At 31.8% G+C, this 72,089-nt stretch overlaps 1 protein-coding gene across 1 annotated transcript; it reads right to left on the reverse strand.

Moving 5' to 3' along the window:
- Positions 1–3,987: 3,987 nt before the first annotated feature.
- Positions 3,988–36,312, reverse strand: LOC145305492 (uncharacterized). Its single transcript, XM_080147111.1, has 11 exons — positions 36,242–36,312; positions 35,879–35,957; positions 20,476–20,615; positions 19,896–20,085; positions 19,342–19,386; positions 18,679–18,798; positions 18,174–18,424; positions 16,355–16,584; positions 8,924–9,311; positions 8,704–8,768; positions 3,988–4,158 (listed from the first exon to the last, which is right to left on the reverse strand). The coding sequence occupies exons 1-11, from the start codon at positions 36,310–36,312 to the stop codon at positions 3,998–4,000; spliced, it is 1,740 nt and encodes a 579-aa protein (XP_080003237.1). The 3' UTR covers positions 3,988–3,997.
- Between the last annotated feature and the right edge of the window lie 35,777 nt (positions 36,313–72,089).

Here is a 72,089-nt window from a genome sequence, read left to right on the forward strand (position 1 = left end):
TGGTATCCATGCATTTATGTACAGTTATAGTTACAGTTTTGTTAAGCAGAGGGTTAAGTCAACCAACAAATATTTTAATAGTTATATGTATAGTTTTATCAAAAGGAAAGAAATAATAGTATGTAAATGATCAAATGGAGAATTAAAAACTTACCATCATCATCTTTGTCATTCATATTGGCTCCATTGTTGGCTAGGAGCCTCACAATCTCCAGATTTCCTCTATTGGCAGCATACATCAATGGAGTCAATCCTTTTAATAGAAACATGATATTACAATACAGAATTTATAGTTATAGCTATTCACATTTGGTTGTGCTTTACATTTGTGTTGATAATAATTACTTGTAAATATACACCTTTGTAATTGAGACACCAAAAGTCATGTATATATTCATTTATTTCTTAATATTCTTTATCAAAAAGAAGAAAGTAATTTCCTGTACACAATGAAATAAACTGCGAACCTAAAAAAAAGGCAAATCTGAATTTTCAGAATAGCAGCTTCATTATTCATTTTGGAGAATTTTACTAAAAATATGAAATGTAGATGCATCTTCTGGTTACAAGTTCCCACCGTTAATTTTTTATTAATCAGCACCAATGAAGTACAAGATCTCAAAAACAGCATTTGAGGTAAATACTGGTGAACCAAAAATATATGCAAATCCAAAACAAATCAATAAAAAAGCTAATTTTTTGCACTTTTCTCCTCTTTTAAAGATTGATTCTGATAGATTACCAATTTTCTTAGGCATTTATGCATTAATTATTATGAAATATAGTATAAGGTAGAAAAAAAAATGATTTTTCTTAATAAAAAATATTAGAGAAATAAAACTCGACCCCTGTCACTGTAGAGGACAGCTGCTGACCTCCAGCCTTATGGATGAAGCTAAATACATGTTAAAGATAAAAATAACCCTCAAAAGTACACAGAAATGTTTTTTGATGTGTTAAAAATATCCCTTTTAAAATCTTGATTTTGAGGATGATGGTAGAAATGGTGAGCCAAATGTTATCAAAGTGCATGTCCATGATGACAACTTATATATTGAACAATGGTCCAATTTTTGTGTTCATAGCAATCTCCAATGAAGTCTCCCGACAAAAAATATAAACATCTTCTAAATACTACAGTAATTACCTTATCAATTGGTGTAATTAAAATTACATTTTTTTCTTTTTTAATACTGCTTGGCTGGAGGCTGCTATGAACACAAAAATTGAACCATAGTTCAATATATAGGTTGTCATCAAGGATATCCACTTTGATAACATTTGGCTCACCATCACTACCAGTAGGAGCATCTTAAAGGTCAACATCCTTAAAATCAAGATTTTAAAATGGATTTTTTTGACATATCACAAAACATTTTTGTATACTTTTGATTGTAATTTCTATTTTTTACATGTATTTAGCTTCATCCATGAGACTGGAGGTCAGCAACAGTCCTCTAAAATGATAGGGGTCGAATTTCTTTTTTCTAATATTTCTTATTTAGAAGATTCATTAATTTCTACCTTATACTATATTTCATAATAACTAATGCATAAATCCCTTTGAAAATCATTAATTTATAACAATCAATCTTTAAAAGAGAAGAAAAGTGAGAGAAAAAAATCACTTTTCTGTTGATTTGGTTCGGATTTGCATATCTTTTTGGTTCACCAGTTTTTCTCCCAAATGCTGTTTTGAGATCTTGTGCATCATTGGTGCTGATTAATAAAAAAATAACGGTGGAAACATGTAACCACAAGATGCATCTACATTTCATAATTAAAGTAAAATCATCCTAAATTAATAATAAAGCTGCTATTTTGAAAATTCAGATTTGCCTATTTTTTTGGTTCGCAGTTTAGAAGATTAGAAACTTACAGAATTTTAGATATACCTAGACAGACTTGGTTATGCTTTTCAGAAAAGATTTATATTTATGTTTGGAAATTGATCCTGGCGGCGATTTTATTGAATGATCTAATAGTCATATACCTAGTTTCCCCATTTTTAAAAATCTAATAAAATCTTTAAAATTGACGATTTTATGTTCATTTGTTCACAAATTAGAAAAAGTCCGGTTATATGTGGCGCACCCTATACATTGTGTTGTTATTTAAATACTTTAAAGGCATGTGGGTATTCATTTGAGTTTGCATTTCTTAACCCTTAACAGTCGGGCCACTTGCCGCACCTTAATCAGTCGGGGGGGGGGGGGGGCTCAACGCCCCCCTCATTATCTCAGTTCCTATTAGAGCTAGAGGACTAAATTTTTTTGTGCAAGTCCCCTGTGTTATGGTGAACTTCCGACCTTAAGTAAGTCAAGGTCAATTTCCGCTTCCTTCACCCTTTTATTTAACAACCTTTGTTTTTAGGTCCTTTTTTACTTAAAAATTTCAAACGGCTGTAATTTTTTTATTTTTAAAGCTAGAAGAAAATTTTTTTTTGCAGAAAATGTTTATTTTATCTAAATTTTATATTTGAAATATCAAAAACATAAGTTTCAGCGGCCGCAGCTGTACTTGGCAGCTGCCAGCCGCCGCAGTCGGCGGTCGGCGGGAAAACGGCGGCGGATCTTTTTGAAATTTTAATACATTATGTAGACATGTAAGAAAAGCTTAAGTTTAAAATTTGAAGTCTCTAAGTCAAAAATTGCGGCCACAGGATTTCTGGAGACCTGGAGGATCAGGACCTGCAGGATCATACCTGGAACCTGAAATTGACTTGAACACCTGTATTTAATATGAGGATGTACTACTAGAGGATATTTTAGTATTTTGGTAAGATAAAATGCTTTGTTTAAATCAAAAACAAATTTTTGTTCTTTACCTGGATGACCCTGCCAGGTTTGCTGGCATCCTGTGCCCGCCAGGATGGAGATATTCAAAAAATTCCAACTCTCAGTTATGTGTCATACCCATACTTAAAAAGTCAAGCAGCTCTTTATCTTTCACACACAGAAAATTAGATAGAAAAAACTGGATGGGGGGGCGTTCAACGCCCCTCCCCCCAACCGTTAAGGGTTAATATTTTTCATCAAAAGAAAGAAACTAATATTATAACTATATGTATATACCTAGTCAGATTTGATTTTGCTTTACATATTATTATAACAGTTAGGGAGTTGAATCCATTTTTATAGAAGCAGAAATATAATCTATGATTACAGTTTTGACCCCCCAAAAAACGTAATCTACCATTCCAATTTCCCCTCTCTTGGTGATGATATCATCAACGCTAAAAATTTTTTTGAAATGTACCATTCCACTTTCAATAGAGGCAAAACTGAAATGGATGCTGTGAGTATTGGTGCAAAAAATGGGGACAAATTTCAAATTGTTTTGGCGTGTGACGTCATACCCCCATCTCCTTTCTAGGGGGTTTCTTTCCTCCTACCCTTTTCTTTCCCCTCATTTGTGACATAAATAATCAGCCCCGTCAAATCAATTTAAAATTTGTCCCCATTTTTTGCACCAATACTCACAGCATCCTGAAATGTTACATTTATATTTACATATCAGCTTATTCACAAACATTGCTTTCCTTATTCAAATCGACATTATAGTAATGGTATTTTCTAGTTATTATTTATATTTTACATAAAAATTTATTAATTATAAATAGTATTTTATACATTCCTACGATAAAAATAATTTAAAAATAGTATGTATGATTTCAATTATGTTGATGTTAAAAGTGTAAACCAGCATTCCAGTTTCCCCTCTCTTGAAAGTGGAATGGTACATTTCAAAAATCGGCATTGATGATATCATCACCAAGAGAGACAAAATTGGAAAGGTAGATTACAAAAATCTTATCAGCATTGATGTTATCATCACCAAGTGAGGGGAAAGTGGAATGGTAGATTACTTTTTTTAAAGGGCCAAAACCGTTATCATAGATGATATATCTGCTTCTATAAAAATAGATTCAACTCCCTAACTGTATAATGTTATAGTATGTATATTTTAATGAAAAGGAAGTTGTTAAAACATCACTTTAGATATTGTGAATATTTGAAACTTTATTTCTCTTATTAACATCTAGTTTACCAAAAAAGTCTTTTTCATCCACTTTAACTCCTTGTAGAAGAAGACATTTTACAATGCCAATCTTGCCATGCGCTGCAGCTTCATGTATATTCATATCTAACTTCACCTCTAAAATTAATTAAAATATTTAGTATTGTATTTAAGACAATAGTTCATTTTTTTTATTTCAATATATTACTGTATATATTTCAAAACTAAGATTTTTAAGGTTTAACCTATGTTTGGGTTTTATCATATTTTCATAAGGGGGGGGGGGGTTTAATGCAACCATCTCGTAATCAATGTATAAATGGCACTTAGAATTCGAATTTCGATCTAAAATTCTGCATGAGTAATCCTTGGTAAGTCTATTTTCCCTAAATCGAACAAAAAAGTTGAAAAAGTAACGATTAACGGCTTAGCCGTTTAGCCGTTTTTTGACTAATTTTAGGGCAAATCTGTCATAAATTACGTAGGAATCATATTTTTAAAACATATTTTTGCTTTAAATCATGTGAAATGATACAAAAAACAACATTTTTAGATTTCTAGTACCAGCAACTACCGGCTAGAACCGGCTTGAAAACATTTTGAAGCAGAAAATAGTATTATGTGGAAATAGATTTCGTGATGATTTGCATTGAAAATAGCCCAAAAAATGGCTATACAGCTGAGCCACCAGCCGTTAACCGTTACTTTTCCAACTTTTTGTTCGATTTAGGGAAAATAGACCTACCAAGGATTACTCATACAAAATTTCAGATCGAAATTCGAATTCTAAGTGCCATTTATACATTGATTACGAGATGGTTGCATTAACCCCCCCCCCCCCTTATATTGTTAATCAAATATATATCTTCCCTAGATTCTCTGTAAACTTCCCTCAAAATCATGGTTTCATTGTTCCAGACGTTTATTGTTTATTTTGGGACAACAAAAAACATCACAAACACACATACACATCCTACTACTTTTAGTGGTACACTACTTAAAACTTGCATGTTGTTTCCAAATAAATTTTTTGGCAATTTCCTTCAAAGTTGAAATGAGGACTTGGGTATCTTTTTTATTATTATTACTTTTGGTCAGGTAGGTAAGTTTAGGTATTGGATACTGGGTAGCCTTTTTTGGATCCTTTATTGGGGTTAGGCAAGGCATAGGAAAAACTTTCTTACTTTTAATTCATTTCAAAATACAGATGGGAGTTTTCAGTGCTCAAACTTTGCAGATAGGTTTTATTTTTTATACATTATTGTAAAGACGGTTGGGGGAGGAGGGATGGGGGGAAGGTCATTTTTCTTTGAACTCTAAAAATGTAATTTATTGTAAAACTTGGTTTAGATATATAGATGATGCAAATCTCAGGACAAAAAAAACTGGATAGATTAGGAAAACATAGAAATTCAATTGAACCAAATTCTGAAAAAAAGTATTTTTTTTTTTAAACTTGGAAAAAGTCGAACCTAGTAATAGTGTCTAACTTTTTATCTTTGTGACGTAACACAAATCGAAGGATGAGAGGGGAGGTGGGAAAGGAAACCCCTAATTTTAATTTGGGTGCTACTCCCTTAGTTTTGGAGATAATTGGGTAAAATATTTTTGGTTGTGTCACTAATTACCCCAAGTTTTGGTATCTTTAAAAAAACGGCGGTGGAAACGCCTCTCCCGCCGTCCGCCGCCGTTTTCTGTCGCCACCAAAAAAAAGTAAATAATATTTAAATAATAAATGGCAGAGGTAACGTCGCTGAAAACGGCGGTAGTGGATGGCGTAAAATTTTTGACAAAAAATAATATGGTCTCATATAATTCCAAATTGCCTAATTCAACGAGAAATGCAATAAAATTTTTTTTGGAGGTGACGGAAAACGGCGGCAGACGGTGGGAGCGGCGGTTCCGCCGCTGTTTTTTTAAAGATACCAAAACTTGGGGTAATTAGTGACACAACCAAGAAGATTTCACCCAATTATCTCTAAAACTAAAGGAGTAGCACCCAAAATAAAATACCCCGCAGGGTTGCTTGTAGGGGGAAAAATTTTTGAAAAAAATAACATGGTCTCAAATGATTCCAAATTGCCTAATTAGGCGAGAAATGCAATAATTTTTTTTTTTTTGGTGGCGTTGGATAACGGTTGGGGCGATGGGAGTGGCAGTCCCGCTGCCGTTTTCCCAATTCAAACAACCTAAAAAGATTTTGTTTCAATATCTTAAAAATCACAGGAGAAGTACTGTATTTAACCCTTACAGATCGGGCCCCCATTCCCACCTAATAGATCGGGGGGGGGGGGGTCATATTGACCCCCCCCCCCTCTATCTCGGCTTCTGTTACAGATAAAGACGTAAAATTTTTTTCTGGTGGTTCATGTGTATTTTTAGAGAAAATTACTTTTTCTACTCATAGCAGTCAGGCCGCTCCTTAACCACTTTTTAGCGGCAAGCCGCTAAATTTTAAAACAGCTGTAGAGCGGCCAATTTTGCAGCTAGGATGACCAAATTTTAGGACGAACTTTTATTTTTCATAACAAAAAAATTACTTTTTCCGATCATCGCCAAAAAACGGCAAATAACGGAAACCACCATTTTCGGCGGTTACGGCGGTAAAACGGCGGTTGGCGGCGCCAATTAATATTTTTATCTGTTTATTGTTGCTCAAGAATTTACCAAAAAAAATTATAGGTCTCTAGCTGTAATAGAAGCCACAATATTCATGATATATGTCTGTAGTAAAAGCCGGATAAAAATCGGTCATAAAGTCGGTCAGGGTGCAGTCAAACGGTCATAACACCACTTTTCTCATAAGGTCATTGATATCTCAGTATTCACAAAAAAAATTTTAGGTTTCTACCTTATACACAAAAGTCATAATGTAGAAATTAAAATTTATTTAGAATTTTTTTAAATTTTGGTGCTACCCAACCAACTTTGACCGGACACCACGACCGACACAGACCAGATATCCTAATAAAATCAACTCTTGCCGACGCATAATTACTAAACTTAAAAAGTCATGAAGTCACAGCTCTCCATCTTACCTACAAAAAAAATGACATTGAAAAACTAGAGGGGGGGGGGTCAATATGGCCCCCCCCCCCGATCTGTAAGGGTTAAGATATACCTTGATGAACGACAATTTGAAGAAAAAAAAATTTGTGGCGGCGGAATACGGCGGCGGACGGCGTAAGCGGCGGTTCTGCTGCAGTTTTTTTTTTAAGATACCAAAATTTGGGGTAATTAGTGACACAACCAAAAAGATTTCACCCAATTATCTCTAAAACTAAGGGAAAATTAAATTGCTGGTATTTTGTGTGACGAGTCACCACATATCCCCCCCCCCCCTTTTTGGCGCATTTAAAATTGTAAGGAACAAAGCTTTAATGATAAATTAGATCTATGATACTAGGCATGAATTATTTTAGAAGTTAAGTAAAAATGTTGTCAGGCCCAAAACTTAGTTTGAATTTCACTTATTGAATGTAGAAAAAGTATTTTTTGTTGTGAAGGGAGGGTTGATTTTCATTGACTGAACTCTCAAGGTAGTCATTAAAATCATTTTTGTGAAATGAAATTTTGAAAGGTTTACAAATATCTTGAGAGTTTATATAAGATCTGATATCATCAATAAAAATAGTTTTTTTTTGTTATTGATAAGCTGATTAATTGTAATCCAGGTTTTTTTTTACAAGACAAAAACTCAATTAAATAGAGTAGTATTCTCTTTTGGCTTTCCTAACTACAGATTAATAATTAATATTTGCAAATTTTCTATTGCATTCCAAGGTTTTGTTTAAAAGTTATGTTCTAATAACTTTTCCTTTCTTAGGTTTAATCATTTTGACCCTTATGCTTATGGTCTACAACCTTATGTTATGGCAATCTTATGCTAAAGGAACACCCATCCACCCTCCTTTTAAAGGAAGCCTGCAAGAAATACCACGCTTTAACTGCTGAAAGACTGCCACAAGTAGACCAAATACCCCAAATTTGAAGCCTTCAGCTTCTATAACAAAAAAGTTCTAGGCATTTTAAAATGACATTTTATGTACATAAAAATTTTGAAAGAATTGCAATGCTCATGTTGAAAACTTTGAAATTAAACTACGTGGCCTAGAAACAAAATTATAAGCTTATTTTTGTCATAAATTTAGGTTTCCAGTAACTAATTATATTTTTACAATAAAAATACCCATTTTTATAGTCAAAATCATTAAAAAAAATTAAGTTTTACTTGCATTGTACCGAATGTACTGTAGCCAATCAGAAGGCTGAATCAGCTTAACAACCAATCACAGCTAAGCTTGTATTAGTTTACCCCTTTGTTTCCGCTATGATTTTCGTTTTAAAATGCAATCTAAATCGAATTTTTTTCATAGATTTTGACTATGAAATGTGGTGTTTTTATTGTAAAAATGTAATCAGTTACAGGCAATCTAAGTTTCTGACAAAGATAAGGTTATATTTTTGTGTCTAGGCGACGTAATTTAATATTGTTTTTTCTTTTATGAGCATTGGAAATCTTTCAAAAATTCCATTGTACATAAAATGCTATTTTGAAATGCCTAGAACTTTTTTGTTATTGAAGATGAAGGCTTTAAATTTAGGGTATTGGGTCTTCTTGTGGCAGTCTTTCAGCAGTTAAAGCGTGTTATTTCTTGCAGGCGTCCTTTAAGATAAATTTACCTTTAGGATTTATTAGATAATATTCAGGAGTTTTTCCAAAATATTCTGTGAACTCCTTTTTCTCCCTTAATAAAAACATTTTCAGTATGATTGTTTTTTTTACTTTTGAGAACGATCCTAGATAAAAAATAGCCAAAATAACAATAATTTAATTAATGAGCTAAAAAACACAATAATCCGAAAAAGTACATCAGCAATCACGATCACTCGAAATACTCACTTTATATCTTCCCAGACTAAATCTTTTTTCCATTGTTTCATATTGCCATTTGAATAAATCACCATTTTTTCTCCCATGTACATGATTACAACATTTGTAGATATTACTTTTCCCAAACATTCAGAACCATTTTTAAACTTTGTTCTGAATCCTGAATCCAAGTGAACAACTCCATCCTTCATAGCAACAATAGTCTCATAATCTTCATTTATAGATTTGCATCTTATGAAGACTGGCTTTGGTGATTGCAAAGCTTCCTTGCCTTCATTGGAAAAAACTTTGTATTTTACATTCTCATCCATTGGCATGATAACTAGATCTTTTTGACTGTAGTCTCCAATATAGTTAGTGTTACCATCAGACATATCTTGAAACCTTGGAACATAATCTAAAGTTAAAGAATAAAGTCTGAGTAAAAAAGAGGATATAATTTAGACAATATTTATTTATAATGATAATAATACAAATACAGGAACTACTAGTTTTGTTGTTATTTAAATTTCCTATAAGAATTTATCTCACAAGAAATATAAAGCTTTAATTATTTACATTTTCACAAGAGCCTAAATTTGATTAACATAAAAAGGGTATTGAATTAATATTGTTCTTATAATTCTTGACAATTATTGTACATGTGTACATTACCTACTTTTATCTCAGTTTCTGATAAAGCTAAAGGGTAACCATTTAAAGGGACTGTGAACGAGAAAATTTCTCATCAGATTATCAAACCTTAACATCATCTCATTCATATAATCTCAAATATAGGGCAAAACTGTTTCTTGTTTCCTTAAAAAACGACTTTTCTGTCTATTTTTACTATGTCCAAGATTAGGGAAAAAATTTCCAGACTATATGAATGTTCAGTTAATTGTCGATCCTTTTTTTGCCTTCTTTAGCTAAAACAAAACTTTTTGACATACTTCTCTATTTTTCCTAACTGTTAAGCTGACTTTTAACATAATCCTTGCATTAAACCGATGTATATTTACTTACAAATTGATCAAATAAGTAATATTTTTATTGAAAACCAAATACAAAAACAAAGCTAGAAACAGGTTTTTTTTATTAGTATACAAGTAACTTTATATGGCCCATCTCTCACCCACCTTTAATTACAAATCAGTAAACAATAAAGGTGCAATATTTCTTTATAAACAGTCTGATAAAAGTGTAAACTCATTCTCCAAAGTGGGTTAAGACTAAGAGTTAAGACTCAAGGGGGCTAGAGGTCGCTTTGGTTACTAGACCTAACTCCACGCACCTTGGAACATACATACAATATTTATGATTGCGGTGTAAAGCGTCCATTCACCCATCAGACAACCAACTCTCTGAGATGCACGACCTTTGTCTGAGAAGTCCCAATTGTGCATGGTAGCGAGTTGCGCCTGTTTTGGGCCAAGGCATTCCCACCACTCTAACTATTTATGTCGCGCATCTGACATAGTAGCAGTGGGAACCATTTTTAACGTCTTTAGTTATGACGCGGTGTCGGACTGAGATTTGAACCTATCACCTTCCCGACGACGAGTGGATGCGCTACGTGTTGAGCCACGGTCGCGGGTACTTCTCCAAAGTGGGTTATTTATTGTTTAACACAATAAAAAGGGATATTATTATTTTAAATAGCCACTGAGTTTCAACCCTTTGTAGACAGAGAGGTTTTTTTGTCAATAATACGAATCTAAAATATATCTTTATTACCTAATTACTACGTTATAAAAAAAACTAATTGGCAACTTTATATCATAAAATAAATCCTTAACAGTAAGTAAATTGTTTCAACTATATATGACAAGTTAAATATCCCTACCACAAGGACTCTGGCAGGAAATTGACAACTTATTCATACGTACTGTACTAAATCAATCTTTACGTGGACTAATTTACCCAATTTAGGGTTTTTTTTTAGGTTTTTTATAATTCATACAACCCCCTTAAGTTATTCATTACAATAGAATACAATTTTAAAATTTATTTACTGTGTAAATATGCATAAATATGACGTTTTTACTGACAATTAGGTTGATTTTTACTCAAAGCATTTTTCTTGTAGACAATAAAATGATTATAACTTTCGTTCTATTTAAGATAAATTGATGAAATAAAAAGTATTTTCAATTTTATTATGCTGAGAAGTAGGGTTGGGCCGGATATCCGGCCATTTTCAATATCCGGCCGGATACCGGATATTAAAACTATCCGGTTACAGGATATCCGGCTGATTTTTGACGCCGGATATCCGGTAATTTGCCGGATATCGAACATTTGCCATATATCCGGCCGGAACCGGATATCCGGCATTAGAAATCAGCCGGATATCCGGTATCGGGCCAAAAAAGTATTCTGCCCAACCCTACTGAGAAGTCACTTATTGGTTTTAAGAAATAATAAACCCCTTTGAGTTGGGGAGGGGGGGGGGGCGTTGAGTATCAAAATAATGAAACTAATGTAAATTTCTTTTTATGGTGGGTTTTAATGATTCATATAGCAGCCAAACTGTTTTTAGGCAATACCCCTTTGTCTGTCTGTCCAGGTAAAGAGCAAAAATATTTTTTGATTAAAACAATGCATTTTATCTTACCAAAATACTAAAATATCCTATAGTAGTACATCCTCATATAAAATATGTTCAAGTCAATTTCAGGTTCCAGATATGAACCTGCAGATCCTGATCCTCCAGGTCTCCAGAAATCTTTAAAAGGCTCCTCTGGCCGCAATTTTTGACTTAGAGACGTAAAAGGGGGACATAACTGAAGCTTTTTTGATGCTGGGGGGGGGGGGGGGGGTTTTCCCCGGAACCACTTGATGAACCGTTCAAATTTTTTGGACTTTAGCTTTTAGGGGTATGAACATATTATGGTTTCAAAGTCAACCCCCCTACCCTCACCCCCAAGCCCCCCGGGGCTCAAAACCCACCTAAAAATGAACCTAACCTTAATTTTCTCAGAAACCATTTGACCAATAGGGATGATTTTTTAAACTTAAGATTTTATGCTTATAAACTAACTTCTAGTTTAGAAGTCACCCCCCTGCAACCAACCCCTAGCCCTCCGGGGCTTAAAAAAATCCTATAAATGAACCTAACCTTATTTTTCTCAGACACCATTTGACCAATAGGGATGATTTCTTAAACTTAAGCTTTTATGATTATAAACTAACTCCTAGATTATAAGTCACCCCCTGCCGCCAACCCCTAGCCCTCCAGGGATCCAAAAACCCTTAAATGAACCTACCTTTATTTTTCTCAGAAACCATTTGACCAATAGGGATGATTTCTTAAACTTAAGCTTTTATGGTTATAAACTAACTTTTAGATTTTAAGTCGCACCCCTGCCGCCAACCCCTAGCCCTCCGGGGCTCCAAAAACCCTTAAATGAACCTACCTTTATTTTTCTCAGAAACCATTTGACCAATAGGGATCATTTCTTAAACTTAAGCTTTTATGATTATAAACTAACTCCTAGATTATAAGTCACCCCCTTGAAAATAAAGGTTAGGTTCATTTTTATGGGTTTTTTTGATCCCCAGAGGACTAGGGGTTAGCAGCAAGGGGGTGACTTCTATACCAAAAGCTAGTTTATAACCATAAAGGCTTAAGTTTAAGAATTCATCTCTATTGGTCAAATGGTTTCTGAGAAAATTAAGGTTAGGTTCATTTTTAGGGGTTTTTGAGCCCCGGAGGGCTAGGAGTAGGCGGCAGGGGGGTGACTTCTAAACTAGAAGTTAGTTTATAACCATAAAAGCTTAAGTTTAAGTAATCATCCCTATTGGTCAAATGGTTTCTGAGAAAATTAAGGTTATGTTCATTTTTAGGGGGGTTTTGAGCCCCAGGGGGCTATGGGATGGGGGTAGGGGGTTGATTTTGAAACCATAAGATGTTCATATCCCTAAAAGCTTAAGTCCAAAAAATTTGCATGGTTCATCAAGTGGTTCCTGAGAACCCCCCCCCCCCAGCATCAAAAAAGCTTCAGTTACGTCCCCCTTTTAAACGTAAGCTTTTCTTATATGTCAACATAACATATCTAAATTTCATAGAGATCCACAGCCGTTTTCCCTGCTGACCGCCTGCTGCGGCCGCTGAAATTTATATTTGATATTTCTAATATAAAATTTACTTAAACTGTTTTTAACCTATTTTTAAAACATATATCAAAAATATACTATGACACCAGTAGAATTAAACTACAGAGCCTAAATTTGAATTAAGTCCCCAATAAACTTTTTTGAGGGGATTTAAAAATTAAATTTACTGTTGCTGTGGTCTTTTTTGATCAGAGCAAAAGGTCTTTTTTTATTTGGGTAAAATTCGTAGCTTTTAGAGTGTTTTGCTTCATATATATAGTATTCTAGTATAGAGTAAAATTAGGCCTTTTGATTTCATCTAAATTAATTCATTAAAAACTTAATTCTTTACAATATATTAATGAATTAACTTTATCGTGCTTGTTTTCCATCTCTTATTTAAAACACAAAAAAATTGGCTGTAAAGGGTTAAATAGTGAAAGATGACAACAAACGTTTACGCAATACAACAAATTTTTTTTGGTCACATATACAAATATGATAAAATATAAGATTATTCAAACTTATTTTTTTAAATATTTTTAAAATGCATGTATCTTTTATGTGTATAGTTTTCATTCTTTTCATTTTAATTAAATAAAAATTATTTAACTACATTGGAAATAAGTTACTTTGTGAAAACACTCTTTTTTGAATTGTAAAAAACTGAAATGAAACGAGACTTCTAATTGGTTCAGACTTCAGAATAATATGTTTTATTCTAATGTTAAATTTCTTCTATATAAATTATTATTTTAGAAAAAAATTATTTGCATCGAACAGAGTAGAGTTTTTATTATTGTATTGATATAATCTGAATCACATCAAATTGTTCTGTAAGAAACAATTTAACCCCAAACTAAAAAATGCTTTTGCTTCCATCAAAATGATCACAGCAACATATAAAATTGATTTTTAAATCCCCCAAAAAAAGTTTATTGGGGACTTAATTCAAATTTGGGCTCTGCAGTCTGATTCTACTGGTGTCATAGTATATTTTTGATATATGATAAAAAAATAGGTTAAAAACAGTTTAAAGATAAACATTTTCTGTAAAAAAATTGTTCTTCTAGCTTCAAAAATAAGAAAATTACAGCCGTTTAAAATTTTTAAGTAAAAAAGGTTGTTAAATAAAAAGGTGAACTAAGTAAAAATTGACTTTGACTTATAAAAGGTCGGAAATTTATTATCAAACAGGGGACTTGCACAAAAAAGACTTAGCCCTCTAGGTCTAATAGGAACTGAGATAATAGGGGGGGAGCGTTGAACGCCCACCCCATCACCAACCGATTAAGGTGCGGCAAGGGGCCCGACTGTTAAGGGTTAATAATACATATTTAATAATTCATATTAAAATCGATAATACTGTAAAAATGGTTGAATGCTTGTTTCAATAGAAAATTAGATTTAACTAATAATAATGTTGAATCTTGTACCAGGAGATAAACAAATAACCTTGTGTTGCAATAAAAAATAAAAAAAATTATCCAATTTACTTATGAAAAAAAGTGTAATACTGTATCTATAATCTTTTTGTACATAAATGATAATAATATCAGGTTATATTCCATTAATTTTTAACCACCTAAATTTTTTGACACTTACAACTTTTAACAGCTCCCTTTAATTAAAATCAAGGATAGTTTATTTAAGTATGTCACCAAAACTTCATTACATAAGTAATACATTTTTACAAACTTTAAAAAGAGGATTGGGAAATATCTCCCTCCCCAACATTAACTTTAATCACAATTGTAAACAATATTAAAAGTTATAAATATATATCAATCAAGATCTTTAGAGGTATTAACTGTGGTTTAATTACATATGTATGAGAGCTCCTTCTTGTGTCAATCACTTTTATTTACTGATTAAAATTTGTACAGTACAGTTGTACAGAATATTGCAAGATTTTTTTTAGTTAAGTCTGGAAATTAATGATTAATTTATCTAAAAATAGATAGCATAGAATTATCTTAATCAGTGGCTTAATTTTATACACCCGCCTTAAACACCTCCCCCCCCCCCTCTTTATTTTAAGGGGTGTAAATTTATTTCCTTTACACCCCCTTGGAATTTATAGAGGGGTGTATCTGAGGGTGTAGGCTCTTGTCAAGAGGGTGGACATGGGTGGACACCTAGGGAGGTGTATCCATCCCCCTTAATTTTACAAGGGTGGTGTAAACAACCCCTACACCAACCTTTTGCACGCCTTTGATCTTAACTATACTTTTAGTGTACATAAAGTTGTAAATTCAGTAACTATTCTACAAAAATTACCTTCCTAAATTGATATATGATTTTCAGGGTAATCTCCGGTGGACTAAACATTAAAATTTTATGGAAAAAAAGATATCTTTGGAACATGCATGACTTGAAATTATCCCCCCTTTGTACTCAATACGCATTTTTTATTCTAAGTGCGTCAATTTTGCGTTTAAAGATACCCTTAGTTTAAGCATTAATTTCTCAAAAAAATGATGAAAAAAGATAAATTTTTTTTTGATAAAATGATAAAAGTATATGTAAAATGAAATAAACAGCAAAAAAAATTACAAAATTACGTTAAATATAACGAAAATTAGAGCATTTTGTATGCCTTATAAAATGCGTATTTCTCATGAAAATTGTAATGATTTAGTGTGTTGAGTAAAATATTTACAAACTTCCCGCTTTTATAAGAAGCTAGAGCCTTTGTGCTACAAACATTATAAGAAACAAAAACGTTCAGACTTTCTCTGTTTTTTCCTTTTTCCCTCCCAAAATACCATAAAATCGAGGTATTATTCCTGGATATTTTCATTAATAGGACGTTTTTGGTTGATCAGTATAGTGAAATGTGCTTAGAAAATGTTAAGATTTGATAATCAGATGAGAAATTTTTACGTTCACACTCCTTTTAAGTACAGTTTCCAATTGCTTGATAAAGAATTTCCAAATTTATCCACGACAAAGTATTACTTTACTTCACCCCTTTATTTAGTAACAGTCTGTCTTACTTAAAAACTAGAAATGACTGTATTTTTTCATGCTGGGATGAAAAATTATTATTTAGAATATTTTGGCCCAGCTATTGTAACAATCAAGAGGGGTGGGTAACAGGGGAGGAAAAGGGAAAGGGTGTTTAGAATTGTTTGTCAGAATATTGTTTGTCAGAAGTTGATTGTTTTCTTTTCCCTGACAGCAATAGAATTGATTGGTTAAGCTTATATTACAGTGTATTTTGATTAAAACATAAGTTTTTTTACATAAAGTAGTTGGAAAGGTATTGACATTTATTATTCAAATAAAAAAAAATAATTAGTTAACATGAACTATTACTTCTTCTTTTACTATACAAAAGTAAAAAAATCATTATCTTACCTAGGTTGGCCTTTGAATTCATCATTGCCATGAAACAACCATCTTCAACACCAACAACACTTTCTGCTGCCTTTTCAATTTCTTCAAGATCTTTTTCACATTGTTCAAACTCCTTTGCAACTCTTTCTTCTGGATTTAGGTCAGGATTTTTAACAAAAATAGGATCAGTGACATTTACATAGTAAGTAGTCAGGATTAGATTGTATAACACTCTGGAATTCACAAGGTACCTGAAATAAGTATAAAGAAGGATTAGAATTAATGCATGTTATTTAAGATCTACTCTACTTTACAATAATGTTCCTACAAATGATTATCTTCAAATTTCTATGAACTTGAAAGGCTGCTTGCTGCTAACAACTGAACATATACAGTGTGTTTTTTTTATGAGAACTTTTTTGAAAGCAATTTTACCCCAATTATAGTTATCAGAATTTATTGATTAATGGCTTATTTTCTTCGTTTTTTAATGCAATTAATAGAACATTAAAAAAATATTTCAGTTTTTAATTAAAAAAAACAGTAAAATCTAAAATTCAAAACTTAGGTGACAACATCAAAATGGTTTTAGCGCATTTTTCTTATGCTCAAATCTTCTACCCTTTGCAAGAAAAAATTAGATTTTCATTAGTCGACTTTGGGGGGCCAGTACTCCCTCCCTGATTGAGATATGACCTGTAAACTTTGATATATTCTAGGACATGTCCCCAATAGTATCCATATTAGTTTTTAGCTCTAGATCTCAACTTTGAAGCGTTTTGCAGCCATTCTTGCAAAAGGTAGAAAATTTGATTATAAGAAAAATGCGCTAAAACTATTTTTAGATGTTGACACCTAAGTTTTGAATTTTACATTTTACTGTACTTTTTAAACACAAACTGTAATATTTTTTCAGTGTTCTATTAATTGCATTAAAAACCGAAGAAAATAAGCCATTAATCATTAAATTCTGATAACTGTAAGTGGGGTAAAATTGCTTTCAAAAAAGTTCTCATAAAAAAAACACACTGTATATCATTTCAGTACATCATGTTAAGCAACCAAAAAACAAAAATTTCAATGATTTATGCCTTGATTTTGCAGTATTTTGGAAGGAAAAAATAAAAAAATCTGAACATATTTGTTTATTATAATGTTTCTAGGAATATTTAACTTATCATATATAGTTGAAACAATTTACTTACTGTTAAGGATTAATTTTATAGCATAAAATTGCCAATTCAAATTTTAATAACGTAGTAATTAGGTAATAAAGATCTATTTCAAATTCAGATTATTGACAAAAAATACCTCACTGTCTACAAATGAATGAAAATCAGAGGTCTTTTAAAATGATAATATCCTTTTTTATTGTGTCAGACAATTAATAACCCACATAGGAGATTTAGATTACACTTTTATCAGAGTGTTGATAAAGAAATTGTGCATCTTTATTAATTACAAATTTGTATGCAAAGGTGGGCAAGAGATGGACCAATTGAAGTCACTTTGATACTAGTAAAAAACTTGCATTTAGATTTGTTATCAATTTTAAATAAAAATATTGCTTATTTTATCAATTTCTAATTAACTAGAAGGAAAAAAAGACAATTAACTGCAATTCTATATACTCCAGAAAAACTTACAGATGATGTTTCCCACAAACAGTTTCTTAAAGAGGGATAAAAGTAAGGACAGACTGTTGGACATTTTAATGATAGAGTAGCTTAGCTACTAAAAACAGTGCTAAATATACTACACATACATAGTCTTACATTTCAGGATCTTAATCTGTAACATTAGACAGGGCAAATTTTACACAATGCATAAAAAATCTCACCCAAAGGCTTGAAAGACAGGCTGCATGTTTGCTGAACATTTGTTCTCATAAACATAGCTTAGATAAGCCTTCACTTTTTCCTCTTTGAAATCAGATAGATATAAACTAAAGTTGTTTTTATTCTGATAAAAATCATTGACCCATTCCACCAAATCCATTTTGGACATTTGTTCAAATTGTTGATGAATATGTTCACATCCTCTGAGATAATTCATACTTGCAACCATATCCAACAGAAGATTTACACTGCCCTAAAAATATATTTTAGGAGATTAAGAGTGGGCTAAGGGGGGGACTCCGAATAATTATAATCCTATAACTTTGAGTTTGACTGTGTTATAGTCAGGAAATTGGGGAACAACAAATTTAAAGCCCTCTAGATGTGAAGCTGAGATTTTTGTGACTTAGGTTAAAGTAGCTTTATTTAATATTAAGCTATATATAATATAAGACAAGAAATAGATAAACCATTTAAGTTGAAGTACAAAAGGTAGAAAATAAATACCTGCAAGTCTTTTATTTCATTCGCAAGTTCTTTGAATTCACTTTTGGCACTTGAATCAAGCTCTTCCCTTTTTAGTCCAATTTCTTGAAGCAAATCATCTTTTTCTTGTTTAGAAAGCTCCTGTCAAGTGTTATCAAAAATAAGTGAAAAACTGAGAATAAGGGCATACAAGGGAGGTAGGGTAAAGGAGTGTTACATCCCCCCATAAAATACATGAGGGAGGTTATGCATACAACTCCCTCCAATTTCTCAGAAACCCCTAACCAATAAAAAAAAATTTATGCTTTTTGCTATAATACCCTTAATTTTTCAAATTCAGTAATTTCAACCATAAAAGAATTTAAATGGGTAATATCCCCTTTTCCATGTAAACTTTTTAAGGAGAAGTTTTAAGAAATTTTTTTTGTGTTTGACAAATTTTCATTTGTTTTGATTTAAAATGTCCAAATGTAAATAAAATCAACAATTATAATTATGCATATAAATTTTAATTGGTATATTTGATTTTTTGAATTTTGCTTTACTGATGTTGAATTCTTGTTAATTAGCAGTTTAAATATTTTTAATTGTCCATTTCATATACAACTTAGTGTTATTTTTGTAAACATAATTGATGATAAAAATATTACAATATTAAAATATTCATGATAAACTTTCCTTGACTTTTCTTTTGCCTCCAAATAACTGTTTTGCTTTCTTTTTCAAATCCTAAATAAAGAAAAGAAATTTCATCAAAGTGTCTTATCAACCACAGAACACTAAAGGGGTAGTTGCACAAAGTGCATTTAAACATGAATTTAGTGAACTATATATTTTTTTCTATTCAATAGTTTAAATTACATCAATAGGACATAAATGGCTGTTCTATTTTCACAAAAAACAACATGATGACTATTTTGGTGGTGCCTAATTGATTTCTATTTATTGTAATACAAAATTATACAAGTCTGGTAGTATTCTTTTAACTTCTGCTTGCAATGTACTTGTTAAATGCATTTCATACAACTATATGATTGGAGTCCCTTAATTTATCAATTTATTTTTGAAATAAATGGAGGGGTGAAGATGATTTATGAGAGAGCGCCCAAAAATAAATCAGAGTTAACGATAAAGATAATTAAGATAATTGTAAATGTAAATTATTTCATTATCAAAAAAACAACAATAAATAGTATTATTCTATGCATGATACAGTGAATTCTAAGTAAATTAATTACCTTCCTTTCCTTTTTTGTAAGGTAGACAGCAGCTTCTTTAAAAGCCAAACTAAAGGCCTTTATAGGAGAAATTCCAGTAGCCTCAGCCACAATTTCTAAAATTCTGCTTGCACGGTCAGAATTCTTTGCAGCACCTTTCCTTCTTTGTAGAAAATAATTGCGGACCTTGGAGCGTAAGGAGGTTTCTGGGCTGAAATTAAAAAAAATAGTAGGATTATTTGTTATCAGGGTTTCTTTCTAAAATAAGAAAGGAATATAACTATTTTGACAATTTTTTGTTTGCACATTTCCTGCCATAGGCGATGACAAAAGACTGTTTTATTTATTTGAACTAAAAATTTTACAAAAAATAGAATGATTTTCAACTTTTCAACATATTATTTTTACCGTCTGTTGTGGCATTTTTTTTGAAAAGATCCCAGATGCATGAGTGAAATAAAATAAAACTTTTAGTAACAGGATCTGTGTCCTACTGTTTTAGAGCTTAACTTTTATGGATGTTGTCATCCTTGTTTATTTACACTTTTACCAATATGAAAATTACTTTTGCTAATTATTCCATTGTTGCGAAAACTATTACCTTCTCTTTGAATCCATTTCCTGTTTGGTCTGTTGAGTGGCCACACCCGGATTGCTGTCCTTATTTTTTTCTGGTTCAGCATCAACTTTTGTTTTTTCTTGCATTTTATTTGCATCAATATTTTTATCCATTGCTATCACCTGAAAGTAAAATAATAAACTTTATAAGCACTTTAGTGCTTACTGTTGAGGGCTAAACATAACTTAAAATGCTATAACATTATGATGTTGAAAGTTGGTGTAAGTTTAGCTTGTCTTTGCATTTAAAATTTTGGGTATAGTCCCTTTCATGACAACGCATCTTAAGGGGCGTTTTGTCTTTCAAATTTCTAACCCCTATGGGGGGGGGGGGGGCTATAAACCTATCCTAACCTAACCTGAAATAGGGTTCCAGGACAAATGCAGGAGTGTTAAAATATTAAATTAATTAAGCATTTCTATACAGGTTAGGTTAGGCTAAGATATAAATACAAAGAAGCCCCCCGCAGGGGTTAGGCATTTAAAAAACCTAAAAAATGGTTTAATATAGGTTAGGTTAGGTTAAGTATTCACTCCTTCGTTTGTCCACTCCGACGTTTTGGACTCCTGCGTTTGTCGTAGGACCTTAAAATAACCTATCAAACGCTAATGTGAAAAATGACGAAATGCCCCTTAAGAGGCGTTGTCACGAAAGGGACTATACCCAAAATTTGTGACAGTGCAGTGGCAATCTTCACCCATAGAAAACTTTAGCCGCAGAAAACTTTAGCCCAAGTAAAAGGGAACCATATTTGTTCAGCAGTTAACGAGATCCTTTGGAACAAACAGACAGACAGAGATCAAGTTAATTTTATACAAGGATACCACGGCTTCGCCCCTAGCCTCTCGGGGCTCTGCTCAAAGAGGTTTGATCAACCAAATTTTCCGTATATTAGATTTAAAAGAAAAATTAAAATAAAATTGTTTTCGTTTATTGTGGGGTTGGGGGTGTCCCCCTCCCACCCCCCCCCCCCCCCCAAGAAAATAGTTATAAACCTTCACGGGACCTATGAGAAGCTACCCTGTTAAGGAGAACCCGATCGGTTCAGCGGTTAGTACAAACAGACAGACAGACATCGTTCTACTTTTTATTATAGATAATTAAATATAGTCACAAAAAATGTAATCAACTTGTCACAAAATAATGATTTAACAATGAACTTGAATATTGATGCCTCACTAGCTTACTAATTTTTATCAATTATAATTCTTATCAATTATAAAAAACAAACAATACCTAAAAAATACATTCATAAAGAAACAAGGATGACAACATCTATAATTAGCGAAGCGTAAAAAAATCGTGGATAGAAATACGTACAAATATATTTAAAGAGTATTTGTTAAAATCCAGAATAAATTACAGTAACTTACATACTGGATAATCAGAACAATAGGAAAAATTATTTTGAAACTGTCATCCAAAAAATTTTGAACCAAAAATAAGAGGAAATAAGTAAAAAATAAGAAATTAGCCAAAAACCTGGTAAAAGGCAGTCCGACTATCATGGATGTTTTCTTAAAACGACGAAAATTTAATTTTCATAGTTGCAACAACAAAAATTTTGAAAATCGAACCATAATCATTAAAGATATAGGGAAAAATGTGAAAAATATAAGAATAGCCAAAAACCTGATAAAAATGAGTCTAACCGCAATGGATGTTTTGTAGTTAATTATGCTCCTTAATGATAGAAATGTTGTCAAAAAGTTTCAGACTTCTATCTATTATAGGAGCCGAGAAAATCACGTTTCAGACATACGGACATTTTAAATTATAGAGTAGCTTCGCTAATAAAATATGGGATAACACAAAATATGTGTTTCATTAATCTATTAAAACTATAGAGTTGCTTTCCTTTGCTTACAACGTCAATTTTGATTACATTATGATGAAATTATTATTTAAATAGCTAGAACTATACCCCCAGAGGCCTCTAGGGACACGTAAAATTGTTTTTGTCAATATATGTTAAAATCAACTATTTACCAAAAATATTGTTCTCCGCTAGTACCAAAAATCTTTGCAGGGCGGCGTTTTCTTATTTTTTTATATTTTTTGCAATTTCTCTTGGAAGGATGTTGGTAGTGGTACCATCCCCCAAAATAACTATAAACCTCCCCAGGACATATGAGAAGCTACATTATAAAGGATAATCATATTAGTTCTGAGATTTGCGAGATCCTTTGGTACACATCACACAACAGACAGACATCCTCCTGCTACTTTTATATAAAGATTGAATTATATAGCTGCTTCATACATTATAAAGGCACCTTTATCTTTAAATCCTTGCTTGCTTGAGTTATGACTAAGAGTGCTAAAATAACTATTCTATTGACAAAACAAGGATGACAACATCCATAAAAGCGAAGCTCTGAAACGGCGTGACAGACGAATAATACCTCTTGTAGAGTGTCAAAACCGAATATACAAAATATAAATATACAAGTTGTGACAAAATTATACATAAGTTTGTTGCAAAACTTCTTAAATACATAATAATGTTTAAGGACATACTGACATTCTTGGACTTGATTATAGAGATGCTTTGCTTATAATATTGTACCTTATTGTAATAGGAATGAGTACCCCAAAATCAGATCAATCGGATGATTATAACAAATAAAAAAAACTGTTGTTAAAAAAAGTTAAAAAGCTAAAATAGACGTACGGACATTTTGGTAACAATTAAAGAGTTGCTACGATTTCTAAATCGTATCTACTAAAAAATACTTAAAAATCTAGGATCCAACCTAGCACCCCTACCAATAAGCAAATCTTAATAAAACTTGATAAAAAGTATGCAGAATATGAAAGTATTCAATCCCTAAAAATTTCAGCCATCTATCTTGAATAGGAGTGGAGAAAATCATGAAAACTTAAAATGCAGGAATCGATCAAGCACCCCAACCAACTGACGAATCTTTACGAAACTTAGTAAAAATACGAAGAATGTTAGAATAAATAATCCCTGAAAATTTCAGCTCACTATCTTTTATAGAAGCCGAGAAAATCACGTTTCCCAATTTCTGTCTCTGACAGACGGACGTACGGACGGACATTTCAAATTATAGAGTAGCTCCGCTACTAAAAAGATGGCAATATCCATAAAGTCGAATCCCACAAATCAGACATACCCGTAGCTAATGATCAAGCTGCGCTATTAAAACAAGGATGACAACATACATATGTACCTTAGATTACCTCGTACGGTCGGGATTGCAGTCCAGGACTTTTCGACTTGATGTACTGTCCAGGTCCTGGTCCAGCAATCCAGGAAGACTAAGGGTGACCGATACACACCCTTCTATGTCCAAACACTATTAAGTTAAGTAGCATCCATCAGACAACCAACTCTTTGTGATGCACGACCTTTGTCTGAGAAGTCCTAAATGTGCATGGTAATGAGTTGCGTCTGTTTTGGGCCAAGGCATTTCCCCCACTTTAACTATTTACGTCACGACATAATAGCAGTGTGATCCATTTTTAACGTCTTTAGTTATTACGCAGTGTCGGACTGAGATACGAACCTATCACCTTCCTGACAACGAGCGGATGTGCTACATGGTGAGCCACGGTTGCAGGTTAATGTAGCAAAGCACTAAAAAAATATGGATTGACAAACGTAAAAAGTGAATCTAACATATGTGCAAAGGTCATAATAAAAGAAAATTCAATTTTGATACTATTAATTTTTTTAATCGAACCTTATACACCAATGATTGTGAAAATAAAATCGGCTATAAAGCGACTAGATTTATTACTAAAATATGCCACAAAATGTTTAAAACATAAAATATTTATTTCATCAGTCAACATATTAAAACACAACGATATGATCAGAATATTTACATAGCTATATTGTTTATATAGTTTTATTTGGCGTTATTCTCTTAGGAATTTTTTTCTTCAATTTTTATCAATTTTATACCCCCCCCCTCCCCCTAGGTTATATGGCTAGGGGGCCGAGCGCCCGCGGCTAGGCAAGCCAGGGGGCTTTTTTTTCTGGGGGGGGGGATATAAAAATTTTGAGAAAAATTTCCTAAGAGGATAATACCTTTTTTTTATTTATTTTAATACATAAGAAATATCAAATATGTTGCCTAGTGGCAGGACCTAACGCAAAACACAATGTGTATATTTTTTAGCATAAAGTGGATTTTTAACCCATTAGTGACGAACCGGCTTTTAACGCCTGGTTCCAGAAAATGCCGTAAAAAAACGGTTCTAAGTTTCAGGATTGCATCATTCTCAGTATGAATCCCCCCTCTACTACCCTGGTTTTCATTTCCCCCTGGAGCAGGCAGTTTTGCTTACTTCCGTTTGCCGGTATAGCTCAACAAAATTTGAAAACCAAGAAAAATGAGGTGATTTTAAAATACCCCTCCTAACTTTTTTGTTTATGAAGTAAAGTTAGTGATTTTTTTCGTGAAATTAAAAGTTTATTGGCAACTACATTCATTTGTGAATTCATTTTATTCAAATTATTATTTTTTATATGATTTTTTTATCGTTTTTTTACGTTCTATATTTGCCCGGCTCGGCCCAAGTAAAGATACCCGCCATTTTTATTGCCCGGCTCGGCGCGAGTAAAGATACCCGTCCACTTATAATATCAAAATTTTAAAACTTCTAGGAAATGGGCTTTTTTAACTGAAAAGGGTGGCACCTATAGCCAAAACACTAAATGTGATATAAATCGTTTTGTATCTTACTTGTAGCTCTATCAATTACATGAGGTTATGTAGTTTTCAATTGCGGATCGTATCGTAGAATTAGCTACTCTACAACTCACTTTGGATGTTCAAAAATTACATTTTTAATTTTTTGGGCCAAATAACCGGGTATGTAGGACAAAACCGGGCTTGAATGCCGGGGGAAAGCACCAAAAAACTCCAAAAACGGTTACCTATGCCGAACGGTTTCTTTACTCGCGCCGAACCGGGTTTTATTGCAAATTTCCTGTGCACGCCACTAGAGCAAAACAAAAAAATTGGAATTCCGTTTTTACCATAACAAAGCTTCCCTGAAATTTTCAGCTCGATCGGTCCATAAAAGTGGCGCTCGGCACTAATGGGTTAAACCATAGCATTATGATCATGCAGTAAAAAAGATCAAGCCCTTTTAAGTATATCATATAATAATAAAAATTAGATAAAAGTTAAATATCATAAGGAAAAAATTTGTTTGTATTTCTTTTTAAAAAGATTGAAAGTAAATGGAGCATGTATTTCAAGAAAAGAAAGAAAGAAAAAAAATGAAAGGAAATGTACGGCGTTGTAGTATGTTTAAAACCTGGCAATTTTTGCATTCTAACATTTTTTGATCACATAATAATAAAATTATAAATTCCAACCAACAATAGTTTAAATTGTTGGGAATATTGTCTAAAAAAATCAGAGATCTAGCCTTGATAGCAGCTGAGTAAATCTTACGGACGGACTGACTGACAGATAGACAAAATAAATTATAGAGTAGCTTCGCTAATAAAAAGGAAAAAGTCCTATAGTGCTTTCTTCCAACCTATAACAATAAGATAACACATTTAACTTGCAACACATAGTAATGTGATAATGTTTAAAGAAACCCGCCAAAGTTTTGTTTACTCATAAGAAAAGAAAGATAACAATATATGCATTCATAGTTTAAATTTATTAAAAACTAAAAAGGTGTTAAAACAACGTTTTTTGGCATGCTGTTTTTCCTATTTGGTGATTAAAAGCCAGCGTTTTTTTATAACAGCAACTGAAAAGTATACTAAAATTACTTCAAAACGGGTTAATTGAAGAAAAAACAAGGATAACAACGTCCATAGAATGTCAGTACTAAATAATCAGAATACAAATGTATTAAAGTCAAAACTAAATTTTAAGTAAATTTTTAAAACTGTTCAAATACAGGATATTATTTAAGGACATACTTACATTTTTAGAACTTGATTATAGAGATGCTTCATCTAGGGATCATCATTCCAAAAATCAATCGGATGATTATATCACGTAAAAATTAGCTGCTAAAAAAAACTAAAACCTATTCGTTCCAGACGTACGTACGGACACTTTTAAAAATCTGGAAAGCAGTATTAAATTATGTACATTTAATAACTTTTTTAGGCTTTTACCGTTATTGCTGCGTATTTCCGTATACCAACTATTAAAACTATCCGAATAGCAGATATTCGGCTGATTTCTAATTTCAGATATCCGGTTAGCCGGCCGGAAATCCGGCAATTTGCCAGATATCAGGCCATTTTAATATCTGGCCGGATACCGGTTATCCGGTATTAGAAATCAGCCAAATATCCAGTATCCGACCATAAAAGTATCCAGCCCAACCCTACTTGTAATATACTTTGTTTATCCGAACAAGTCCACGGGACTCATAGCCAGCCGTCACTACAAAATAACGCTGTACCAGCTGTAGATTTTAATTTGATTTTTTCTGTAGCTTAAATAATCAAAAGTTTTGATTATTTCTTGTATTATTTCCGAGGTGGCTTTCAGCGTCCCCCTCTTAGGAATAGGGATTTTCATAATAGGGTTAATGACAGATTTCTTAAGAATTTAGCAATTAAATATAAAATTTTCAAGCACTAAATTTTAAATCAGTTTAATATATAAAGCAAATTAACCGTACCAAGATTCACTCAAAAAAAATAAACATTTGACCTACAAATTACTAACTTACTAATTAGGAAAATAACAGCAGAGTAAATCAATTTTGTTTCTAATATAAATTAAATAACCGTCAGAGTATTGTTACCAGACTGACTGACAAAGTAAGATAGATAGATTGATAGATCATAAAAATTTTACCTGAAAGAAATTAACTGTCTCTAATAGCAGCTGAGTATTTAAGATTTTTCCAAAATAAATAGAATAACCGTCATAGCAATATTACTGATAGACTGACTATTTAAGTTAATTATATATTTATGCTTATTGTTATAGGGAATATTCCCAAAAAATGTCAGTTGTCTTGAATAGCAACTGAGGAACCTAGTAATAGTGTCTAACTTTTTTTCTTTGTGACGTACCAAAAATCGAAGGATGCGAGGGGAGGTGGGAAAGGAAACCCCTAAGAAAGAGATGGATTTTTGTTACGTCACAAAGATAAAAAGTTAGACCCTATTTCTAGGTTCCAGCTGAAAATTTTACATTTTCAAAATAGAAAGACAACAGACAAACAGACTTTTTAAATAATAGAATAACTTCCTAATTAAAAAAATTGTTGACCAATTTTTTATTTGAATATCAAATAATAGCGGCTACGCCCCTATAGGCCTCTAGGGAAACGTGAAATTGTTTCTTATCGATAAATTTTAAAATCAGCTGATTACCCAAAACATTTTTTTTTCGACGATAGATGGTGTTAGCTATGTTTTTAGCTAATTGCAAAAAATGTTCACAGGACGGCGTTTTTTATTTTTATTTTATTTTTGTCGATTTCTCTGGGGAGGGTGCCGGTACCCTTCTCCAAAATAGTTATAAACCTTCCCGGGACCTATGAGAAGCTACCCTGTTAATCCTTCGTTGCAAACATACAAACACACGCACAAACACACGCACAAACACACACACAAACACACACACAAACACACCACAAACACACACACACACACACAAACACACTCACACCAACACACACACAAACACACCACAAACACACACACACACACACACACCACATACAGACAAACGCACACAAACACAGAGACATCCTATTACTTTATTATAAGGATTTTCAGATTAAAATCCACTCACCATGACTGCTTTTCTCTGGCAAAAGTAAAAAATATTTTTTGTACAAAAACTTTTATTTATATTTTGGGTGGTTACACACATATTTACACAAGTGAGTTTATAAAAAAAACTAGCGGCTTCGCGCCTAGTTTCTAGGGGCTTTGCCCCAGGGGTTTTATCAACCTAATTTTTCGTATTTTAGATTTAAAGAAAACTTTAAATTTTCTTTTTTTTGGAGGGGGGGTGGGTGGGTTTGTTGACCCCTCTATTTTAATTTTAGTTTAAATTTTTTTTTTTTTTTCATTTTTTGGGGGGGACGGGGTTGTCCCACTTGCCATGAAAATAGTTATAAACCTTATATGGACCTATGAGAAGCTACTTTGTAAAAGAGAACCCGATTGGTTCAGCGGTTAGCGAGATCCTTCGCTATAAACAGACAGATAGAGAGACATCGTTCTACTTTGTATTATAGATATAACAACAAACATATTTCTTTAAAATGGGCTCAAATTTTCATTTAAATTGTTGAGTAAGCTCTTATTCTAAAACACTTATATTTTGTCTGATTTATAAAGAAATTTAAGACTAAAAGAATTAAAATTTTCAAGTGGATAATGTCATAAAAAAAACTAGGGTTACAACATTCATAAGAGCAAAGCTCTGAAACTGTAAGACAAACGAATATCAACACTTGTAGAGGGTCAGAACTAACTAATCATGAACACAGTAAAAGTGTCGGACAGATTATGACGTAAGAAAAAAAAATTAGCCAATGAGAGGCCATAATTGACTCTCATTGTTGCCTCTCATTGGCTAATTTTTTTTCTTACGTCATAATCAGTCCGACACTTTTACTGTGTTCACTAATCATAATATAAATATATAAAATGTTGAAACAAAATTGAAAGTAAATTTGTTGATAAACTGTTTAAATACAGTATAATGTTTAAGGACATACTTACAGTTTTTTTTTCCAAAAACAATGTAATTTGTCCTAGGAATCAGTATTCCAAAGATCTTATCATCGGATAATCACATAAAAATTTGTTCTTAAAAAAGTTCAAAGTCAACATTTTTAAAATGGACATACGAACATTCTAGTAACCATTATAGAGTTGCTTTGCTTCTAAATCATACCTAACTACTAAAGAAATCATCATGCAAAATTAAAAATCAATAGGAAAAAATTCTAACATGTCTAGATTAACGAAAAGAGCTTACCATTACAGATGAACAGACGGACGAACCAACCCAAATCATTGAAAAGCTTTGCTTTAAAAAAATTATATACTGAGTTATAGGATGTTAAATTGCTTGATTTGAACAATTAGATAAAGAATATTAAAATACAATGTAAATAAATGATGAAACAATGTTAATTATAAGAAAGATTTGATAATTCAGGTTTCTTAAAAGAGTGTGCAAACACAGAAAAAATGTGTATGGTTAAAATATAGTACATGACTACACTGCTTTACATATTTAACAAGTAATAGTCTGGTATAAGATGATGAAATAAGTGATGATAGTTCCCAAAGTAGCTGTCAAGGTTGATCTATCAATCTCATAGAATCCCATGGCAGTAAACCTTGGTGAGTCTCTGATTTCTTCAATCATTACTTGCAGCTTTGTCCAATCGTTTATGTTCTTAGTTCTCAGCTGTTCTTGCCTTAAATAAACTTAAAATTTAATAAAAAAAATACAAATTGTATTAGTCTAATTACAAAAAAATATCTATTAACAACCAACTTGTATATATACATAAAACTAGGGAGTCAGGTATCTGATAACATTTCATTTTATTTGCTACCTAAAAAATAGTTGTATTGACATTTTATTGCCCCAAATACTTTAAATACATGACATTTGATTGAGAGTTATCCAAAATCTAGAATAGTTATTTCTCGCATCGTTTTATAAACGGCTTTCCGCGGATATAGAATGTACAATTATAAGATTAAAACCAGTTTTTTAGCCCCTAGGTGCCGTAGGCACGGGATAAAAAAACTGGTTTTAATCTTATGATTGTACATTTTTATATTCGTAGAAAGCTGGATATAATACGATGCTAGACATAGTTTTTACGTATGGATGAGAACCGGTTCCTATCCACCGGATTCGAATGAATACAAGAAACATACTTCCTGCTGAATAAAAAAAACGTTACTGAAGTGCATGTGGCTGCTAAAGCCTGGTAATAATGTACTTACAGGATAATAATAAACTAACTTCAATTTCATACCTGATATAGGATGTAAGAGACTGAAAATTGTCATAACATTTTTCAGCTGTCAATGCTAAAAATAGAAAATGAAGTAGAAGTTTTTTTTTGAAAAAACAGGCTTTTTTTATTTGTCCAAAAAGATTTAAACTAAAAATTACAAAGGTACCTATAAAGCTGAGTGCCAGAGCCTGAGAAACTATATTTAACAATCCAGAAAGTGTTAGAAACAAAGTTTGCTGTAAAAATATCAAATGAATTTATTCAGAATTGGCTTTTATTAACTTCCTTTAACTTTAAAAACATTTAATTAATGATGATGATTTTAGGTTAATATACATATAAAATAATGCTTTTTACCTGATCCGCATGACAATTTGAAAAATACATAGCCATGTTATACAAGCTTGTAATCAACATGCCTACTTCAATGGAATAGATACAAAATAAGAAGTTTTCACTAACTCCAACCAATTCATTATACTTTACTGTTACCAGGTTTACATCTTTCCATAACATTTTATTGTTTAAGATATTGTTGACCATAATATTGATAGCTTCAAAAGGGATGCCAATTATCAGAATAAAATTTAGCACTAAAATACAACCAATGAAGGCTCCAAGAATTCCTACCAAAATCAAAGGGGTTGGTGAGTATTTTGTGTATTCTGGAAAAGGGGGGGGGGGAAAATGTGGTGACTCGTGCCACGACATACCAGCAATTTTATTTTGGGTGCTACTCCCTTAGTTTTAGAGATAATTGGGTGAAATCTTTTGGGCTGGGTCACTAATTACCCCAACTAGAGGTATCTTTCAAAAAAAACGGCGGCGGGTCCGCCGCTCCCGCCGTTCGCCGCCATTTTCCGCCGCCGCCAAAAAAATTTTTTTTATTGCATTTCTCGCCGAATTAGGCAATTTGGAATCATTTGAGACCATGTTATTTTTTTCAAAAATTTTTCCCCTTATAACCAACCCTGCGGGGGGACTTAGTCATTTTTTTCCAATTCTCGTTTATCAAGGTATATCTTAAATTCAGTGCCTCTCCTAAGCTTTTAAAGATATTGAGACAAAACCTTTTGAGGTAGATCAGTAAAAAATATTTGAATAAAAAATGGCGGCGGTACCGCCGCTCCCGCCGTCCACCGCCATTTTCCGCCGCCGCCGCCAAAATTTTTTTATTGCATTTCTCGCCGAATTAGGCAATTTGGAATCATTTGAGACCATGTTATTTTTTTCAAAAATTTTTCTCCTTATAACCAACCCTGCGGGGGGACTTAGTCATTTTTTTCCAATTCTCGTTTATTAAGGTATATCTTAAATTCAGTGCTTCTCCTGTGCTTTTAAAGATATTGAAACAAAATCTTTTGAGGTAGGGTAAGGGGGGGGAAATTTCGGTTTTTTTTCGTTTTTTTTGAAAAAAAATGGGGTAAATATTAATATTTTCAAATGAAACCAAGACCAGTAGAAAGCTTACGGAAAGGACTATCAGGTCCTAAAAGGACATTATCCTAGGACTTTTAGAAGTTGGCCGAAATTGACCGCAAAAAAGTTACCGATATTTCCCCACCACCGGGGGAAATATCGGTAATTTTTTTCAACCTAAAAAAAATCAATGAAAAACGGCCAAACGGCCAGTCGAACATAAATAATCATAATTAGTATAGGTTATAGGGATTATCCACAAAAAGTTTCATAATGATCGGACTATTCCTTCTATGTTAAAAATGAATTTTTTTGAAAGACGCGAATTTTCGATTTTTTTTTTCGAAAATTTTTTTAAAAAAAATTTAAAATTAATATAAGAAAAAAACGTATTTTATTACTTTTTAGGCCTGATCCTAAAAAAGCTCACATTGAACTATAGATTTAGTCCAAAAAACATGAAAATTGATTAAAAATTGATCTCAAAAATTGAATTTGAAGCAAAAGTGTCATCTTTGCAAAAAATCTTGACTACATTTTAACCTTAAAAAAATCGATGAAAAAAGGCCAAACGACCAAACAAGCGTAATAAATCATAATTAGTATAGGTGATTGGGATTAACCACAAAAAAATTCATAAAGATCGGACTATTCCTCCTATGTCAAAAATATTTTTTTTTCAAAGGACCAGAAATTTTGATTTTTTCCTCGCAAAATTTTGATTCAAAAAATAAAATTAATTTTTTTTTTGTTTTTTATCTGTTCTATTCATTTTTAGGCCTAATTCTTAAAAAGTCCATATGGAATAATAGATTTGATAAAAGAAAACATGAAAACATGACCTTAAAAGTTGAATTTTAATTTCTTTTGAAATTACCGATTTTTCCCCCGGCGCCAACTTTGGTCATTTTTGAAAAAAATATTAACCCGATTTTAAAGCTCTCAACGGATTTGGAAAAAGCGGGCAATTTCTAGTTCAAAAAGTTTTTCAGATCAGCTCTGGGTCTTACCAATTTTTGTGTAGGTCGATCTTTACACACCTACTAAAAAATTTTTGGAAAAAAAAAATTTTTCGTCCGACTTTGAGACCCAATAAGTACCCTTAATATTCATCTCACAAAAAATTCACTTTATACTTTTTTGTAGGCAATTTAATAAGGAACAAATTTGCTTTTATGTTTTTTTCTGTCATTTGAAAGGAACATGGAGAAAAAGGTCATTTAATGAAGGTAGGTCGAAATTACCGAGAATAGCCCCTTACCGAAACTTCCCCCCCCTTACCCTAGATCAGCAAAAAAATATTTGAATAAAAAATGGCGGCGGTACCACCGCTCCCGCCATCCACTGCCATTTTCCGCCGCCCACAGAACGGCTTGTAAGGGGAAAAATTTTTGAAAAAAATAATATGGTCTCAAATGATTCCAAATTGCCTAATTCGGCGAGAAATGCAATAAAAAAAATTTTGGCGGTGGCGGCGGAAAATGGCGGTGGACGGCGGGAGCGGCGGTACCGCCGCCATTTTTTATTCAAATATTTTTTACTGATCTACCTCAAAAGGTTTTGTCTCAATATCTTTAAAAGCTTAGGAGAGGCACTGAATTTAAGATATACCTTGATAAACGAGAATTGGAAAAAAATGACTAAGTCCCCCCGCAGGGTTGGTTATAAGGGGAAAAATTTTTGAAAAAAATAACTTGGTCTCAAATGATTCCAAATTGCCTAATTCGGCGAGAAATGCAATAAAAAAAATTTTTTTGGCGGCGGCGGAAAATGGCGGCGAACGGCGGGAGCGGCGGACCCGCCGCCGTTTTTTTTGAAAGATACCTCTAGTTGGGGTAATTAGTGACCCAGCCCAAAAGATTTCACCCAATTATCTCTAAAACTAAGGGAGTAGCACCCAAAATAAAATTGCTGGTATGTCGTGGCACGAGTCACCACATTTTCCCCCCCCCCTTTAAAAACATTGTTGTGCACCATAGAAGCCATACTACAGTTAGGAGCCAGGGGTATGAAGGACCAGTCTCATATTCAAAAGGTAGGTTCTTAATAATTGTGTTGTAGATTTTACTTGACAGAACAGGAGTTATCATGTTGAAAAGTAAGATTAGGAGCATTGTTATCCCAAATATTATTCCTTGACCATCTGAAATTATGAATTTCAAAAATTTCCACTGATCAAAAACAAAATATTAAAATGTATAATTTTTTGATACCTGAAACATTTTCTACATTTTCCAGTTTATAGAACGATGCAGTTGTAGATTCCAAAGGTTCTGTTTGAGTAACCATATTAGATAGGTCAGGTGTTACTGTATCAACAAAATCTCCTGCCATTGAAGTGGTAAAAGTTGTGTTTGTAATGGATTCTAGATATCATGGACATGTTAAAAACACCAAGAAAGTGTTTTAAATAAATTTTCACCATATTGTCATAATAATCAAATATTGTTATTTTGACTAATTTATAAAAAATCTTATAGTTTTATGCTGAAATTAAAACGATTTTAAACTTGAACCTGAATTGACTGGAGCATATGATAAAAGATAAATATACACAGGAGGAGCACTATACAGTATCATAAATAACAAAGGGTACATAACACTGCCAGTTTTAGAGTAGAAGCCAAGTGTTTCCAGAATTTTCAGGAATTTCAATGAAATACTTCTCCCCATTATTGCTTTATCTGTAAATTTTAGAAAAAATTGAACTTAAGATACTCATCTTATTATTGTAATTTTATTACTAACTTTATCATGGTATTTTTTTAATCCACAAAATAACTAAATTAACACTAAGACATAATCAGAATTTAAATAATTTTACCAATCAGTTGCAGGCTTGAAACTATACGAGACATAAAGAAACTAAAAGTATTACATATATTTTGTTATTAAAATATAGGTAGCTATAGGATTAATTGACATTTCCAGTGTTTTGTAAATTTTATGATTTTAATATTTTTATAAAATTAATATATTTATATGTTGTTAAAATAAAAATTTTTATTCTTATTAAAAGGTTTAAGCCAAAAAAAATCTTAATAAAATATAACTAATTAAACTTAAATTTTAGGTAAGTTTGTAAAAAGAATTAAAGTGTATAAACATTTAATATTTGCTTAAGACAAACAGAACTCTTCTATTCTATGACACATAATATAAATGATTATATTTGCTTTTGATATAATGATTACATTTTGGTATGAAATTATTCTTATGAACTAAAGTTATAAAACAAACAGTAAATAAGGTCACTTGAGAGAAAATATAAGTACTTTTGAATTGTAAATTTTTTCAATAACTAAAACTAAACCCAAATACTTTTACAGTGCCTTGATTTTAATACTAAATGTTGTTTAAATTAAAAGACAGAATTTTTTAATTTTTGAATTATTTTACTCATAATTTAAAAATCAATGATTAAGTTATATATCTTCTTATATAACAAAGCCCTAGGATTTTCCTTTTGTTCTAATTTTAAAGCTTATAAAATAAAATTATAAATTTTAAGAATTCAAAAATTTGCATTAACTCTCATATGTATGTTTTACTGAAAAGTTTCTGAATCAATTATTTAAATGTTTACATAATAAATTATACTGTCAAAAGAACAACCAGGTATGTCAGAGTGGTGGCTAGCATTGCTGTCATTGTGCTTCTTTCAAATGTGAAGAAATTCAGTGCAGAAAAAGGATAGGTTTCCTATTAATAATTTGTGTTTCATTAATAACATTAAAATTGGTATTATACTGAAAATTTCAAGATTTGATTGAGAAAGCTTTCAAAATATTTATGGGGCCTTACCCTCTTAACCTTTACCACAAGGTTAAACTCCTTAATAACAGTTTTCAAATTGATATTACTTGATGAGGTCAACACAATAATTTTTAAAAAATTCCAGTGCACATCCTCACAAGCAAGACTCAGTAATTTTGATTTGTTATCCTTAAATTGGAGGCTTGTTTAGATATCATTTAAGATAAAGGTAACTACATACCTTCAGAGAATCAGCTGCAATCATTAGTTTTCTTCTTTCCTTGTCTGAAATTATTTCACATGCTTCTTCTTTAGTTTTCCTGAATTATAGATATCTATATTTGATAATTATTACTTTTGGGCAATAGAATTGGTCCTCAACTCCAAAAGAGAGAATATTGGCTGTTAAACTTATGTTAATAACTGTCAGAAAATAAATTAACTTTATGAACTTAATTTAACTTTTGGGTAAAAAAGTTAAACTGATCTACGTCTCAAATAATCCTTTACAGACCTCTTGGATATTTTCTAAAGAATAGAATAAGATGTTTATATTAAGATATTGACAAGAGATACCAAATTAAATCAAATTATTGAATCATACCTGGATATTTCACAAATAAGATCATAACATTCCTCTAAATCTGTCAAAACTTTGTAAACAAATATAATCATGTTTACTAACAAGAAAATATTTTGAGCCTGTTGCAAATCAGTGATAGATAAATAAACACAGACTACAGAGAAAAATTGAAGTATTGAGAATTGAGGCAATAGCAGAAAAGCAAGGGTTTTATTTGCTTTGCTTATTAGTTCCATCAGACAACAAATATCCTTTCTTATCAGCTTTTCATGTAGACCTATTTTTAATTCTGATTTCAACACAGCAGTACAAACTAGTGGAGTAACAACAAATCCAAATAATTGTGTCAGAAAAAGTGGCATCAATAGAACTACAGAACTCCATGCTAATATATCATTATGGTGTATAAACTGAATCAAATTCCAATTATTACCAAGTGCCATTAGAATGACACAAATAAGTCCATAGAACACCACTACATTAATTTTCAATTTGTTTGTAGATAGAGTCAAAATGTGATCTTGAAAATATTTCAAGCCTGCAGTATTGATTAGTATGCTTTGTAGACCTTAAACCATGGAAATTGAAACAAAGAAAGTATTTTTGTATTATTGAAACCTACATTGTAAATACAATGATACGCCCCTGAAGAAGCATTGTCATGAAAGGAACTATACCCAATAATTTAAATAAGAGTTAATCATATAAATAACTAGAAATATCCATCAAATTCTGTCATTTAGAGAATAAAAAAATACAGTAAACTCTGATTGATACATTGAATTATCTATGTTAATGCTCTCTTTCTCTTCTAGGGGGTGTATTTTAATGAATTATATTTAACTGGTGTAGCTGGATGTTATTCTCAGAGATATGAGATGTCATGATTATTTTGGTTAACCCATTAGTGCCGAACCGGGCATTAAAACCCGGTTCCAAAAACTGGAAAAAATGGAAAAAAACCCGGTTTCCGGCTTCATAATTGCATCATTCTCAGTAGGAATCCCCCCTCTACTACCCTGGCTTTAATTTCCCCCTGGAGCAGGCAGTTTAGCTTACTTCCGTTTTCCAGTATAGCTCAACAAAATTTGAAAATCATGAAAATTCAAAATACCCCTTCTAACTTTTTTGTTTTTATAGTAAAGTTGCTGATTTTTTTCGTGAAATCTAATGTTTATTGACAAGTACATCTATTTGTGAATTCGATTTATTCAAATTATTATTTTTTATATGATTTTTTTATCGTTTTTTTACGCCCTATTATGACCTGGTTTGGCTTGGCCATAAATACCCGACAGTTTTAAAACCCGGCTCGGTTTCGGTTTTTATTACCCGGTTTTAACTTTTCAACCAATAAAAATAACAGTTTACGTCATTAGTAAGGGTTTGAGCCACCCTAATAACCCTAGTAATCTCTATAGGTGTCACCCAATAGTTTTATTCTCGTTTTCTGATATGTAACACCCAAATTTTATAGGTTCTTTTTTTGTAGTGTGTGTCTTTTAAAACTTCGAGCAACGGGTTATTTAACCCGAAAATAGCGGCACCTATAGCCGAAACACTAAATTTGAAATAAATCGCTTCGTATTATACTTGTAGCTCTATAGATTACATGAGGTTGTGTAGTTTTCAATTTCGGATCGTATCAAAGTTCTTAAAAGTGTTCATCTCACTTTTGGCGTTCAAAAATTACATTTTTTGATTTTTGGTCGAAATAACTGGGTTTTTACAGCAAAACTGGGTTTTAACGCTGGCGGAAACCGCCCAAAACGGGTAATATTGCCTGGTTGGTATTTATGGCCGAGCCGAACCGGTTTTTTTGCAACTTTCCTGTGCACGCCACTAGAGCAAAACAAAAAAATATGAATTCCGTTTTGACCATTATAAAGCTTCCCTGAAACTTTCAGCTCGATCGGCCCATAAAAGTGGCGCTCAGCACTAATGGGTTAATACTATTTTTATATCAATATAATTTCCATTCCTCCATATATTATGAAGTGATGCAAAATGAATGTGATCATGTAATTAACAGTCCAAATAGAATTATTGAGTAACTTTGGAATAGTAAGTCTCCAAATGAAGATGCCAGTTCCAACACCATGAAGGATGAAAAAGATAAAGGTTTTGAGATTCCATAATTTTACCATTAGCTTTCCATTTTCATCTATCTTTCCAGGCCAGATGCTAAGAGTTGTCAGGATCTGGGCAAAGGTTTGAAGATTCATTTGGAAAGATTTTTTTCCTTGTTTCTAAAATCAAATATTATCACTTTATTCACAATCAAAGCTTAAACTCATTTTCAAATCAATAAAAATTTACTTTAGTATTGATGCTTTTGTTAAAAAGATACCTTACAGACTAAAAAAACTTTATATTATATTTATAACCAAACAAAATTTATTTTACTTCCCTCAAAATTTTTATATTATGGTTAAAATTTGCTGGGGGCGGGGGGTAATTATCCCCCTGAAATCTGTTGGCAGGGGTAAATTTCCTCCACCCCAAAAAATTTACCCCTGGGGTAAAATTTATGGTGGGGTTAATTTAATAATACAGAAAGGTACCTACTTAATAATGAAATACTTATTTTTTGGGGGGGTTTAATACCCCCTCCTAAATAGGTAGGGGTAAATTTTAAATGAAGGGGGGGGGGGGGGTAATCACATCTTTACCCCCCCCCCCTTAAACGTCTTTGTTTATAACTTTTTTCTTCATGATTTCAATATCAAAATCTAATTAGAGATATCTATAATTTTGTCTAAATATTGTATTTTTATTAGTGATAAATTACAGACTTTACAATGTAAACTGCTTTTGTTATATCAATTATAATAACAAGAATATACCTTAGTTCAATAACTCATTTTAGTTTCTGAATGTAAATTAGTTGTTTTATTCAAACATTAGCTGAAAGACAGACAATATGTTATACAAATATTTGCTGAATACACCCTTATTATAAAGAATCTTTGCTTTACCTATACGATGTGATTTTTAATTCATCACTTCAACCTAATCCATATTTTATTTCAAAATAAAAATATATTTTTACTTTTACCTTGAGGTAAAGTAAAGTTGCTTTGTCTTGGAAAGGTAGCACACAATGATCATCATAACCAATATCAAATAGGCAAACATTATTTCTGCTTTCTATACAATATGTCTCTAGTTATTTAACATACACATATATGGAAATTAAGTAAACATTAAACTCATTATTGATTAATTTTATTTTCTAAACCAAGTATTAAAGCATTAAATAATCTGTGGACTTTATTATATTTTCATGTATTTGTTACCCTTTGATAAACTGTATATTACTTGTTTCAATTGTTTATATAAAATCAAAACACAATAAATAATTAAATTATACATTTTTTATTTAACAATATTTCACATTTTTTCCCACCAAAATACAATAATTGTATTATCTTATCAAGAAAGAAATTAGTAATAAGAGTAGAGTTGGGCCGGATATCAAACATTGGCCAGATATCCAGCATTAGAAATCAGCCAGATATCCGGTATCCTGCCAAAAATTATCTGATCCAACCCTAATTAAGAGACAAGATTGATATTACCCATGATTATGAGAACATGTTATGAAAATCTGTTGTAGTGTAACTAAAATACATCAATCTTTAAAACTATATCTTATTCTAAATTCTTAATTACACAAAACAATGTCAGACATTCTTTTTTTACATAACCAAAAAATCAAGACAACTTCCAGAGAAGTTCTGCTGACAAAGTGAACAAAACTTTGTATTTATTTAATAAATCAAGGACAATGGAAATCTATAATACAAAGTAGAACGATGTCTGTCTGTCCGTCTGTCTGTCTGAAGTTTAAGATCTCAGTAACCACTGAACTGATTCGGCTCTACTCTTCAGGGAATATACCTTCTGGTCCTGTGATGGTTTTAAGCTATTTTCTTGGGGGGTGGGACACCCCCAACCCCCCCAAAAAATGAAAAATACCCCCCCCAAAAAAAAATTTTTTTTTTACTTTTCTTTTTAAATCTAAAATACGAAAAATTAGGTTGATCAAACCTCTTGGGGCAAAGCCCCTAGAGGCTAGTGGCAAAGCCGCTAGTATATCATATAATAATAAAATTGTGTAAAATTTTTATGTATTAACGTTCACTGCGAGATAATTATATGGTATTGAGTAATGTCAGTTAAAATAAAGATAAGCAAAAGTAAATATTTGACCTAATTTAACAGATACTAAATTGTAATGTTAAATAAATTATTTTTTCACTATTTTTTTTGTTCCAAAAAGAAAGAAATGAGATTTAGTGATTTATTATTTTCTAAATATTTCATTACCTTTAAATATATATTTAGTATTACAAATAGTTTTTTTTATATGGTTTAAAATAGTTTTAACTAATTGGATAGTCATTCAAAATGTTATTGAGATTCACTTTAACAAGATCAATTTTTTTATCAGTAGGGCAGTTTTATGATCATTTTATAATAAAAAATTGCAATAAATTACCATCAAGAAACAATTTTACAATCCTTATGTCAAATTTACATTTAGTAATGAAAAATATGAGAAGCCATTTTTATTTTGAGCTCATTGTTGCTAGTCCTTGTCTTAGTAGCGAAGCTACTCTCAGCATCTGTCATTAAGTCAGTCTGTAACACTATGTAGGAAATGTGTTTTCATAGCTGCTTTCAAGATAAACATCGGATTTTCCTTTGTAAAAGTTCCCTATTACCAAAAGGCATCTAGTAAGTAATTGCCTTTATCGGGTGGTTTGTCAGTCAAGAAATATTATAAAATATGAAAATACAGCAGAATGGTTTTGTGATCATGTTCTCATATACTTTTATAGTCTTGATTTTAACAAATCATCATATGCTCTTTAAATCTTAATATTCATATTTTAACCTTTGATTTTTTTGAGCTACTTTTGGCTGTTGTCATTCTTATTTCTTATCACATTTGTTGTGATTTTGTGGGTTCATGCTTCAGGTTTACAAACATTAAGGTTCATAATCAGGATCAGATTCAGGATAAGATTCAGGATCAGATTCAGGATCAGATTCAGGATCAGATTCAGGATCAGATTCAGGATCAGATTGAGGATCAGATTCAGGATCAGATTCAGGATCAGATTCAGGATCAGATTCAGGATCAGATTCAGGATCAGATTCAGGATCAGATTCAGGATCAGATTCAGGATCAGATTCAGGATCAGATTCAGGATCAGATTCAGGATTAGATTCAGGATCAGATTCAGGATCAGATTCAGGATCAGGATCAGATTCAGGATCAGATTCAGGATCAGATTAAGGATCAGTTTCTGGATCACATTATGCCAAACTAGAAAACCAATAAGGATTACTTGTCATTAGTGGTAGATCAATAAAAGAAAACTAAAATATTTTTTCCAAAATGGCTTTGAAACGATTAAATATCTGCTGGATTAGAACCAGTTCTCAGTCATACTGAAAAAGCATGTTTAATATTTTATTACAAACAATTTTCCATAAATAACAAAATTAAAAGGTTAAAGGTATTACCTGACTGGCCAATACACCATGTTGAATGTAAAGAAGCCAAGCGGAAAGGCATAGGAACAAGCTAACAAAATAAAATTTTACATAATGTGTATATAAATGAATTAGTTCTTAAAAATTAATGATAAGAACATAAAGTATACAAGCAAAGAAAATAAAATCATTTATTAGTATAAACAAACAGACAGTTTGAATGTCTACAACTTTGTTTGTTCTGCTGTTTGATCTTACCTGTGTCTATAAAAGTGAGTTGATTACCATGCCAATGCCCTGTTGTTGGGGTTATAAACAATGATTTTCATATGAAAGTAACAAGATGAGTGTCTGTTAACTGCTGAGCTGATATAATTCTGCTTTACATTTTATCTTTCCATGTGTAAAGAACCCAATTTTATTTCACTTTTTCTTTTGAAAACTAAAATTGGTTGGGGTTGAGTCCCTATTCAGATGTGGGGGGGGGGAGGGAAGATTACCCCAACCATATTGGTAAAAACGCACAATAGACATACTGACATCCTCTTACTTTTATACAAGAATTGTCCTATCCTCTTGAAAATCATTTCTATAGCCCTTTCCTGTTTTAGGTGCAATACCACTTTCAAATTCTTGAACCATTAATGATTTCTTCTTTACCAATATCACTGCATAAGCTTAAAATATAAAAAAGGAAAAAAAGTGAAAAGCATATTCGCATATCGAGTCTAAACCATGGCGCGTCATATTAGAGATGTTAAAATTGCATCCACTGCTGATATGCATGGCACCTGTCACTAAAATGTAGAGAGTAGTGGTAATGCCTTGGCAATAAACAAATATGCACAATTAATATTTAGCTACTATTTTTAAATAAAAAGATATTACCCACTAAAGCACCAAACACAAAAAGCACACAAACAATTATCCAGGCTAAAAAAAATACTGATTTATCTATCAATATTTGATAAATTCATTTTAAGTTAATAACTTAAAATTTGGGGAATTAGAATGATTATAAATAAAGTGAAACTTTTAAGCATACAAAGCAAACTGGAAAATAGGATTATCAAGCAGCAAAATACTTATAATGCACTGCTAAATATTTTACTTTTAATTAGTCTTAGAACAGTTTTGTTATGAATGGGAGTGGGGAAAGGAGGGGCTCTAAGAGTGGGCTAATTTAAAGTAAAAACATTAGCGGTGCATTTTGAGGATTTTAGTTGTTTGATAATCCTAATTTCCCATTTCCTCTGAGTGCTCAAAACTTTCTTTTTATTTATAATCATTTTGCTGTTTTTTTTATATATGTCGCCTAGAGGCTGGATACAACACAAACACAATGTGCAAATTTTATAATACAAAGTAGATTTTCTAATAATAACATTATTAACATGTGGTAAGGTTACTTACTTGATATAGCAGAAAGTCCTTTAACATTAGGACTTGAAGCAGAAATAGAATTGAAAATATTAACCAACACCAGAAAGTTTGTCACCAGCAATCCCATGCGACCTATGAAAAAAAATATTTATCACAAGATTAAAACAGTTTTGGTAGCCTCAAGGGGCCAAAGGTCTGTGCTAACAAAAATGGTATCAATTTTATGTTTCAATATTTGTTGAAAACTGTCTATAATATGATTTTTTAGTATGGCTGAGAACCAGTTTAAATCTAGCAGATATTAATCAGTTTTGAAGCCATACTGGAAAAACAATAGCAAACATGATTTGTCTCTCAGCTTTCAATCAAAGTATAACTTTGAAAAATTCCATGAAATTGGAATTGGCAACAGCAACAACAAAAAAAAGATAGAAAAGTGGCGTTGGAAAATAAACTACTGAGACAGGTGCTATGGAAAATGATTAAATATGTTTTGATAAACATGTTAATCTAAAGGACAAATAGTCATAGATATAGCAAAGTTGCTTGCTGCTAAGAAATATATAATATACAATATTTGACAGTATATTTAAATTTTAAGTAATTGGTTTATTGGTTAAGAATTTCATAATTTTAACATTTTTAAAAGTGAAGCTACTCTATAATTAAAATTTTACCCGGCACTATTTCTGGTGGAATAAAGAAACTTATCTAAAATTAAAATATTAAATAAAGTATTAGTTATATAAATATTTTTATTTAATAAAAGCTTAAATCATATATATACAGCATGACCCTCAAAAAAGTATTTTTAAGCATCTGCAGCCCTTATTTCTCAATGAATTATAAAAAAATGCATATGTCCTTGTTCTCCATAGTATTCCACATAAGTAGATATAAAAATATTTTTTTTACCTCCATTAACACTGGAGATTTTTAGAGCTAAAGTTTTGAAAAAGTGACTGAGGAAAAAGTAACTTTTAACATGAAACGACTTTTTTAGCAAAATTAAGGTAGAAATCCTTTTATTTTTGTTACTAGCAGAAACTTTATACAAAAATGAAATAAAAAATTTAGTTTTTGAGTAAAAAGCATTTTTTTACACATATTTTTGGAGTCTTTTTAGTTTAATGATATTTTGAAAAACTTACTTATTAGGCAAAATTGTTTAAGATTATAAAACCAAATAAATCTTTATGAATATAGCAGGAAAATTGTTTTTGTTTCACAATCCTAACTTTAATAACAAAAAAGTTATAAAGAAAATAAAATTAAAACATAATGATTTTTTAGTCTAAAAAGCTTAATTAACCCCCTATTAAGTGATTGAGATGTCAAAAAAGGGGGCGGAGCAACTGTCATAATTAATCCTTTTCTCAAATAAGGGTTAATAAATAACCTAAAATTTGCAAATAATCAATTCATTCAGTAGTATTTTTTGCCATTAAAAATTTATATTTTTTGGTGGAATAAAAAAGAAATAATTAGTTAACTTGTTTTTCTTTGTGTATCATTATTCAGTTGCCAGAAAAACATAATATAACCATCCAAAAAATAAGAGAAACAAAAAAAAATTCTTTTTCTCAGTCACTTTTTCAAAACTTTAGCTCTAAAAATCTCCAGTGTTAATGGAGGTAAAAAAAAAATTTTTATATCTACTTATGTGGAATACTATGGAGAACAAGGACATAAGCATTTTTTTATAATTCATTGAGAAATAAGGGCTGCAGATGCTTAAAAATACTTTTTTGAGGGTCATGCTGTATATATATAGTAATGCAGTGGTGTACAGAGGATTTTGCCATGGGGGTGCGCTGTATTAGGGTTGGGATACAGGGATCTAAAGGGTTAGGACATTGACCGTAAAATTGATGTAGTACATCCCAAATGATGATACACAAAATTGGCCCTTCTATAGATTACAATTAGTAATTGAAATGCTTGGACACTCAACTTAAAGAACAAACTGTTGAAAATTTTATCAAAGTCTCCAAAGTTGTTAAGCCAAAGAAGAAAACGTTACTATAAACTTTGGGGACTTGTGTAGTTAACAATCTATTGTCCCCTCCCTCCCTGGTTGGGACATCTATAGATTAGATATTTGTTTGAAAATCAAGAATTGAAAGAATGAATTGAATGGGATGATATGCTTAGTCAGTTTCTGCTCAGAACAATTACACATAAAAAGCTTATAGAGCAACAAGGTTATTAAAATTACCCAAGAAACCAGAACCATCAGTCCAGAGGGAAGATAATTATTAACTGAAATTAAAACATGAAGATTAATGATAAAAAGCTTGCACTAAATTAAAAAATGTAAATGTGGATTGTTTACATCGGATTCATTTGAAATTCATTGAACTATCGCCTTCTTGAATTATGATTGCAGCTTCGCCCTTAGCCTCTAGAGGCTTTGCCCCAACAGGAAATTAAAAAAAAATTAAATATTTCTGGTGCCTCCATTTATTTTAAAATTTTTTTTCGGGAGGGGGGGAAATTTTCATTTTTTGTGGGGTTGGGGGTGTCCCACTCCCCAAGAAAATAGCCTAAAACCATTACAGGACCAATATGTATATACCCTGAAGAGAAGAATCCGATCAGTTCAGTGGATACCAAGATCCTAAAGTACTGACAGACGGACGTACATACGTACAGACCAATGACGGACAGACAGACATCATTCTACTTTGTATTATAGTTTTGTTATTTTTTTTGTCTTGAATTAAATTTTAATATGATTATGTACTAATAAAAATAAATATTTACCTAAATATTTAAGTGAGTTTCTTCTTAAAATCATTTGAAAACCTGAAAAATAATTGAAGTTCTTTTTAAATCTATTAATCATAATAAAAAACATTCTTGTGAAAGAATGTAATATGTCCTAATTTGTTGCGTGCAGAGGGAATTAGCAGGGGGGTGCATAAAGTGCAAACAAATATTTTTACACCCCCCATCTCCCTTTTGTATGCCTCTAGTCATTACCAAACTCTAATTGTGAACTCTCATATATCCAAAATATATTATTAAGTAATACTTATATATATATTGTATACTAGCAGCTATATGCCTCTAGGGGCACTTAAACAGGGGAGAGATGAATTTTCACAACCAATTTTTTTATTTTAGATTTTGAAAGAAGTAAAAAAGAATTGTTGAGGGGGATTTTTCTTAAGATGGTCGTCCACCCCTCCTGCATTTTTAATTTTAGTTTTTAAAAAAATGATTTATTATTAGGGAGAGGGGGTAATTTTTTCCTAGGGGCGATTTCTCTTGGGATGGTTGTGGTACCCTCCCCCAAAATAACTTAGGTGTCAACATTCCTAGGAGAGCCATATCAGTCTAGACAAACAGAGAGATAGACATCCTGTTTATTATAATAAGGATATACACTCAAAAGGTTTGGAGATTTTTTTAAATACTGTATTTTCAGATGCGTTATCCCTATCTCATTTAGTGGTCAGAAATTGCAATAAAAGGCCTATTTATAATTTAATTATAATTCCTTTGTCTGTAGTCTGTAATTTATCAGATAGGTATGACCTTAAAACTGGCAGTAGCAAAATTGTTTCATTTTCAGGTTTGACAAGGAGTTGATTATCCATAAATCAGCTAATATTTGTATTGGTTATTTCAGTAAGAGTCTTCTGCTTTGGGAATAAATGTTTTAGTGTTAATCTTTGCGCTGGTCCCCGAAGTTTTAAAATTAGACAAAATAATAAAAGTTGCATAAGTTCTAGTCCCCAAAGTCCCCAGAAATATTAATTTTAGATCCATGATCCCCTCCCTGTATCCCTAGGAAAATGGGCAAATGGCCAACTTCTCTACCTGCCACGTCATACACTCTCCCGTGTTCAATATTTTTCTTATCCTTGTCTGGAAGCTGACTTATGTCCACTGTGTAGTCCAAGATTGTATTTGGCTTTTCTTTCCAAGTGCCTGTTAAAATTATTCTATACTTGTCACAGAGACCAAATTAAAATCATGAAAATGTAATAACTAGTTAAACTTTCCTGTCAATTTTTGAAAGCGAAGCTTTTCTATAATTAGGGTCGGTCAGTCCGTCTGTAACAGATAGCTTTTTTGATAATTTAGGCATGTTAGTCTTGTCCTATCAACTTCAAACTTTGCATGGTGATTTCTGAATTAGTAAGGTACGATTTAGAAAGCGTAGCAACTCTATAATCGTAACAACAATTTTTTATGCGATAAAATAATCCGATTTGATTTTTTTGATTACTGATTCCAATTACAATAAGGTAAATGTCATTAAACAAAATTCTGTATTTAAGAAATTTTGCGACAAATTTACATATAATTTTGTCAAAACTTATTTATTATTATTTTGTATATTCAGTTCTGGCAATCTACAAGAGTTAATGTTCGTCTGTTATACCGTTTCAAAGTGGATGTTGTCATCCTTGTTTTTATATTTTGAGTAAATTGTTATGTAGATTTATTTTTTACTGTTGAAAGTATTCCTTGAGAAATGTATGATGTGTTAAATAACATTTTATCTTCTGCATTAGCATAGCTTCCTAACTAAAATAGATAGATAGATAGATAGATAGATAGATAGATAGATAGATAGATAGATAGATAGATAGATAGATAGATAGATAGATAGATAGATAGATAGATAGATAGATAGATAGATAGATAGATAGATAGATAGATAGATAGATAGATAGATAGATAGATAGATAGATAGATAGATAGATAGATAGATAGATAGATAGATAGATAGATAGATAGATAGATAGATAGATAGATAGATAGATAGATAGATAGATAGATAGATAGATAGATAGATAGATAGATAGATAGATAGATAGATAGATAGATAGATAGATAGATAGATAGATAGATAGATAGATAGATAGATAGATAGATAGATAGATAGATAGATAGATAAACTTACCCTAAACTGACATATTTGAGTATCAAGAGGAAATTTATTAAACCTCATGGGACACCAGAATGTAAATTGTATTTCTTGACTGTAGATAAGATTTGAACCATTTACCAAGTATAATCCTGAAAAAGGTTATGGCGGAATGTAGAACTATGACAGAATTTATGCACCAATGGGTGGTTTTAAGCTATTTTTATCTCCAATATGTAGATTTTCATACTTCCTGGTTACCAATATAATTTTTAGTCCAATGTCCCCTACCTACCTGGACTTGATAGATTTGCATAATTGACTGAAATGCATTAATCATATGTAATTGATTGACTGAAGATTTTGTGAAATAGATTCTGCGAATGAATACAGACAGGAGTATATTCAAAATCCTAAAAAACAGTGGGGCTATTTGATTTGCGCACTTTTCTAACAAACAATTGTACCTGCAAATTTAGTGAGGACCATCAGGTTTTTTGTTTCTTTCAGGGAGAAAATATGTATATCTGGCACCCATAACTCTTTTATAAACTAAATATAACAAGCAATAACAATTTTAATGAGAGCACTTTTCTCCTTGTTAGGCACAGAAACACACTCTCATCTTATTTTAAAATTATATTGAAAATAGGGGGTATTCTGTTCGGAGGGGGGTTTACTTTAATATAGGTACTTGTTAGAGTCTTCAGTAGGGGTTAGGCATTGGGAATAACTACAACATTCCCTCCATATTTTCAATTCTTTTAAACATAAGGGGGAAAATAAACAAGAAATGGCCCTTGCTGTAAAAATGTTGCTAATAAAATATGATAATTTAAATCTAACTAAAATATTTACATCTAAATCTACAGAAACCAATGTTTTTTCTTGTCCAGGTAACGGTTTACCTTAAAAGCAAAAATAAATTATGTATATTATCATCAGAGACAGAGGTGTATCCATCACCCTGGCAAAATTAATGGTGGTGGATAAACTCTCTAAGGTTCGCCCACCCTCCATTCCTATACACCTCCCTTGACAAATTTTTTTAATAGCATTTTTAGCTTTATGTTATAAAAGAAATAGAATAAACCTGCAGTGATATTGCCTCATAATATAGTAAGTGTGGTCAAAGCCCACATTACGGGTTAAATTAACAACAAAATACTAACCAATCAATCTTGGTTCTTGCCATTTAACTTTGAAGTACATAGAAAATTTGACTGAAAAATCTTTGTCATCCACTGATATGAGCTGCAGAATGTCAAAGTCTATGTTAACCTACAATACATTACTTGGATATATTAGTTCGTGGTAAAATGTTCCTGGTAACCATAATCCCTAAAAATCTATGAACTTTAAAGGCCTTTGTCGACCAAGCAGCTAAACAATCATGTTATGACCACAAATAAATTTTTTTGTCTATGTACTTTATATACATGTTTAAATCAATCAATCAATTTATTAATCAATTAATAGTTATTTCTTGCATCGTATTATAAACGGCTTTCCGCGGATATAGAAAGTACAAATATAAGATTAAAACTAGTTTTTTAGCCCCGTGGTGCCGAAGGCACTGGCTAAAAAAACTGGTTTTAATCTTATGATTGTACATTTCTATATTTGTAGAAAGCTGGATATAATACAATGCTAGACATAGTTTTTTCATATGGATGAGAACCGGTTCCTATCCACCGGATTCGAATGAATACGAGAAAATGGTTTAAACGTAACCTTAATAGGTGGAGTATAAGGAAAATTTCTCTTCTTGTAAGTAGCTCTGTCAATACAAAATTGTTCAGAACAAACCAAGGAAGAATTTTTGTTAACTTCTCCCTAGAAATTAAAAGATATTGCTTCTACTTATGTCATTTATTTAGCTTAATTGGTGGTTTATATATTAATGAATACCTCTGGGGATTCCTTATTGTGGGTAATAAGGCATTATTCTCACCATATATTTTGTACGCATATAGCATAGCAACAGTTAGGAAAACTTGACATCTTTAGATATTTTAGGGTGTTAAGTTGAGACTCAAACTATCACCTCCCTAATGACAAGCGGATGGACTATCTATTACACTACAGTCACAGGTGTTATATAGACAGCTTACTGCAAACAGTAAAATGAAAAATGTTAGGATTAATTACAGTTTTGTTAGACCAGAGGTGTATTAATATTATGATTATTATTTCATTATTTGTAGAAGTTGTCTGTTTTACAATACAATATATGATCTATCAGTATTGCTTGGAACCAGTTCTAATCCAGCAGATATCACTTGGTTTGTAAGCCATTCAATTAATTTGTCTATACAGAAATAAATAATGTAAAACATTAAGAATCCACTTATTGCTCCTTGCCTAGGAACTTAAGATATTAAAACTTTAAATTTTGTGCAAAGGGGGGTTGATTGTCTGAAATAGTTGGATTTAATATTGTCTTCTTTTACCTTTTGCAATAAAACATTAAAAGAAAATGTGTACCTTAGTTACTTGAATATTCAGCCAAATTGGTGACAGTAAAAACAACAAGCATTGCTTTGTCTTCATTCTTATGAAGAGTTTCCTGAAAGATGTTTCAATATTATCTTTTTTCATTATTTCTTCCTACTTGTATGGCCTGTATGAAAACAATGTGTGAATACGAATTATTGCATACTTCTTTTCTGTGGAAAATTGCAATATGGGAAGAAAATTTCATACAAAATAACCATATAAAACAGATTTAACTGTGTATATTTATGTATATAATATCTATTTAATTCATTTATAATTGTTGTTTAATGATATTAAATCTAATATCCTATTATATAAAGTAGTAAGCGTTTTTTGTCTGTCCTGAAGGATCTTGCTTACTGCTGAACCGATATTGTCCTCCTTTACAGTGAAGCTTCTTATAGGTTCTGGAAAGGTTTGAAACTATTTTTGGGGATAGTGTCTTCACCCCCTCCCCCTTAAAAAAATGTTTTTTACTATTTTAAAACCCAAATTTAAGATGAGATGAGGTCGAGCGTTGAGTGCCCCTAGAGGCTTCTAGGGGCGTAGCCGCTAGTAATCTATAATGTATGTTATGTAGCCCTGATTCTCTAATGTTAGGTTTGAGATGCCGTACATAGACGTCCAAGGTCCATATTTTTAATACTAAATTTTTTATAAAATTTAAATTCCCCCCCCAAAATATTTTACCCCGGGGGTAAATTTTGGGGGGGGTAAACAAATTTTACCCCTGCCAACAGATTTCAGGGGGGGTAATTACTCCCCCCAAGCAAATTTTACCCCCGGGGTAAAAATTTTAGGGGGGGTACAAAAATTGGCGACGCGCTTTGCGCGCCATTTTACCCCTCCCTAAAACCGAATTACCCCCCCCTTATAAAAATTTTACCCCCCCCCCCAAAAAAAAAAAGCCTGGCCTAGAGTTTTGCAGGTGTTCCATATTAAGCCACCCTAATTAATGGCAACCTCATATGAATGAGGAGCATGGACAAAGGAAAGAATGATTATATTTGCTTGTATAACTTGCAAATCTCCCTCATTTTGAGATGGTTGCGTGATTATAATCTGACAAATTGTGACTGCATTTGTAAACCAAGAGCAAAGGCATTGTTGGCTAACAACTACTCTATGGGACACCCTGTTGAATTGTTAAAATATTATATGAAATAGAATAAAAGCAGACTAGTCATTGAACAGAATTAGATATAAAATATCATACTAATTTAATTTTAATGTAAATTTAATTGACTTTAAATAATAGTTGAAAAATGCATCAAAATACAAAAGAGAAAAACAGCACCAATAAATATAAATAATAATATATGATTTGCCAAGTAAATGCAGAAACAAGGATGACAACATTCATAAGTAGTGAAGCATAATAATAAAAATCATGGATGGAAAAAAGAGATTTATAGATCATTTCTTAAAATCAAGAATGGACTTTTGGAGAAAAATCACACAACCTTTCCCACATATTTTCAAATTTTTTATAAATATATTTCGGCGATTTCTGACATGCTGATGGCAAAAGTAAATTGTATACCGGATGCTTAGCACAATGGTAAATTTCATTTTGATACTTTTGTCGACAAAAATAATGAAATACCAAAACTGTGGGGAAATATGTAAAAAAATTCAAATAAGCCAAAAAATGTTGAAAATATGACCAAAAACACCAAAGATAGAAAAATTGGCAAAAATATTCAAAAACCTACTAAAAACCAATCCTACCGCCATGGAAATTTCATAGTTAATTATACTACCTAATAATAGGAATGTTGACAAAAAGTTTCAGCTGTGTATCTTGAATGAACGGACAGATGGACAGACATTTAAAATTATAGAGTAGCTTCACTACTAAATTTTCTTTTAGACATACTTTGAATAAGCTATGAAAAGGGATGTTTTTATTGTAAAAGTGTTACTGTTATACTTACTTTGTGCCCAAAATAAGCTTATAATTTTGCTTCTGGTTGGTGTGATTTAATACTTAAATTTCTGATAAAAAGGCTGAAAAAATTTAGAATATTTTTAACACCCTAAAATGTTAATAAATATGCCTAAACGTTTTTTTTTGTTATTGAAGCTGGATGCTTCAAATTGGGGTTTTGGGTCTACTTGTAACAGTTAGATAGAGCGGTGTTTTTCTTGCCAAATTCCTTTAAGATCTTTAAAAATTAACAAAGATGACAACATTCATAAGTGCTTTAAAAAAAATTTGGGACAGAACGTATAAAGTGAATTGACGAGCTGCTGTTAAGTGGTTATTAATAACGAACAAAACTCACAAAAACTTTATAGTCGTTTTGTTATTTTTTTTTTTGTAGCATGACTGACTGACCAATTTCCACTGATGGACGGACAGACAAAGTAAATTATGAAGTAGCTTTGCTCCTAAAATAAATATATTTGATTGTTCGACAATTGTGAAAGGTTAAAATATTACTAAATCAATTTCCACTCTTCAATAGGATGGGTCATTCCAAGGCTAATTTAATATTTACAAGTAGCTGGATGTATGTTTCCAATATGGCTTCGCAACCAATTAATATCCGCTGGATTAGAACCAGTTTTCAGCCATACTGAAAAACATGTATATCATTGTATTACAGTAAATTTTCTCTACTATTAATACAAAAGTTGTAAATTTATTACAAGTTTTGTTAACCCGGGCCCGCGGAACTAACAAAACATGTTTTAATCTTTTATATTTTAATATCCGCGGAAAGATGTGATAAAAAACTTATATGAGCTTTTCCGTAGGATCTTTAAAGTTTTGATCGTCCAAAAAAATCTTAATTTTACTTTTATATTAAAACAATACAAAAATAAATTGATATTCTGTTATATAAAGTAGTAAGGTTTTTTATGATAACTACCAATTGAGTTCTTCATTTGAAGAAAGCTTCACATTGGTCCTGGGATAGTTTTAGGCTATTCTTTTTTAAATTTGGATTGTTTTAGGTCATTTCTGCCCTTTCCTATCCCTTTTAATACAGAGCCCATAGATGTGAGGGGCGCAACCGCTAGATATTTGTAAAAGCAGTAATAGGTTATAATTTGTTTATAAAATTCATTAAATCAACGTTTGCTACCATTTACCAACAAAATCGATATTATAATACTTGGATGTTGCACCAGATTTTCATGTACTCTAATAAAGTAATATACTTGCAGCTGGCTAAAATCACGATATACCCCATTAAATTTACTCATCCCTCCCTCCTTCTGGATGAATGAACTGACCAATAATTGAGGTTCATAATAGCAACCTAAATTAACGACAAATTTTTTCCTGTCAATATATCCACGTATTCAATATCCAATATACCAACGTTCACATACTATTTGGATGTTTATTTATTATTGTACATTTTTCAAATTAGCAAACCGCATTGAATTATCATAATAGCAAAAAGTAGTATAAAGTAGTAAGGTTTTTTTGTCTGAAGCTTAAGTTCTCAATTACCACTGAACTGTTTTGGTAAACTATTTTAGGTAAGCCTCACATAGGTCCTGTGAAAGTTTAATGCTATTTTGTTTACAGATTTACTAGGCCCTCCATGCCCCTTCGATTACAGAGCCCCTAGAGGCTAGGGGCGTAGACACTAGTTTATAAAAAAAACATTAATAATCTGAGTATTGTACATTAAGAGATATAAGTTTTCAGGAATTTTAATGTAGGGAGGAGATTTGAAATCTGCATCAAATTTTAAGGATTTTTTATAAAATTCATTTTTTGTATAATTCTTTATCTAAAAGCGGAAATACAAATTAAGTTAATTAATTTTGGCATCTGTGATTGGTGGATTAAAAAAATCTGCGCTCTGATTGGATGTCGTACATCATTCAACCAATTAGAGCGCAGGTAGTTTAAAATCCACCTATCCTATTGGTCAAAATTAATTAACTTAAAATGTATTTTCGCTTTTAGATAAAGAATTTTACAAAAAACGAATTTTATAAAAAATCCTTAAAATTTGATGCAGATTTCAAATCTACTCCTTACATTAAAATTCCGGAAAACTTATATCTCTTATTGTACATATCTGTACAAGAAACAATTTGTAATGCAAAACAAACTTTATATTTAAATAATTGAGGAAAGATGGGGGGGGGGGGGTCGACCCTCCACTTCAACGTTTAGCTTTTTTACTTGGGGGAGGATTGGAAGATTTTTTTTCGAGTGGCAATACTACCATAAAAATAGCCATAAACCTTCCCTTGATCTACGATAAGCTCCATTGTGAATGAGAATCATATCGGTTCAGCGGCCAAAGAGATCATATTATGCAAACACACAGAAAAAACAGACAGACAAACATTCTGCTACTTTTATATAAGGATTATGCGGATATAATAATTTGTTCAAGTGTTTGAACACCATTATTTGATTGTTTTCATGTTTTAATATTAAATTAATATAATAATTGTTCATTTTTCCTTAAGTATTGTTAAGAAATCTTCATGCAGGTCTCTAGGCGCGTAGCCGCTAGTAGCATTTTATGGATTTAGGTTGACTATATAGCTTTATTAAAAAGTGATCGCGACTGACATAATAGCGAATATTGGGACACCCCCAACACCCTCAAAAATGAAAATCCCCCCCCCCCACCCCCCCGCAAAAAAATGTTTTTAGGCAGTTACTTCACAATAAACGGCAGCACCAAAAATACTAAATTTTTTTTTTCAAATTACCTCTTGGGGCAAAGCCGCTAGTTTCTTATATAGTAGCTTTGTGTCTAACAATTGATAAGTTTGAAATTAATAATCTATTATTCAATTTCATTTACCCTTTAATTATTTTCCAGTAAAGCTTCGAAACCGATTAATATCCGCTGGATTAAAACCTGTTATCAGTCATACTGAAAAATCATATGTAAAAGGATGGCAACATCCAAAAAAGCAAAGCTCTTAAGTGATAAAGAAGGACAAACAAACAATAACTCCTTATCTTAATCCTTACAGATCGGGGGGTTTTTTTCAATCTCATTTTTTTTGTAGGTAAGATGGAGAGCTGTAACTTCATGACTTTTTAAGTTTAGTAATTATACGTCGGCAAGAGTTGATTTTATTACGATATCTGGCCTGTGTCGGTCGTGGTGTCCGGTCAAAGTCGGTTGGGTAGCAAAAAAAATTAGAAAAAATTCTAAATAAATCTTAATTTCTACATTATGACTTGTGTGTATAAGGTAGAAACCTAAATTTTTTTTGGTGAATACTTAGATATCAATGACCTTCTGAGAAAAGTGGTGTTGTGACCGTTTGACCGCTCCCTGACCGACTTTATGACCGATTTTTGTCCGGCTTTTACTACAGACATATATCATAAATATCGTGGCTTCTATTACAGCTAGAGACCTATAATTTTTTTGGTAAATCCTTGAGCAATAATAAACAGATAAAAATATTAATTTGCACCGCCGTAACCGCCGAAAATGGCGGTTTCCGTTATTTGCCGTTTTTCGGCAATGATCAGAAAAAGTAATTTTTTTGTTATGAAAAATAAAAGTTCGTCCTAAAATTTGGTCTTCCTAGCTGCAAAATTGGCCGCTCTACAGCTATTTTAAAATTTAGCGGATGGCCGCTAAAAAGCGGCTAAGGAAAATACACATGAACCACCAGAAAAAATTTTAAAGTTTTTATCTGTACCAGGAGCTGAGATAGAGGGGGGGCTCTTGGAGCCCCCCCCCCCCCCCCCCCAATCTATTAAGGTGGGAATTGGGGCCCGATCTGTAAGGGTTAATGATTGTATCATTCAAAAAATGGTGTCAAAAAAACACTGTTAAAAATAAAATAAAAATTAGCATCAGATAATACTGTATATTTATTTCATTACTGTATAGCATCATCCCATACGTTCTAGCAAAAAAACCTCATTACAATATAAGGAAGATTCCAATACTGTATTGAGTATTACTTAGTGTTCTATGGAGTAATATGTATTACTAAATAAAGAATGTGCATTTTATAGTATTATCTAATACTCTCTATGGAATAAAATTCAATACGCTAGAAGGAAGTTTTTAATACTCTGGTTCGTAATTTTTGTTACTCTGTAGGGTAAGAACTGATACTAAAAACGTAATATCTCTTTATAGTAATAGTTATTACGGTATATAGTACTTCATGGTGTTATGTATTCATTTTGTTAATACAGCACACTTACGGGTCCAGGTCTAATACAACCCCAGCGTATCAATTGATACTAAATGAAAAAATTATTTTTTACAGTGAAGACCTAAAAACAGTATGTTTTAAATATATGTAAGGACTTTCTGGTAACAATCATAGATTTCCCATGCTTTATAAATTCTACCTAACTGTTATAGTAATCATAATGCAAAGTTTATAATCGATAGGATAATTCTAACATGTCTATTTTTATAATTATAGCATATAAAAAAGATAAGAAACTAAATTGACGCATGTTCTTGATAATGATTTTAGAGTTTCTATGCTTTCTTAATTGTACCTAACTCTTGCAGGAATCATCATGCAAAGTTTGATATCAATAGGTCTATTCTAACATGTCTAAATTAACAAAAAGAACTAACTGTTACAGAGGAACGAACGGACTGACCAAAATAATAGAAAAGCTTCGCTTTTAAATACCATGAAAAAATATGATGTACTTATATACACGTAGAAAATTAATAAACAATTTAAACTTTTAATAATTGATGTATTTCTAGTATGTAATTTTCTGTATATTGAGGAAAAATTATATTTTTACAACACGAAAAGTTTGTTCAATTACACTTTACTAGCGGCTACACCTCTAGAGGCATCTAGCAGCACTTTCAAATGTTTGTTTTTGGTATTTCTTTTCTCTTAGGAGGGAGGTGGAACCAACCCCTAAAATAGATGTGATCTATGAGAAGCTACCATATCGGTTCAGCAGATAGCGAGATCCTTCAGTACAAACAGACAGACAGACAGACAGACAGACAAACAAACATACAAACAAAAAGACAAACAGACAGACAAACAGACAGACAAACAGACAGACAAACAGACAGACAGACAAACAACCATACAAACAAAAAGACAAACAGACAGACAAACAAAATTTTGTTTCTCAACGTTAAAACATTTTGTAAATGGGGTGCTTTTTCAAGAGATTTTCCATATTTTTAATACAAAAAACTAAAACTGATTTTAGGCTATTAAAGCTCAACATTTTGAAAGAAACATGTCATGTCATTTTTAATAAAATTTCTGAATAGTAATTTACTGTTCTTTTTAATAAGATTCCATTGTTACTGCGCTACTTATGAATATGATATTTCTTGTATTTATAGAAATACGTCAGGCTTTATGCATAAATTTAATTACTCCGTTTTTTTCAATTAACATTCTTTAATTTTCGTGAAAAATCAATTTAATATTGGATTTATTTTTACTTGGATCTTACACCGGATTATCATTATACTCTAATAAAGTAAAACTTTGAGCTGAATAAAAAAATTATTTCCCTCAACAAACACTTTCCAGCCACTCCGCTTATTCTCGATGAACGAACTGACCAAAAAGTGATGTCCATGTTAGCAACTTTAATTGAAAATAACTTTTCCCGTGTCATAATATCCACGTATATTCTATATCCATTAATTCAATTAAGGAAAAATAAAGAAATATAAAACTACTAGCGTCTTCGCCCCTAGCCTCTAGGGGATTTGTCCCAAGAAGTTTGATCAATCTGACTTTTCGTATTTCGACCACGCTGTTTTAGTTTTAGTTTTTTTTTGGGGGGGGGATATTTTTCATTTTTTGGGGGGTTTAGGTTGTCACACCCCCCAAGAAAATAGTTATAAACCTTTCCGGGAACTATGAGAAGCTACCCTGTTAAGGAGAATCCGATCGGTTCAGCAGTTCCTTCGGTACAAACATACAAACACACAATACCCAGGGACCTTAAGGGATAAGACAAAAGACGACAGATTAATATTCATATTCCCAATGATGATAAACATAATTAACCTTTTTATATATTAAAAGTATTGTTTGAAAACTTTGGACACAATTGGTTTCGTACCAAAAGTTTTTGAGCAAACAAATAAGATAACGTAGTAACAAAACTTTGGGTACCAGTGTAATTTACAGTCTAAAAATGTAAGTATGTCTTTAAACATTATCCTGTATCTAAGAAGTTTTTCAAAAAAATTACTTACAATTTTGTGTAGACTTTTATACATTTATATTTTGATTATTCAGTTCTGACACTCTACAAGTGTTCGTTTGTCCTACCATTTCAGAGCTTCGCGTTTATGGATGTTGTTATTTTTGTTTTACACATTCTTAGTACAAAAATTTATAGAAAATTTTACATCTAGGATATTTCAGTGATTTCTTTGGAGCAATATTAGAAAATTTATTATTTCTAGTTACGTAAACGGTTCTTAAGGAGCATCTACCCTTTAACACATTCTGTCCGTTAGTCCTTTTTACATAAATGTGATTTAAAAAGGGGAATATAGGTTCTGAAAATGAAGATGATTAAAGTTCCTCCACAGATTATGACGTTATACGATAAAATAGCCAATAATAGGTCAGAATACACTGTAATTGACCAAAAGTAAAATCTATGCTGGCCTCTCATTGGTTGTTTTATCGTAAGCATCTATTCTAAATCACATTTTGACTGTCCGTATTCACATTAGGGTTGAGCCGGATACTTTTTTGCCGGATACCGGATATTCTACTAATTTATAATGCTGGTATTCAGTCGGGTATCTGGGCAACGACGGATATCCTGCAAATCAAAATACCAGATATCCGACCGAATAACCGGATAGCTAGCCGGATATCCGGCCAAACCTTAATTAACATCTTCTTAATATTTTAGAACAATTATAAAGATTCATGTTTTATGTGTGTTATATTATCGAGTATAGTATTGAAACTGATTAATATCCTCTGGATAATAAATAGTCTAAAGGCGAACATGAACATATTTTAACTTGACACCTCATACAATATTTAAAACACATGTCACTACTCAACAAAAAAAATCACAAGTGTCATGTGCAAAAAAATTGTTTGAAATAAGTCAAAATGCAAAATTAAATTTGGCAGGAAACAACGGGTTTTTTTTCGTTGCTCTACCTACATTGTACCTTATTAAACCAACTACCATTAAAAATTTAGCACTTTTTTGTTGGGTTCCTTTAAGTTTAGGTTTGGTTTCAAAATGTTTCTCATTCAACTCCCCCTTTTGGACTAAATTGTTCTTGCTAGAAGTATATCTTTTCTATAATACAAAGTAGGATGATGTCTGTCCGTCCGTCCCTTAAGATCTCGGTAACCTTTAAACCGATTGGATTCTACTCCTAAAAAAATATACCTACTGGTCCTGTGGTGGTTACAGGCTATTTTCTTGAGGGTGGGATACCCCTAACCCACCCAAAAATAAAAAAAAAACCAAAGTTTTTTTTCCACATATATTTTGTGAATTCGCCACTTATTCGCAAAAATTGTCGACCCATTTGCAATTTTTTTCGACTGGATAGGTAATATAAGATGTAATGATTCCCATACTTACATCAGTTTTTAAAAAAAAAATTCCTATTTGGGCAAAGCCACTAGAGCCTAGGGGCGAAGCCGCTTTGTTTTATATATATTGTACTTTAATACAAATGTATGGTATGTCCTTTTTGATGGAAACTCTGATGTGCTTTTGTGTAGTAGGTGACTTATTTTCACTTGTAGGTGTTGAAGGGTTCCATTCCCACTCTTAAGTTAAAAAAAAAATCAGGAAAGAAGTAATATCGTTGGGAAGAAGGGTCGAACCACCCATCCCCAATGCCCCGAAACCTTTCTTTAACCATTACAAAACTTCCCGAAAAATTTGACAACATTCAGTCCAGCCATTTCAAGATCTATCCGAAAACAAACACATACATCTTACTACTACACAAAATATCCTTATTAAAAAAATTCATTTAACTGCATCTGAGGTTTGTTTTAATTTAGTTGCGATAACAATGGTCATAATTGTCCTTAATATAAAATGAATAAACTACTTACTCACACTTATCATTCGCAAACCAAATACGAACTAAAATATAATCATTCTGATATTGTAAGTGGTCATAATCATTTATTTTTTCTAGTGACCAAGCCCCTAAAATCTAGGGAGTTCGCCCCTGGGGGGCGAAGGACAAATACTTCCCCCTCGAAATTAAGGGGGTATGAAACCTCTTCCTATGGGTAATTATTATGAAATTATTGAACTAACCTATAAAGAGAAACCTCATCGGTCCAGTGGTTAGAAAGTTCTTTTGGTTTAAGATAGACACACATTCTACCTCATATATAGTTGACATTAATATTATATTTAGTACTAGCGGCTACGTGCTAGATGCCTCTAGGTGCACTTGAGGAGGAAGGAGTTAATTCGATAACCAAATAATAATTTTAAAAGAAATAAATGAATATATATTTTCGATTCTACATTTGATAAGATTACAATTTTATAAAAATTTATAATTTATAATACATGCAGACCATGGTCAACAATCTCCTAGGATACGTTCAATCAGTGGAGTCTTACAGTTGACCAGGTTAAATTTACAGGGCTACAGTTTAAAGTGCTTTAAAGCTACACCAAGCTTAAGAAAACCAGCAGGCTTCCAATGAGATGAGAAAAGGAAGGCTGATATAAACCTACTTTTGCTGATAATTTCATTTTTTTATTGTGTTAGAGTATTTTTTAATTAAGTCAAGTTTTTTGATGTAGGTCCATATTTTTGCATATTTTTTACTTTAAAAGTGTATTATTTTATAGTGTATTTTTAAAGTGTAATTTTTTTTTGTAAAGTATTTTTTTTTTAGTGTTTATTTTTATGTTTGTCATTTTTTGTAGTTTAGGTATTTGTTTAGTTTTTTTTTTTAGTGTATTTTAGTAATTTTAGTATTTTTAGTAATTTGTCTTTTAAAGTAATTTATTTTATGATAACAAGTCTTTTTTCCTGAAAAAAATGAGATGATTTTAAAAAATTTTAAGTGTTAAACTTTTATTTATGATTGTTATATTTGATATGCTTATAAAGCAAATTTTTGTTGCGTAAGAAAGAAATAAGTTGTTATTTCATTTAAAATGAATTATTATATATGAAAATAAAGAAATATTTAACTTTTTTTATTAGGAATGTACTTAATAGGAATATGACAAACCCTATTAATTTTTATATTTTCTGTATTTTTAAGAAAAGATAATTAAGTGTGTAATATTGGGTAAGAAAAGATAATTAGTGATGTAATATTCGTCAATATAGCATCCTTAATGATGTTAGGTAAAAGGGGTTTATTTTCTAATTTTTCAAAGAGGGGTACTTGTAAATTTTTTCCGAAAAAAATCACTCAACCTTGCATGACTTTTGAAACTATTAGTACTTGAAGTTTTTAACAAATAATTATATTTGGCTTGTCATTATTGGGTTTATAACAATTTATCTACTTTGGGGCTACTTTGTCCAATCCCTTAACCCTTAACGGTTGGGGGGGGGGGGGGGGCGTTGAACGCCCCCCCTTCCGGTTTTTTCTATCTCATTTTCTGTGTGTGAAAGATAAAGAGCCCAAACTGCTTGACTTTTTAAGTATGGGTATAACACATAACTGAGAGTTGGAATTTTTTGAATATCTCCATCCTGGCGGGCACAGGATGCCAGCAAACCTGGCAGGGTGATCCAAAATTTTTTAGCCCTCTAGCTCTAATAGTAACTGAGATAATGAGGGGGGGCGTTCAACGCCCCCCCCCCCTCCCCCGACCGATTAAGGTGCGGCAAGGGGCCCGACCGTAAAGGGTTAAGATCCCTGTTAATAGTAGACAGTCAACCTGCTAACAAAAGTCGTAAACAATTCTTTTTAAAAAGTCTTATCCACTAAAATCCATTATTTTCTAGGCCTCAGTTTCGCTTCGCTTCTCTTTTAAAAACACCTCTTTATCCCTAGATAAATAAGTTTGGTCAAATCAAGATTTTTTACAGATTTTTTTCCCCTAAAGAGTAGAATCCAATCAGTTCAGTGGTTACCAAGATCTTAAGGGACAGACAGACGGACAGACATCAAGCTACTTTGTATTAGAGAATAGAGTTATACACATTTTTAATAGCAAAGCTTTTCTATAATTAGAGTCGGTCCGTCCGTCCGTCCGTCCGAGATAGATAGCTTTTATTCATTAATTTAGGCATGTTAGAATTGTCCTTTTGATTTCAAACTTTTCATGGTGATTCCTGTAGTAGTTAGGTACGATTTAGAAAGCGTATCAAATCTATAATCATTACCAGAATGTCCGTACTTCCAATTGTAAACAAGTTGTTTTTTCTACTTTTTTAACAACACATTTTTAAAAGCGAAGCTTTTCTATAATTAGGGTCGGTCCGTCCGTCCGTCCGAGATAGATAGCTTTTATTCGTTAATTTAGGCATTTTAGAATTGTCCTATCGATTTCAAACTTTGCATGATGATTCCTGTAGTAGTTAGATACTATTTGGAAAGCGTAGCAACTCTATAATCATTGTCAGAATGTCCATACGTCCATTTTAAACATGTTAATTTTTCGTCCGAGATAGATAGCTTTTATTTGTTAATTTATGCATGTTAGAATTGTCCTATCGATTTAAAAAAAAAGCATGATGATTCCTCTAGTAGTTAGGTACGATTTAAAAAGCGAAGCAAATCTATAATCATTACCAGAATGTCCGTACGTCCATTTTAAACATGTTGATTTTTCTACTTTTTTAACAACAAAATTTTATGTGATCTAATTATCCGTTTGATCTGGTTTTTGGTATATTGATTCCTGGGACAACAAAGAACAATATTATTAGCAAAGCAACTCTATAATCAACTCATAAAATGTAAGTATGTCCAAAAACATTATCCTGTATCAAGCAGTTTTTCAACAAATTTACTTACAATTTTGCTTCGACTCTTATACTTTATATTCTGATTATTCAGTTCAGACACTATACAAGTGTTAATGTCCGTTTGTCCTAAGTCCTAACGTTTCAGTGCTTCGCTTTTATGGATGTTGTCATCCTTGTTATGTGATCTAATTATCCGTTTGATCTGATTTTTGGTATATTGAATATTAATCAACTCTATAATCAACTTTTAAAAATGTAAGTACATCCATAAACATTATCCTGTATCATGCAGTTTTGCAACAAATTTACTTACAATTTTGCTTTGACTCTTATACTTTTACATTCTGATTATTCAGTTCAGACACTATACAAGTGTTAATGTCCGTTTGTTCTACCAGTTTAATGCTTCGCTTTTATGGATGTTGTCATCCTTGTTTTAATTGATTTTTTGGGGGGGTTGGGAATTTTTCTTAATGCAATCCCTCTCGGTATAATGATACCCTTGCAGAAATAGTTATAAACTCTCCTATACAAGTGTTAATGTCCTTTTGTTCTACTGTTTTAATGCTTTGCTTTAATGGATGTTGTCATCCTTGTTTTAATTAATTTTTTTGGGGGGGGGGGATTGGAATTTTTCTTGATGCAATCACTCTCGGTATAATGATACCCTTGCAGAAATAGTTATAAACTCTCCTATGAACAGCTACTATTTATACTTTTTAAAAGCAAACCTTTTCCATAATTAGGGTCGGTCAGTCCGCCCGTACGAGATAGTTAGCTTTTATTCGTTAATTTAGGCATGTTAGAATTGTCCTAGCGATTTCAAACTTTGCATGGTGATTCCTGTAGTAGTAAGGTACGATTGAGAAATCGTAGAAACTCTGTAATCGTTACCAGAAGGTCCGTACGTCCATTTTAAACATGTTGGTTTTTTTACTTTTCTAATAAGAATTATTTATGTGATAAAATCATCTGATTGATCTGATTTCTTATTACTGATTCCTATTACAATAAGGTACAATATTATACAATATTATAATCAAGTATTAAAAATGGCAGTATGTCCTTAAACAGAATTCTGTTTTTAAGAAGTTTTGCAACAAATTTACGTATAATATTGTCAAACCTTATATTTTTATATTTTGTATATTCAGTTCTGACACTCAACAAAAGTTAATGTTCGTCTGTCATATCGTTTCAGAGCTTCGCTTTTATGGATGTTATTATCCTTGTTTGTGTGTAATTTAATAACAAACAACTTTGGTTTAATGATTTTCCTATCAGTCGATTAAAACATGGAGAAAAGTGTCATTTAATGAAAGTGTGTTGAAAATTACCAACTTTGCCTCGCCACTGAGATCGCCTCACTTTAACCTATGATTGAATTTCCTAATAATCAATGACTTATTAGTGAAACAAGGAAAATAATTTCCAAATTTAAATCAGTTTCAGCTCTAAGCATGTCTAAAACTTTTATTGATCTTTAAAAAAATGTTTAATACATTTTTTTAACTTTAGGTTACAATAGATTACATGTTTATTTTGATGGAGATACGTTGTGACATACAGCCAAACAAATTAGATAGAAGCTGCGCTTCTTAAAAATATATCTGGATGTGTGTGATGGGGGAGGGGGGGGGGGTCAAACAAGGTCAAGTTATTTGACCGAAAAGAAATGTTGTTAATTTGTTATATGATACTCAGGGGTTGGGGGAATTATTCATATTTGTTTTTTCTCCTCCCATTCAAACTAAATTGTTCTATCCTTTCTTTGCATCTCAAATAATATTTTATTTGTTATTAAGGTAATAGAGGTGGTTTAATTTTAAGCTGTATTGTTAAGGGGAACCATATTAGTTGAGCGGTTAGCACATATATTGCTTAAGGACAGGTTTTAAGCCATTTTAATAATATTAGTTCAATTTAATAAGGATGACAAACAACATTCACCGTAAATACTAAATACTATAATAAAGAAAAAAACAACATTATGCTATTAAACATTAGCCTTTTGTATTGGAATAACATTGTGGATAAGCATCAAATTTCGTTTTAATCGGTAGAAAAGTAAGAATACAAGTCCATGTTTAAGGACAAGCCTCCCCCCTCCCCCTTTGCTCAGTATCATACAGAGCAGCAGTGGAATTAACACAATCTTTTGAGCTTAGCTACTTTATGACTCAATATTATTTTCAACAAAACGGTTAAATTGATAGAATTTCAAAATTTATCAGGGATCTAAAGGGACAAGACAATGGACAATAAATTGATGTACATCCCCAATGATGATACACAAAATTAACCCCTTTTTGTAGATTATAATTAGTGGTTGAAACATTTGGACACTCAACTCAATAAACCGATAATTAAAGTCGCAAAGTTGCAACAAATAAGAAAATGTTACTAAATGCTTTTGAGTCTAGTGTAATAAACAGCCCAATGTTCCTCCCTCCCTGAAATTTATCTTAAATCATAATAATGAACAATGGAGGATAATTTGATATCTCAATCTGATTATAATAAACATTATTAGCACCTATCTTCAGATTAAAATTATTGGTAGTTTGAAGGTTTGGTCAGATGTTGTCATCCTTTTTAATTTTTTAAGAGCTAACCATTTTGTTATTCAAATTTACTTGTTTTAAATTAGTAAATGGGTTAATGTTTGGCTTTATTTCTCAAACCGTTTTATGATGCATTTGTTTGAGCAAACCAGGAGGGAGGTGCCATTGGACCATAAATTACACTTGTACCCAAAGTTTTATAACCAGTTCATACAGGATAATGTTTATGGACATACTTACATTTTTAGGACTTGATTATAGAGTTACTTAGCTTATAATATTGTACTTTGTTGTCCCAGGAATCAATATACAAAAATATACAAAAATCAGATCAATCGGATAATTGATCACATAAAAATTTGTTGTTAAAAAAGTAAAAAATCTACATGTTTAAAATGAACATACCGACATTCTGATAATGATTATAGAATTGCTGCGCTTTCTAAATCGTACCTAACTACTACAGGAATCACAATGCAGAGTTTGAAATCGATAGGACAATTAACATGCATAAATTAACAAAAAAAAAGCTATCCATTCCGGATGTACAGACGGACGTACATACGAAAGGACGGACCGACCCTAATTATAGAAAGCCTTGCTTTTAGAATATGACGAAACGCCCCTTGCCACTAAAGGGACTATACCCAAATAAAGGAACCTACAGGAATAAGACAATGGCAGATTAATTGATGTACATCCTCAATTATGGTAAACAAAATTACCCCTTCTATACATTACGATTAGGGGTTGGACGTTTGGACACTATAGTTAATAAACTAACCAATCAAAATTCGATAAAAGTCCTTAAAACTTTTTGAACAATGATTTGTTTATTTCTTATCGTAAATGGGAAATTTTCATCAATTTATCGTCCATTGTCTTATTCCTTAAGTCCCCAAAGTTGTTAAGCCAACGAAAAAGAAAACGTTATTATCAAACGTTGGAAACTAGCAGAGAGAAAGGGGGGGACAATGGGCTGTTTATTAAACTAGTCCCCAAAGTTTTACGATAATGTTTTCTTATTCGCTGGCTTAACAACTTTGTGGTCTTTTATTGTATTTTGAATGGTCAGGTTATTAATATAGCAGTGGTTATACCAACAAAATTGAAAATTCAGTAAAGTTCACCAAAGTTGTTAAGCCAACAAATAAGAAAACGTTATTTTAAGACTTTGGGAACTAGCAGAGAGAGAGAGAGAGGGGGGGGGGGGGGCATTTTGCTGTTTATTACACTAGTCCCCAAAGATTAAAATGGCGTTGCTACAAAAGACCAACTCTACAAAAGACCAACGCCTACAAAAGACCAACTCTACAAAAGACCAACGCCTACAAAAGACCAACTCTACAAAAGACCAACGCCTACAAAAGACCAACGCCTACAAAAGACCAACACCTACAAAAGACCAACAACTACAAAAGGGTCAATTTTTTAAAAGCAAGGTTGTATCGGGTTCGAAACTATTCCGTTACGTAGCAAACACAGACTTTGGACAAACTGTCGAACGGAATTTTAAAATTCAGCCTGTGGACAAAGTTATTCAAGAAAGAAATTTCGGTTTTGAATTTTGTCCTTGTGTTTTAATCGCCATATTGGATATCATTAAAATTGGAAGATTTTTTCTTTAAAATTTATAAGATTTTCAAGCCATTACTTGATTACATTGATACAAAAAAATAATTACAATTTTTTTCTTGTAATTGTGTCGCTTAAAATCTATTTAAAGCATACATTATATTCATTATATTTATTAATTTGATAAATACAAATATGATGCTACACCAGTTGCAGCTATAGACCTTCCAGCTCTACGATTTTTTGTAGTCGTTGGTCTTTTGTAGGCGTTGGTCTTTTGTAGGGTTGGTCTTTTGTAGGCGTTAGTCTTTTGTAGAACCGACTAGTTGGTCTTTTGTAGGCGTTGGTCTTTTGTAGAGTTGGTCTTTTGTAGCAACGCCATTAAAATAACGTTTTCTTGTGCGATGGCTTAACAACTTTGGGGACTACAGAAGGGGTAATTTTATGTGTCATCATTGGTAATGTACATCAATTTAACAGCCATTGTCTTATCTCTATAGATCCCTATATTTTGATATAATTTCAGTATTTTGATTGATTGGTTCCAAACTAGCAGAATCCTAACTTTTTTTGGCCAATAATTTAATTATTTTTTTTTGTATTGTAATTGGCAATTTTCATAATTTTATACTTCATTTTCTAATTAATTAAGATTCATGGTTAAGATTAAATTTAGTTTGAAGTAAAAACAAGAATCATGTAGAATCCATGTAATGAAAGCGATGCTAAAACAAGGATGACAACATCCATAAGTATCGAAGCTCAAAATTTATTGATAGACATCAGGAAAAATAATCTTTTAGGTATGTTAAAAGACATAAATGAAATAAATCCCGAAACCTTTTAAAAATGTATGATATCTTTTGAAGCATTAAGATAAGAAGAAAAACGTGAAATCTAGGAATCGATCTAGCCCCCCAACCAATAGCAAGTCTTTAATAAACTTGGTGAAAATATGTATAATGTTGACTTAATTATTCCCTAAAAATTCCAGCTGTTTATCTTGAACAGGAGTCGAAAAATCATGAAAACTTGAAAAACTAGGAAGTGATCTAGCACCCCAACCAATTATCATATCTTAAAAAAAGCTTTTTAAAAATGTTGACTTGATTAATCCCTAAAAAATCCAGCCGTTTATCCTGAACAGGAGTTGAGATAATCATTAAAATTGAAAAACTAGGAATCGATCTAGCACCCGAATTAATATACAAATCTTAATTGAACTTAGTAAAAATATGTATGATGCAAATTTACTTAATCCCTGAAAATTCTAGCACCCCAATTAACATACAGATGGACAAAACAATGTATAGATTAGATGCGCATTTATCATGGGAATCTTCACTAAAAATTTCAGCTGTCTTTAATAGGAGCCGAGAAAATCACGTTTCCCCCATTTTGTCTCAGATAGACGGACAGACGGACAAACAGACGGACGGACAGACGGACGGACGGACCGACGGACTGACGGACGGACATTTCGAATGATAGAGTAGCTTCGCTACTAAAAATCACGTTTCCCCCACGTTTCCCCCAAATTTACTATAATCGCAATAATTTTATGTAGACTTATGCATTTTATCCTGTAAATGTTAGTTTGTCCTTTCATTTCAGAGCTTCGCTTTTATGGATTTTCAATATTTGGTTCCTAAATCTGTATTAAAGTTAAATGATATGTGAGCCACAACATACGTAGATTTTAAAATTTAAATTGAGCGGCTCATAGTAATTGTAGAATAAGGTAGGCATACCATTAGAACCAGTATGAAGTCTATTTTAGGTCAACTGACTTAAAACTTGACTTGTTTAAGATTGTAAAAGGGGCTCTTTGAAAAGATTTTGTGTTAAACAGTGAAACTGTTGAAACAGTAAGTTTAAACATTATTGTCAACCATATTTTTAGAAGCACAGCTTCGCTATAATAAAAATTTATCTGTTCGTCACAACGTATCTCTAATGTAATAAATAAGTAATCCTTAATGTTTTCTATGTACACATAAGATACTTTTTCATAAGCTTCCACTTTAAACTGCCCAAATACTTAGATATTATTTTCTTTGTTTGAAGGGATTATTTGGAAATTCGATATTTCCTCCCCCCCCCCCCCCCCCCCGTCACAAAAAATAGAGTTAAAAGTATGTTACAGGGATAAACCCTAGTAGTTTTTACCCCTTTTCGGTCAGATTAGAAATCCACAGTCACTAGATTTCAGATTTAAATCTGTCTCAATATGACTCTTTGTTACCAAAGTTCAGATATGACAAAATTTGACCAAAGTTCAGATTTCAATCTGAAATTTAGTGACATTATGTCAGGTTATTTTCTCATTTTTGGCAATGCAAACAAATCTGACACAATATCACCAAAAGTCATATATGACATTTAGTGACATAGAGTCAGAGTTGGGGAAATTACCTAATCTGACACATTATTGCCAAAAGTCATATATGACATTTAGTGAAATAGAGTCAGAGTTGAGAAAATTACCTAATCTGACACAATATCACTAAAAGTCATATATGACATTTAGTGACATAGAGTCAGAGTTGGGGAAATTACCTAATCTGGCACAATATCACTAAAAGTCATATATGACATTTAGTGACATAGAGTCAGAGTTGGGGAAATTACCTAATCTGACACATTATTGCCAAAAGTCATATATGACATTTAGTGAAATAGAGTCAGAGTTGAGAAAATTACCTAATCTGACACAATATCACTAAAAGTCATATATGACATTTAGTGACATAGAGTCAGAGTTGGGGAAATTACCTAATCTGACACATTATTGCCATAAGTCATATATGACATTTAGTGAAATAGAGTCAGAGTTGAGAAAATAACCTAATCTGACACAATATCACTAAAAGTCATATATGACATTTAGTGACATAGAGTCAGAGTTGGGGAAATTACCTAAACTGACACAATGTTACAAAAAGTCATATATGACATTTAGTGACATAGAGTCAGAGTTGGGGAAATTACCTAATCTGACACATTATTGCCAAAAGTCATATATGACATTTAGTGAAATAGAGTCAGAGTTGAGAAAATTACCTAATCTGACACAATATCACTAAAAGTCATATATGACATTTAGTGATATAGAGTCAGAGTTGGGGAAATTACCTAATCTGACACAATATCACTAAAAGTCATACATGACATTTAGTGACATAGAGTCAGAGTTGGGGAAATTACCTAATCTGACACAATTTTACTAAAAGTCATATATGACATTTAGTGACATAGAGTCAGAGTTGAGGAAATTACCTAATCTGACACATTATTGCCAAAAGTCATATATGACATTTAGTGAAATAGAGTCAGAGTTGAGAAAATTACCTAATCTGACACAATATCACTAAAAGTCATATATGACATTTAGTGACATAGAGTCAGAGTTGGGGAAATTAACTAATCTGACACAATATCACTAAAAGTCATATATGACATTTAGTGACATAGAGTCAGAGTTGGGGAAATTACCTAATCTGACACATTATTGCCAAAAGTCATATATGACATTTAGTGAAATAGAGTCAGAGTTGAGAAAATTACCTAATCTGACACATTGTTGCTAAAAGTCAGATATGACATTTAGTGACATAGAGTCAGAGTTGAGAAAATTACCTAATCTGACACAATATCACCAAAAGTCATATATGATATTTAGTAACATAGAGTCAGAGTTGAGGAAATTATATAATATGACACATTGTTACCAAATGTCATATATGACTTTTAGTGACATAGAGTCAGAGTTGGTGCAATTACCATATCTGACACATTGTTAACAAAAGTCAGATATGACATTTAATGACATAGAGTCAGAGTTGGGGCAATCACCATATCTGACACATTGTTACCAAAAGTCATATATGACATTTGTTGTGACATAAAGTCAGAGTCTGGGCAATTACCAAATCTGAAACATTGTTAACCCTTACAGATTGGCCCCAATTCTCACCTTAAAAGCCCCCCCCCCCCTCTATCTTGGCTTCTGTTACAGATAGAGACATAAAAAAAAATTTCTGGTGGTTCATGTGCATTTTTAAAGAAAATTACTTTTTCTAGTTATAGCGGTGCAACCACTCCATAGCCGCTTTTTAGCAGCCAGCCGCTAAATATTAAAACAGCTGTAGAGCTGCCAATTTTAAAGCTAGGAATACCAAATTTTAGGTGGAATTTTAATTTTTTTAACAAACAATTAACTTTTTTTACAATGGCCGAAAAACAGCAAATAATGGAAACTGCAATATTTGGTGGTTACAGCGGTTTGACGGCACTTATTATTATTTTTTTCTGTATCTTATCACAACAAAAGACTAGTTTTAAAAAATGGGCTGGTCTAAGGCTATTTTGAAATATGGCACCTGGCAGCTTACAAACAGCAAAATTACAGGTAGGAAATTGAAAAATGATCAAGAAGTGGTCAAATAATAATGACCTTACTTTTCACAGAATTTTATTATTATTCAAGAATTTACCACAAAAATTTTTTGGTCTCTAGCTGTAATAGAAGCAATGATATTTATGATATATGTCTATAGTAAAAGCTGGACAAAAAACCGGTC

Source organism: Acartia tonsa, chromosome 14, assembly GCF_053477335.1.
Source record: "Acartia tonsa isolate MP-2025a chromosome 14, ASM5347733v1, whole genome shotgun sequence".
Classification (NCBI taxonomy): Eukaryota; Metazoa; Arthropoda; class Copepoda; order Calanoida; family Acartiidae; genus Acartia; species Acartia tonsa.

What these genes read in the sequence shown, in the direction of transcription:
- LOC145305492 (XM_080147111.1), bottom strand. Translation starts at nt 36,312, where the DNA reads ATGATTATATTTGTTTACAAAGTTTTGACAGATTTAGAGGAATGTTAT. An exon ending in CTTATTTGTGAAATATCCAG is followed by an intron (nt 35,958 to 36,241) that starts GTATGATTCAAT and finishes TCTATAATTCAG; the next exon opens with GAAAACTAAAGAAGAAGCAT. An exon ending in CCTGTCTTTCAAGCCTTTGG is followed by an intron (nt 16,585 to 18,173) that starts GTGAGATTTTTT and finishes TACTTATTTCAG; the next exon opens with GTACCTTGTGAATTCCAGAG.